This window comes from Amblyomma maculatum, chromosome 10 (assembly GCF_055883805.1).
Source record: "Amblyomma maculatum isolate TAMU_Amacu chromosome 10, ASM5588380v1, whole genome shotgun sequence".
NCBI lineage: Eukaryota > Metazoa > Arthropoda > Arachnida > Ixodida > Ixodidae > Amblyomma > Amblyomma maculatum.
The window spans coordinates 55,195,204-55,267,292 of NC_139353.1; the positions used below are offsets into that span (position 1 = coordinate 55,195,204).

Here is a 72,089-nt window from a genome sequence, read left to right on the forward strand (position 1 = left end):
GCCGAAGCGATGGTTTAGTGGGGCCGTGGGCTCCACCGAGGCATACTAAAGCGAAAAGGTAGAGTCCGGATGAGACGGCTGTGGGTTTTTCAATATACCAAAGGTACGATTGCACAAAGCGACCAGAGCAGGAGCGATCGGAACGTCGCTGACGAGAATGGCTTGCACGCATCAAAAGACGGCATTCACAGAAGTGCGGACAAATACCAAGTGTATGCACGTCCTCTCTTGTCAGAATTGCAGTCATCGAAAAGCTTAGACGGTCGACCTGCAAAATGAGCACGTGAAGCTAGAATGGTGAGCTCCTGCAGCAATCCGCGCCTCAATTTATACAACATTCGAGGTTCACGCATACGCCACTCTCGTCTGCGACGTTCCGATCGCTGCTCTTGTCGCATTTGTGCATGCGTACATTTGGTATTTTGAAAACCCCACAGTCATCTTGTCTGGACTTCACCTTTTACACTTTAGTCGGCGTTCGGCTATTACAGGCCACGACCGCACAGTAGAGAATCGCTTTGACACTATTTTCGCGGCCCGCTCCACTGTCGACTGCTGCACTGTACAGGACAATGGCGCTCTCCGCGCTTCGGGGAAGCTCCCTATATACAAACCCCACCGTACAACTTACTCGAGAACATGCATATTATACACGAGGACACTAATGTTTGGCCTAGTGTGTTGTACCAAAATTTCAGAAAATAACCATTTATGGAAATGATTCGAGCTTGCTAGGAGAAGGAAAACTATAGGAACTTTTCTTGACGGCACATACTTTAGGCTAAGAGAAGCTCTATAGGAGTATGATATCACCACTAGTCTGATTTTCGTTTCTAAAGCTAGTAGTCTATGAGGGACAGATTCGTAATCTAAAATAGGCGGGATATTTCCCTCAGTTTTAAGCTTTCTTACGGAAATGTCCATAAAACTCTTGAAAACAGAAATAAAATGACACAGAGAGTAAGGCGGAGTTGCATCTTCCGGAGAAAAACTTCGATAGACCGATTCTTAAGCTAAAACACGCGGGCTTTTCTCTTCACTTTTAAGCGCTCTTAATGGCACTCAATCGAAAGTAAATGCACAGTGGTGGGTAAAGTGATAGAGGCGCCTCAAGTTATAAATGAGCGGGAGTACATCTATTAGCCACCCTTTGCTCATGAAATGCAAAGACGTCTTCTTAGCTACTTCAGACCTGCAGCATCAGCTGAGCTCCTCTCGCTGTTGGCTTCCTGATCCTGCACGTGCTTTCTCACGTGGAGCTTTCCCCCTCCTCTCGTCTCTACATACTGTATAGTTTTAAAAAGTTAATAACCAGTTGCAAGAAGCGCATGCCCCGTTATTGTTCCTCTTTCTTTATGTTGTATGTTTTGCGCTTCCTAGCATAACAGTAGTGTAGCCTTTCTGTTTTGTTTTATTTCTGAGAGGAAGAGAATATTTTCTGAAATTTCGCAATCATATGTGCCAGGATCAATTTTAGATGGTTTTTACGGAGTGTAACACGACATTACAAACTGTTGTTTGCAACCTATTTCAAATCAGGAGGAGTATAGTGCCTAAATACAGGGTCCTAATTGTTGCCTTTCCTCGGGCAAAATTCACGCCTCTGTTTGCACGTCACAGTGACTATCATTCGAACAGGAAATACACCACTCGAGCATATTATTTACTGAATGCTTTGTATTGGAGACTGTTAGGCTGAAATAAATGCGATTAAAAATAAGCCACAAATCAACACGAAAGTTGGAGTTGGAGAGCCAGGCGCCAGGCCGGGTGACGCTTGTACCGATTTTTACCACTGTTTTTCCATAATTGTATTCGCTACATATTTGCGGATGCTAATTTTAAAATCTAAATATCGGTAAAAATGAGCCGAAGGCCTCGAAATAGCCTTCGAGTCTTCGCGCAGAGAAAAAAGAGCAAATATATATTGTCTCCAACACACGTGGCAAGCAGCAGAACAACCGAGCTGGCCCTTTTAATCAAGCCAAGCTCGAGAGGGACGAGGACGACGCCCAGCCACGTGACAAGGCATTCGGCCACTTGGTGGCGCCAGAAGATGGACAGTGGTGTGGCAATATTATTGTTTGCATAACAAGAAATATCTCATAAACGCATAAAAGTATTTTGCATCAGTAACACAAATTTGTACAAAGTGTCATGGGGTATTATAGAAAAACAGTCTAGAAAAGCAGCCGTTGCCTGCAGACATGTGAGAAATTTAACTAGCGGAACACCGCAGAATAGTACAAGGAGCACATAATCATCGACATGAGAAGAAAAGAAACAAGCATTGATAACTACTGTTCTGCGAAATCCAAATAAATTTGTTATACCTATACCTCGTTATCTACGACATATTTCAGGGATAATTGCAGGATAAAAAAAACGTTTAGGCGGAAAATAAAACAACACAAACCTTTATGAAGGCGTACAAAATGCTTACCAAAGAAATATGGCTTTAGGGATACACTTTTTAGAACTGCGTATTGCTTCAACACCAATACATATGGCGCAACGCTGAAGCAAATCAAAACAATTAAGCACGTTGAATGAAATGTTAGAGGTCACAAATATCAGCGAACAACACCGAACATTAAATTTCTCATAAGAAATGAAGGAGCTCTGGATGCGACAATGTAGAAAATGTGAGAACTTATAAATTGTTCAACAGCCTTTTGAAAGCAATAAAAAGGAGTTTTCGAATCGCTCTCATAAGCAGACAGCCCAAATGGCTGATTTGGCATTGCTATTCCCGATCAGTCATTTTGAAGACAAGAGGTGTAGCTCTGCATGGTCCCCAGCCGTTCGGAGCCCGACAAGATGAACACAGCACGCGCATATTAAATATCGGTGTAAAATATATTATTTGCTATCAAAAGACATTTGCGTCCTCTCACCTTATTGAAGCATCCGAAATGCAGGTAACCTACTCCGACTAAGCCGTTCCTTACCACTGCAGGTGCAGCCCGCTAAAAGAGCAACTTTCCTAGTGGCCGTGTGGAAGGAACGCACGAATAAACTGGTCACGTATCGTGTTGTTGACGCCAATCAGCCAGGTCAGCGTCATTCTGAGCGGCCCACGTTTATGGGACACACAAGTGCGCAGTACGCGCCAAAGCTGATGGCACACCTGTCGGGCGGACGACAAGAAGACTCCTATGCCAAAGTATGAGTACCTCGATAGCGGCTATAATTAGGCTCAGCAAGAAGCGAATCTGAATGAAAATTCTTGACAGCCCGCACTTTAAAGGTGCGGGCTATAGTTCGGGATTTACAATGAAGGATTCATGGTGCAGCCCCGCATAACGGTCTGCCTATTGGCCCATTATGGCCTGCATTCGCCCAAGAAAGTGACTCGAATCAATGCGTACCCCGGCAAACGTCTCCGAACTGCGTTTATTTCGCCATTGCGTAGCTCGAAAAGAAAAAAAAAAAGTGCCGTCGTAGTTCTCATATGTACCTTGGGGATTGCGGAATCTCTTAAGAAAGGTGAGCAAAACCAAAAATTTAAAGCTTTTCTACCTTTTTTTATGTAGTATCACATTCCAGGCATTTGTTTCGGCATTACACATTTGCTCTGGAAATGAATGAAAACCATAAATCAGTTTAATGGCATATCTCACTCTAATGTTTAGAATCCGAAAGGGCACATAAAATACCTTCAGACCGGCATTCCTACATTTTAGAAATGACACATGTCAGATTTATTTCTGCAGCAGAAGGGTGACCACGTTTCAAAAAATGGTTGAAATGTGCAAATCGCATAGCGCCACCCATTAGCATAATTGAGAGCCGCTCCCTGCTCACTGCGCTGTGAACATAAGCAAGCCCAAAAAGGAGCATAAATGGTTGACGTCACCCTTATACTCCTTACAGCGAAATTGTGAAACTCCTTATAAGAAGCAAAGATGAGGACATCCCTTTTTTTACTGCTGTCACAAAATTAAGAAGTAATATTGAGTCTTGAAATAAATATGCTCCTTCTACAAAAAGGAGTTTGTCCGCATGAACACTCCTCCAGACCTTTAAAAAAACTCCTTCCTCGGCGTCTTGGCGCTGGGCTGCCGCCCGGCGGCAGCTCACTTTTCGCCGTGGTAGCAGGTGACAACATACTCATCGCTGCTGGCTTGTTTGGCGCATCTTCTTGTGTTTTTTTCACCCGTGCTTACCGTCATACAAGACACCGGGTTACCGTCGCCTTCTGGAAAATAATGCTGCACAAACTGCCTCTGAAGACCCCAGCAAGTTCAACGAACGCTTCGTGTTCCTTCTCCGGCGCCGCCGACCAGCGAGAGGCCTAGCCACGCCTAACTCCGCTTGCCAACATGGCGGTGTGCGACGCATCGACATTCATAATCTCTGCCATCACCTGGTCTTCGGTTTTTTTTTTATTGTTTGTGCGCGCTTGCCGTGGTACAAAGGCTGTGTTCCATCGACCTGTGCAACAAATTCCTCAAAGAAACTGTGTTTAAGCAACGCCTGCAGACTGCTGCCGCTTCGACGGGTTAAAATGGCTGTGTGGGTGATGCATGTTTCTTCGGTGCTGATGACCCCTCGTTCGTTCGCTGCTACTTTGCGTGCAGCGTTCAAGATAACCAACATAACCAGCATTCTCATTGGCTGAAAAGCAAATGAGAATACTCTTCATGCCAGTTAGGCCATTGACGCTTATGCAATTATGCCAGTTTTAAGTCACTGTGCAGCGAGAGGCTGCGATCTCCGCAAGGAATGTGGGGCTGCTGAGGTAAAATGGCTTGCTTTGTCGTCATTCCGTGGAGCCAACTTATCCACTAAAATAAGTAGCTTGAAAAATTATTTCTACTTTCCGTAGAAGGAATACAATGGCAGTACAGTCGTACCTCATTGCGTTATTACGTCCGGCTGTATCAACAGTTCTTTTGGGATGTAAACCTCATTGTGCTGTCCAGGCTATGATCGCGGTGAAAATTTATGAACCTATCGGGCCTGGTGTATTTTGATGAAGTTATGAACAGCAACAAGGAAAGTATCACCTATATATATATATATATATATATATATATATGGTTTCTTTTTTGCGTCTTCTATAAAAAGACCCAGCGACGAAAGTGAAACATGTAGTGTTTATTGTTTGTAGATGTAACATGATAAATGGTATTGTCCTTACGAAGAAGGACATTTAAATCACAGGCTATGAAAATTTTCCTATCTACTTGAGGGTGTCGAAATGCAACGTGAAATTTGGGCAGGGGACAAGAGGTGTGTCAATTTCGCTGAACTTTTTGATGCGGTATTCGGTCTCCCGCACAGAGTGTATGACGACAGGTAGCGGCTAAGTGTGCCCTTGTTCCCGGTCACGGCGATTACCAAATTGGTAGAAATGCGGACACACGACACAGGCTGCACCCACCACTGCAGAGCGCTCGCTCCGTCCCCGTCTTGCCTTCCTACTATAGATGTGATTCCAGAGCGCAGCTTTGTACAGTCTTCACAGTGTTTAAATCATTCCTGTGGCCAGTGGACGTTTTCTTGCCTTTTCGTTTCGCTACGTGCGTGTCATTCCCTCTGCTTATGTGCATATAGCCTATTGTGAGGAAGCAGATGTACGGTGGCTGACCAGTGCGCGATGAGGCTTCAATGAGTCGTTTGAGCTTTGGGTGCTGAAATGAAGCTTGACCCCTCAGCAACAGCTTTCTTTTTTTTATATAAGGAACCTTAGCGATTGTTCGCGCAGAATTTGTCCCGTGTGCACGTGTGCAGAAGAGGAAACTTAAGGGAAGGTAGAGGTTCGGATTGCAGTCACTTCAATGTGGTTTGTATGTTTTCTTGGGACCTCTGCTTTCCCAATTATTTGATTAGGCGATATAAGTTCCCCAAATTTTGGTTACCTGACGGAAACTTTATGTTCCTTTCCCTAACCACCGATTGAAGGTTCAAGGTTTGAAGGTTTATTAAAACGAAATACAAATCAATCATAAGTGCATAGCAAAGTTTGTACAGTAGGAGGCCCCGAAGTAAGACTGTCTGGGGGACCTCCCATCAGGAATACATGAGTATAAATACACAAGTGTGGCAAAAAATGTCGCCTAATTTCTTTTGGGTGCCGTCCCCGCCAAGAGCGGAGACAGAGGGCTTAAATCTAAGCGCTTTGGGGTAAACCAGGGCTGATTTCGTCTAATAAACGTTTCAGTCATGTAAATAGTTTTCTCCTTGCTTGTTTATTCTTCTTTTAATTATGTGTAAATAAAAAGTTAACCAGCCCCGCCGGGTGGTGCAGTGGTAAGACGCCCGACTACTGTGCCGGAGTTCCCGGGATCGAATCCCGGCCTCGGCGGCTGCGTTTCGATGGAGGCGAAACAAAGTGGCGTCCGTGTGCTGTACAATGTCAGCGCACGTTAAAGATCCCCAGGTGGTCGAAATTACTCCGTAGCCCTCTACTACGGCCCCCTTTCTCTCTATCCACTTTCACCCCCACCTCCATCCCTTCCCTTACGGCGCGGTTCAGGTGTCCACAGAGCAAGTGTGACAGATACTGCGCCTTTCCCTTCCTATGAACCAACAAACCAACCAACCAACCTTTCCTGCCGTCGACTAATGTGAATGTTTGCGAGTCCGAATCGTCAATCCATCAAGAAACTTCAATTTCACCATCAACAAATGTTTTTCCTACATCACCACCGGAAGGGGAAACTCAACTAGGTGGAAACGATTGCGCGCTACCTCTTTGGTTGATTAGGCCTCTTGTTCAAAAATGTGTCAGCTTTGAGCGTTGTAAGCTTTTTGCATCGCAAAAGTCCAAAAATGAGCGTATTCCGCTTTGTTTCTTCGTTTCCAGTTTGCGAGGTTTTTCATGCTGCTTGTCAAACTACCAATACCGAGAAGGCAACAAAGGAAAAAAAAAGAAAAACGTTGCCACAGGCTCCGGCCACGAGAGCAAGTGCAAGAGCAGAATATAATGCGGGCTGGAACACGGAATGGGTTACAATGTACAGGGTTATCCACTTCTAGATGGTCACTGCTTTCAAAGCAACATTGCGTCGCACGCAGACTCATATCGATGCGAAACGATATATGCACAGATGGAGCCGAACATGCTGCTTCACATGGCCTGCCACTTAGCTTTATTGCGCGGACGGGTCGGACGCAATGACGATTAGAAAGCAGGGACCTTGCAGGGTCCTAGAAGTGGACGTGGCTGTACAACGAACGTTTCTCTCCCTACTTGTCCCCGCGACGCATACGCAGAACGACGGCGCCCTTACATTGCACCGCTGCGGGCTACCCAATAATTCACTGCGTGTGCAAGACGCGGTTCTTCATACACATGCTATAATTTCAGTTGAAATTTAAACCTTTGTCTATAACGCATGAGGAACTCATTAGCTGAAATAACCTGCAGTGCAAAATAGTCACACTGTTCCTTTCGGTATAGTGCACCATCCGAAAGCAATGCGAAAGTACCAGTGCAACTGCAACATTTTTTTTTGTACATTCATTCTTCACAACTAAAAGGTCCGCAAGGGATGCTTGTTTCAATTCACCGCATATCATTTGTGGGCATGAAAAATACTCTGCAGGTCCTGATACCCCGAAAAACGTGGGCAGCACCTCTCAGCCGACTAGTATTAATACTGGTATGCAGTACTGGCGCTTACCGCTCCATCGTAAAAAAAGAATAAATTAAACAATGGCGAATTTACTACAAATATATTCTCAATTGGTTTACTTGCACTTCAGTGAAACTGAACTTGAACCGTCTAATATTATGCGAGCTTATATGCGTGCAATTGCTTTAGTGTGGTTTTCTTTCTTTATTGCAGAAGGAGCCGCCTTTTACGTCATCTCCTCTAAGCGGCGATAACAAGAGATGCCTGAATGTCGACAAGCGATGACTCGAAGAGTGTCCTACATGGTTAGAGTGTGCCATCTCTGTTTTTACTTTTCATGAATTTTAGACGGAATACCCAAGAGTGTCGGTCAAGTCATTCCACCTTTGGCTCTCTGCAATGTTCCAAAGCCAGATCTAAATATTGAGCTGTAGTGTACTGTAGCTATAAAAGCATTTTTTGAAATCAGTGTTTTTAATTCTATTGATGAGTCCACTCTGAAACAAAAACCTTTAAAATTAGGCTTGTGTTGTAGTGCTACATTTAAAATGAGCTCCCTAATGAAGGGAACTATACTCCTTTGTCACCCTGAATAAAAAATAATTCCTAAATTTACTTGTTTGCACCACTTCTACGGAAGGAGGCGAAATACTTCTCAAAGGAGTATTTAACAGTGCTATTAGACGCCACGATAACTTCTTAAAGACCCGACATAGACTCCAAAAAGAACCCCTGCCCTGAGAGAAGTAAAATGCTTACTTCTTTGAGCACCTTAAATACCTCTCCACACGTGAGAGTAAAGCCGATACTCCTTTTCTGAGGAGTAAAAAAATCGTCTGTCGAGAGTGCGCTAGGTTGCGGACCATTTACTCCTCTTTGGGTGGTTTTGAGTTTACAGTGTAGATTTCTAGGCCTAACATGTTTCGCGTGGACGCCAGACCTAAGGGTTTTCTATACCCATCCGTTGCCCTCATGAAGCAGGTGTTTAACACAATTAAGGGGCGTACAGTGAAGGCTGCACTATGCAGCGATGCCAGCTGCGTATGAAAGTGATTTCTGTTTCTCGTATAAAACCAAACCAAAATTCCAGAAAGTACTTCTTTCAGGTGTGTGCTTCAGTCATGCTTTTAACGTTAGCATTTATTTACTTTGTCTTCAATATTTGTTTAATTCGAAAAGATTTCGATTAATTTATTTATTTAGTCATCTATTTATTACCCTAATATCAAAGCCAAAGTTAAAGCAGGAGGGGCCTAAATGGCAAGAAAAGACATATAACATGACAAACATATCTGAAAAACCTAAGTAACTTTTGATCTGTAATTGTGAAATGTGGAGCAGGGACAAAGTATATATTATTTACAGCCTTAGAAAGCTTGTAGATTATTGTAGAGAAAGTAACGAAATGAGATTCAAGAAATAATTACGAGCCGAATAGGAAAATAAATCATGACATGGCTTTTATGTGCAATTCAAGATGTGTCCTTCAGTCCCCCTCAAAACTGAATGCGATTATTGGGCAAATTGTCCCAAAGTGTTATTGTTCGTCCTTGCGAAGTAAGGTGTTAAGTTTGCGTAGCGTTGCAGAAGAACTATTACTTTTCGTGCATTCCCTGCAGCTTACCTTTTAATATTTACTAGGTTCATAAAAGCATCGGGGTAACCAGTGGAGGATCCCTGCTACTGGATCTCATTTCGAGACAACCGGCAGAAGCACGCCATGGAGCGCTCTATTGCTGCCTTTCTTGTCACTCAGCTTGAAACACCCTGCAGCATAAGAAATAAAGTGAGAAATTTTACATGGGGCACAAATTACTTTCCCAGTATATCGGCGGGCGGTCGTGTCAGGTGTAGTTCTCCTCCGAAGATGCCAACAAACAGGAGGAGGGGGAGGGCTTGGAATAGAGGAAAAGTCAACAATGTTGGCACTGACACAATACAATGACGGGCGAGCGCGCATAAAGGGAGAACCACGTTGGCTAGACTGAATTGTGGTTTCGCAGTAGTGAACTGGCTGCTTGCAGTGCTTTTATGTGTGAGCACGTGCATAAAACATGAGAACAATAAATAATAAATACAGTATGCATAATGTAGATGTAACGTCGGAGCTAGCACTGTCAGAGCATTTGCGATGGATCAGAAAAAACGAGAAACCTGTTCGGCAACGTTCAGCCGCATGAAAATTAATATTGACAGATTCTAGGATATGCAGTGTTCTGCAAGTTTATTGGAAGCTTTTTGTGGAGGAACCTCCTGCCTCAATTCGAGGTACATGTGCGGTGAAACCAAGCAGAAAGATGGCGCTTTTTTAACCATTTTCTTGTGTGTAAGTGTTACAGTGGTGCTTGATGAGAGACCCCACATGATGACAGACCTGATCTGTATATAACGAGATTGAAGAAGATAAATACGCGAACGCCAATTTTCTGAAGAAAGGCATTGGTGGTGTCATATCATGCTTGCCTGGGTGCTTTAGAAACACGGTGCTTTCCTCCATGCGAGACGAGAGGGCGCCACAAATACTTTTTGTGGGATGCTTGGCGTTGGCGTCTTATGCTCCTCAATCACGTCAGAGACGGTTTTGGTTTTGCGGCCAAACCAGGAAAACGCCATGCTTAAACTTGCTACGCAGGAAAAGGATCGCCAACGTGCAAGGTTTGTCCGCGGTTTTAGCGCGAACGAGTTTCTGGTTGAGCCGCGAGAAGTTTTCAAAAGGGTTCAGATAAATTTGCAGAACACTGTATAGCTTACGGTTTCACTTTTGACAATAGAATCTTGCACATTGCTTGCTCGTAATCTGGAACAAACATCTATTTTTCAGCCAAAATTTTTCCCTATGGACTTAGCGATGGGCATTCGCTAGGAGTCGCCGCAATCACATAACAGCCCAACGCCACCCCGCGAGCATCACTGAGAATACTGCAGAATCGCTGTGGCGCAGCTGCTGTAGTGGTCCGGGTAGATTGGCACGAAACCGAAGGCATCGCAAAAGAAAGCATGTGACTGAATCGATCTTTCTGCCGTGATTTACAGTTTGGATGTTTTACTTCCAACGTCTTCTATTTTGCAGAATCACATTAAAGTCTTGAAGCAGAACCTGCGAATGAATTGAAAGAGGTCATGTCCGGATGTAAAAATATCAGTAATTGCACGCCTCCGACGAACAACGAGTAGCCGCCGTTCATCTTAATAGACGCTTTTTCTGTTTTCAGGGAGTGTTTTCCCATGGCCAGTGCGGCCAGCGTCGTAAACACACGTGAAGTTGTAATGATATGGCGACGCGCCATAGTTTCGATGTCTTAAAGGTGTGGTACCGAAACGCCCTATGCATGGTGGTTTGTCAGCATTTAAAACACTGATTCCGGCTAAAACATGTCCTTGAATGCAATCTAGTCTGCTCAGTATAAGGATCCGGGACGAAACAGTTGAGGAAACGGGATCATGATGATCTGCGTACCCGGCCGCATAGACCGCGATGCCATAGTTGTCGCGTATTTAGCATATTTTTACAAGAAAAATTATCCTAGAACAGTATGAGAGCACCACAATAGTTCCAGTGTCTCGAGGCTGAGTGCAAGGCCGTAAAAGAACCAAAAGTGATAAAGTAGTTAAGCTGACCGAACAGCACAGGGGAAGGATTTCCAGTAAAGATAAAAGTTCATCTAGACGACGAAGTATAATGAACAGTGCGAGGATGTGTTGCATGCCGCGGCACGCGGAGTCATCTGCTGCGGCGAAAGATACGGAAGATCGTACCCGCTTCCAAATCAAATTTCCTAGGTTCGATTCCACTCATTTTGGAGGGAGTTGTTCTCTCTGTGCACGGCACAAGCTTCACGCAAGATTTGTGGCTGGATTTTACCGTCTTAAGTATATTACACTAACATATGAACGCAGTACAGATTTAATGGTACTTATCCAATACACAAAAATTTGATCACGAACCAGCGAATCTGGTGCGTTTATGAGGGTATAAAATATGCTCAACACAGGAATTGTTAGACAAAGAAAACTGCTTGCACATGGAGAAAGCAGTCGCTATTTATCATCTGGCGCAGGTGAATTCAAATATTCAAAGTTAGCACACACCGTATTCCACCTGAACTAAGTTTCCTTCACACACTTCCACTACTGGATATATTTTCTTCTTGGAAGAGACGGGTGGTAATCCTTTGAAGCCGTATATATACCTAATCTTCCATTGGAAAAAAAAAAAGGGTATGTCCAGCCAAGGCGATATATCGGCATATGAGAAAAACCTGCGTAAGATATTTTTCTTTTCGCATACTCCTGTTGTACCTCAAACGTTTGCCAGATGTTAATTTTAGAGCGCGTACGATCGGCCCAATACCATGTGTTACGTAAAATCGGTTCTGAAGTAGACAGTCCTCCCCGAGTACCGTTCTTTTTCTGGAGACGGCATACGTTTGCTATCGAATGGGAACCAACGGCGACGGGTACACCAGACGTATTTCTGAGGGTGGACGTAGAGCGATAATGAAATTCTGAGCGATCTCTTTTCTTCTAGAACGTTTTTACTAATATACCGATCGGCTAGCAATTGCTCCGAATGTCGATTTTATAACACGAAAAATAGCTAGAACTCTTCATTTGTCTTCGTAACAACAACAAAAAAAATGCTTGCTCTCTACTCTCCACTGACGCTTAGCGAGGAAATTCGAATCTATGTTGCATACAAGCTGTATTCATAGGCTAAATCCCTCGGTAACCGACAAACACTGTACCGTGCCTGGGTAATGTTTGCCGCGAGGTAGCCGCAGTCAGGTCTCCATATACAGCTATTTAACAGGGTTAATGAAGAAATAATGTGTTCGTGCCTGTGGTATTGAACTGACAACACTACAATTTATGTTTAAATCGACTATCTTTGCTAATTGAACAGGTGCAGAAGCATCCTTGCCGCTGTCGGACTGCAGCCGTTTTCGCACGGCGAGGCGGCTAGCTTAGCCTCACAGACGCGCGCTCCTCACCGCAAGATGCACTCTTGTCTACAACTTAGCTGCGTTCGCCCGTGTTGCCTATGCAGCAAGCGCGGACTCTCTCAGAAAAAAAAATATAAATAAAAGAGAATGAGCCAGATTATATCACACGTGCTATACAAAGGGTGCGGAATGAAATGAGGAAATTACGGCAGATAGGGATGCGCACATAATTTCAATAGAAATAAAATAACAACTGAAAAATGAAAAGGTGCTCGGGAGAAGGATAGACGGAATCAAAGTTAGAAATCGACTCACTCACTCTACTCAGAATTGCTTATACTGCCCATTCCGGCTCTGCTCATCAAACTATTGACATTTATGGTCTAAGCTGGAACAAATGAAATCCAGCATCTGCACCCTTACTTCCAGCCTATTAGAACTCTTTGTGCTCACACGGCCGAACTTTGACCACTTCCTCTCACATGAGGAAGTGGAGGCTGCCAAACATATGGCACCATGGCACCAATCTTCGGGAACCACGAAGATCAAACAGCAAGGAAAATAAGCCGTTTGCTGCTTCAGTTCAGCTGTGCATATTGATTGATTGATATAAATAATTGGTATTTTCAAGATATTCAAATATTTTGATAAAATATATCTGCTTTTTTGCCCTACTGCTGTCTCGCGCCGCGTTGCCTTGAATATAGAAGCCACGTGACCTGCTTCGTCAATTGCCGCAGCTGCATCCTGTGCTCTCCTCTTCTCGCCGCGGCTTCCGTGCCGACTACTGTGCAGAGAATTGCTGCCGGGAGTCGACACATGGGAGTTGGATAGACGCAACAGTCGTGTAAACGGCAGGCTGAACGGATCAGTCAGCCAATGACGCATGACGACAAGCCGCGTTGCAGAGAAACCGAGAAGCCAAGCGTGCTGCTGAAACGGCGGAAAGGGAGCACCTGTTATAACTTAACAGCGGGAAAAAGCCGCAGAATATCAAGGAAGCAAGGCGAAAGCTCAAGTGGCAGCTTTCCGGACAGGGCCCGCGACGTCGGGGTCGAGGTCAGCTGCGGCAACAGTCGATTAGCAAAGTACGAGGCGACGTCACAGGGCTGTCAAGGCACGGTAACGTCACTGATATGTCAAGGCGGCGCATACTCAAAAATGCCCAATAAGTCTTGAATGAATTTATGTAGCATATTAGTTGCCACTGTTGAGTTTGCTATTAGTAAAGGTACAGTGCAGCGGATCAGAACCTGTCGTGTATGCGTAGCTGTGTGGGCAAGAGTGGCAGCAGAAATCTAAATTTCGGGAATGGGTACCGAAAATTCAAAATGGAAATGATTTCAATCTGTGTACTTAAAGAATCGTCGGTGCCCCTTGTAAAACTCATGAGGGCCACAAGAAACAAAAAATTCACTGCAGCTGAACTGCAATTTCAGTAGCCGACTCCCGTTAACTGCAGCAGCAGTGGGAGCACAGCTGAATTTTGAAAGGAAGTGACCAAATACTGGGATGCTGCCGGCAAAATTCTTTCCTCGAGATGGCCAATTTTTTTTCTTCCATGCTGAAACATTATCAAATGTTTATATGAACCTAATACGAACAGAGATGGAGAATCCAATATTATACTTTTGTGCTAGACTCTGAAGACAGAGTAAATATAGGTCAAACAACGAACGGCTGCTAATTGTGCACACTAATCGATACGCACAATATGAATGCTTGCATTGGCAGCAGTGCTTCAAACAGCTTAGAACCGCCGGTAAGAGCTGGTACTCGCACTGAATACTCAGTAAGTCAAGATCAAGAAAACGACATTTGTTTTGAGTGAAGATGCCGGCAGACAGCAGTTTATAGTCCGCAAAGAAAGTGCTTTGCCACCTTAATTTCAAGCAAGAGAAGGTCTGGTTTGGTTTGTCGGGTTTAACTCCCCAAAGCTCACCAAGCTATGAGAGACTAGCAATAGCAGGGTTCCGAAAATTTCTACCCCCTTAAATTCTTTACCGTGCACTTAAATCGCACAGCGCACGGGTAACTTATTTTTCGCCTCCTTAGAAAAGCGGCAGCCGTTGCCGCGATCCGATCCCACATCCTTCGGTAAAGCAGTTGTGCGCCCTAACCACTGCACCATAACGGTGGGCAAACCTAGAGTAGGGAGGGGGAATATTCTTTGGAAAGAAATTATTTTTATTGTAAAGTTTATATTCAAAACAAAAAGCGTATTCTCTAATAAATATGCCATACTGGTTATATAGTTTTAATTCCAAACAACAAATAGTAATATGTAATAATTACCTTCCTGATACAGTTTTTGTTTCATAAGCGACTTTTACGGGTTTTTAGGATTTTTTGTCCTGGTATTCTATTTTTGAATTGGCAGCCCTGAAAAAGAACTTGTTTCATGCGCGGCGTGCAAGACGAGAAATAAGGCACAAAAATGCATCCATGCAGAAAGCTTTATTAGGTGCAAAGTGAGCATATATTTTCCATGAATTAATAATATTTTATATACAAAGGGCTACCATTTAAAAGAAAGGGGAGAAAGGAACGAAGTTTAGGGCCTACTCAGTTCATCCATCAGGCTTGACTGAGGTCAAGTGGTAGCTTGTCGTTTTTGGACCCCTCGATGAAACGCCATTATTCTGTATTCTAGTCGCGGCAGAGTAGGACGCCATTCATTCTGAGTTGAGGATCTTATAAGCCACACCTTGAACATCCTCTTTCAGGTTTAATTCAGCAGCGCATACTGCACACGGACAGTGGACAAGAAAACTAGCACACACGCGCTGAACAGCAACTTTATATGAGAAAGGAGCCAACCAGTACATGTATACCCTTAAAGGGCAACTCCGGGGTTTTTTTGACATTCGAGTATTCTAATAAAATTTTACTGTAGATTCTCATCTCAGTCCTGACGCATTCTACAAAATTTGAGCGCCGTACGATAATCCGTTCGCGCGCAACACGACTTTAAAATATGCTGTGTTCATGGCTTAAGTTGTGACTATTTCGGCCGGCAACACTGAGTTTCTGACGTTACAAACAGTACACCTGCTTTACTGTCGACTTTCCGCATGATTATAAAATTGTGAGGCTTATATTGAACTACCTCAGACATTTTATGCAATGCTTCATGATTTTCATACTTTATTTTCACCATCCAACGCACGTACGAGTGTTGTGACGTCACCATTTCGTCACTTGGGACTTCGTTTCTGGCCGTGAAACAGTTTCGGTTTCGATTTGCTGTTTTTTCCTTTTAAATATACTTCAAATTCGAATTTTGAAAACGGTTTTTTGTGTTCGAGTTAGGACGTGCCGAGGAATGTAATTCAACCAAAAACACAAAATGATGGAAAAACCACCGGAGCTGACCTTTAAGCAATCGCACACCAGGACAAAATCAAAATGATAACACGTGTCAAGCCACAAGTGAGATAAAATGTTGAGATGTTAAGCATTCAACAGGCAAGGAAACACTTGCCGGCAATTTCGTCATTTCCTAATGCTAATTTGAGCGCAGCTCATCAGCTGTTTCACCTGTTCGATAGGTTGAGGCAAAGATTTCAAGAGATTTATGTACAATTACCGACACTTTTTTTATTTTTCACACGTATTCCCCGAAGAAACACTCCTCAACTAAAAGTTCTTGACTGTCATAAAGGAAGCTCAATGGTCGGAGAAATGCAGAGAGCACGCACCGTGATATCTGCTGATAGCAAACCGGTGCTTCGGCAACTGGAGAACACCCTCGCCACCACGAAGGATGAGGGGGGGGGGGGGGGGACTGTTTTCGCCGCGAGGAGGAAAATAGCCTCGAAGCGGCGCGCGCGGAGCCGCTCCTCCTCTCCCCTTTCTCGCTCGTATGCGTGGGCGGCAAGGTGGCCATAGCATTTGCATTGAGAACTTGCCTTTCGTGCTGTTTTTTGCGCGATAAAACAGCTTTTGCTTGGTTTTCACGCGAACTGTGACCATGAATCGTGAGCCGAGGTCATCAGGATACCACTGCGCTGTTGTTGGCTGCTCCAACAACTATCGTAAGCGAAACAAATTAGGCGCAGAGCCATGTGCACAGCATTAAGAGCTGCGGCATCAGTGCGGGTGCGATCTGTTTCAACTGCATCGTTTTTCGTCCGATGAAGACTAGCGACGGCGTTGGCTGGCTAGCGTCTACAGAAAGGATTTTGTGCCATTTACCGCCTCTCGTGTGTGCTCGGAACCCTTTGTTGGTGGACAACGCACTGCCATGAACTCCATACCTATGCTTAAGCTGGGCTATGAACGGAAGGTTTATAACGTCACCAATTCTTGTGCAACACACCCATGCTTCGTGAAGAACTTTGACTGTGAGGCCTGCACTTGGCATTTCAGCAATGTCAATTGCTCATCTACTGTATGCATGAGCACCGTCCCAACCCGACCACTCTGCAAATACGAGTACGACTGCATGCTCCTGAATGATTTCACCTCCTTGAGGTCACATGCTTTCTTCTCAAGGAGGTAAAAATAATGTGTGGCATCTGCACGCGTGGCCACTTCTTTATGTCGTCACTCCTGTCAGTGACAACAGTTGGATGGCTGTACAGCTTGTCACCTGCAGACAAATATCAAGGGCACATAATCAGAGCAATGGAAGGAAGTAGCGAAGAGAAATAGAAAAAAAACAGTTCAAAATTCTCGTTGCATGCTATATCGCCTAACTACATGCCGAGGAAGCAATGTAACAGCAAGGTTATTACCGCAAACAATGGGCCTTGGCAAAACAAGAGCGCGCTAGCTGCCCTAGTCAAGATACCAAAGCCTAGAAAACTCGTGTGAAAAAGCGTAACTTGGAGAGAACTGCAAGCGCTCTAAGTGCTCGCCAAAACACAATAGAAGAAAGGGAGGCGCGGCGAATTTCTACTGCCGCGTAGCTAGTAGCCGCGCAACCTGTGATCTAACTTCACTTTTTCAGCGTGAGTTATTTACGGCCGAAACACTCTTTCATCAAGTGAAAAAAGGACGCTACGCACGAGGAAAAAAAAAAACGAGGCAGAGAGAACTGTCATTGATCGCTCAGTGGCCAAATCCCCAAACTAGCGACGGTGACATACGCGACGCCAACAAGTGTAGACGTTGCTTTCGCTCGGCGTCTACACGCTCTACCTGAGTAAACAATCTCGTACCGATCACTGGATCTGTTCGTTAGTGAGTATTTATCTTATTGAGAACCCGCTGAAACGCAGAGCGCACAGAGGATCGAACGTTTTATTTTGGCACGACACGTATCTCGCCGAGGAGTGCACTGTATACCACGTGTTCGAAATCGTGAATTGCATACCGGTCACCTTGCACGAAACGAGTTCAGTATCGGGACTGATCAAACAATAAAAATCGCATATACACACCAAGTGTACTCAAGCAAAGTGAAGTCCCGCTAACGTAAACATTCATGAAATAGCTGTGTTATCCTGGCTGGCAATCGTGGTCTATCGAACGCAATTAAATAGCATAAAAGAAGCTTGGCGCTGTCTGTGTCGCTTCCTCGACAGATGTCGTAGATAGCAGTGCGACAACTGTAGTGCATTAGTTCACAAACTCAACAAAATCCGCTTACCTATGTCAATCATCGGAACGCCCGTAAGAGTGCCACTGCCTCCGGCCCCGTCATCTGCCGAAGTTCCGGCCATCGCTCCACGAAACGGCGGCAGTACTGCTAGAAAATGCTTTTCTAACGCAAACACACACAAAACGAGAACAGAAACGTCTATATGCGGCACCACCGTCCTGCACTGTGGGTATACAACAAATGTGTGCGCGCATACCAGCATGGCGCTAGGGAGAAAAACAGAACATAGACGGCGCCACATTTTCAAAAGGGCGACCTCCTAAATAAAATGGTCTATACACAGAGGCGAACGGGAGTGGCTGGAGCGCGCGCCGCAATCAGATAACACGCGCGGTCGCCACCAAGGAGGAAGAGGGGGGCTGAGCTGGGGGGCTGAAAGGGTGGCGGAACTGGTTATGAGGTGGACAACGACGACTGCGCCGCCGATGAGTGGGACGCCGACGACGACGCGAAACGCAGGAACCGGCTCCTAAGAGCTGCGCACTAAAAGCAGATTACAGAGAGCAGCCAAAATAACTTATTCCAGTGGTCCTCTTTTTTTGTGTAGCAAACGGTAAGCAACATTCAGTACGAAGAAGACCACCTCCCTAAAAACGGTCGAATCAAACAAGCATCATAAAGAGAGGATCCAGACGATGACATCCGACGCACGTGAGAGCAAAGAATTAACACGGTTATAAGAAAAAAATCATGGCAAATGACGCCATGCAGACGAAAATTCTGGAGTGCGTGAAAGCCAATTGAAACTAACATACGGTAAAAATTCGGGGCAGAAGACAAGATGTAAATATGAAGACCAGTAAGAAAAGGGGCAAGAGATGCGCAGACATGCAAAAGAAAATAAAAAAACAACAGGAGAGCCCGCTTCAAATCACATATGACACCAGACAGGAACGTGGTCTCTTTATTTGAAAGGGAAATAGAAAACGTGCGTGTCTTATGTTTGTGTGTAGCATGCGCTATTTAATTACATCATGAAAACCAATTAGCCCGTCGGCTTACCATATTTCAGGTTGTTTTTGGCCGGATGAGGAAGTGTGCGATGCTGTAAAAGGGCTTTTTATGTCAATTGTATTCCTTGCTTTCTGAAGATACGCGCCAAGATTTCACCGACACATTTTAGATAGAGAATGGTGACAGATATTTGAAAATGACATGCGCTTGGGCCAGTTACTGAGTAAGCTGCAACTTAACTGTAGTCCACCTGATGAAGGGTATGTTTTGAAGCGCGGTACGTGTTTTCTTACATTTTGGAGGCCGTTTAATTTCTATCGCACAGTATATTCCTTTTGAAAGCACAGCTCTCTGTAGAATGTTTTCTGTAAAGTTTATTTCTGATGTAAATGGCAAAATATTTGTACAATTTCGAAGACGTTGTTGTGAAATATTGTGAAATATTGTGCAATATTGCAAACGTGTAAGATACTACTTACGAGTGCTATACGAAACCCTCTCGTCGAAGTGGATTGCTGCTGGTGCAGCTCCAGCCTCAAGGACCCAGCTCTGGGCCGTCCAGTAGACCCTCAAGGCGGTGAAGAGCCAAGATCTCGAAGTTACCATTTGAGAGACCTAGGCCCGGTCGCGTTAAACCCTACTGTATACTAAATAAAGCTAGTATTTACTGACTCATTAACATCAATATTGATAATGTGCTTGTAAAGGCCTACAGCATTATATTTAGTACCACTTACAGTATTTCACAATTATTTTGGATCATCTAAATAGAGTCGGTGAAGTTCTCTGTAAATAATCATCATTTCTCTACATGATGGCATTAGCTGCAAGGTAAGCGTTCCCCATATCAAAAGTTCGTGCTAGCCTGGCACGCAAAAATAGAGTTGTCTTATTCATGAGACGTCTTATGCGTTAATTAAATATATATTATTATATTATATTTAAACTGTATTTAAAAACTTGCTCAGGAAATAGTTCAACTAATTGATTGGTAAATAAAGTACAGTTTTGTTCGATGATCGTGTTTCAAATTTTGCATATCCAACAATGAATCTGAGTATTCGTTATTTACGGCAACAAAATCAGCATTTATATATTCGTGAGGGACTTCTAATGATATCTTGGGCGAAATGAATCTATAATGTCCTAGTGTATCATACATGGTTATCTGATGCGAGGCAGAAAAGTTAAGGAAGGAATTAAATGGGGTGCCATTGTCCATATCCAAAACTTTAGCTGAATGGAGCGCGTTTCGGGTAGGGTAAAATACAAGGGTATTTAGGGTAACGTCTGTATATAGGTTGATAAAAGTGTTTTGAGATGAACATTCGCATACAGGGAGTAAATGCGAGGTTCTTGGGCTTCTTCAACTCTTCTACACCTCTTCAAGGTGCTCGCCGATTGGGCGAGTGACGTGTAGTTCACACACAGTGAGAGACGAAGGACGACGAACTTGAAGTAACAACACGAAACCTAACTTTATATAACAGAAACACCAGGTACAGAAAACTTATTTTACAAAAGACAAGACTGTCTGCTACAATTGACAAAAGAGACTAAACAAAAACTAAGCTGCGCTAACGGCAACAGGAGCTCATATAGCTCTCTTTACGACTTATTCTAAGAGAGGGCCGGCCTGCTGCCGCAATCGTAGCTTAGTCGAGCACCAGAATCCGAGATTGCCGCGCGGCGAGCTCTCAAATAGCTGCCGCCGAAAGTTCGACACGCGGAGGAGGAGCGAAAACAGCGTAGCGCTCCCAAAGCTATGCTCCCATTTGCCGGCACTCTAGAAAGCCCTGGAATTTGCTAGAAGCCATGGTCAGTTCGCGCGGCCTTCTCAATGACGCGAAGTGAGGAGGACCGGGCCCATTCGGTAGGATGTATGCCTGAGTCACCGTGCCTTTTCGCCCATATCGACGGGGGCGAGGATTCGCAGCGCGTTGGCCGGGATTGCGCAATCAGCCGTGCCTGTTTCTGGTGGCTACTGGGCCCTTCCGTCTGCGCCTCTCTGACGACTCCTCTTACCGCTGTATAATTTTCTTTATATGTGCGCCACTGCGAGTTCATTGGGCACATTGATAAGCATACTGTGCTGTGATATCTCTGGTCCGGTTCTTAACGAGCGCGACTTCGCCATCAGAGTTGTTTTTTTATATATTTTGTTTGTTCCACAAACATTTCTGTACTAGGTTATGACCCCCCCCCCCTCTCGTATGTAATGCCCCCATTGAGCATTTAGGGACTCTGAATAAAACAATTTTAATGAGTCAATGAGAGCTGGCAGATCATCGCTTTTATTTCAGACACTAGGTACATTCGAATACGAGACATAATTTTGTTTACTTTTGAGTTGCTGCTATGCTTTAGCATTGAGCGAAAGAAATGAAGCTTTAAATTTTCTAGCACTTCATGTAAATTTGCCTTCCGCTTGAAATTAGTCACAGAACCGTTGCGTCTACTCGGTGTCGCATCTGCATGTGGCCTCAATGTTGCGATCTAGCTGACTGCAGCTCAAGTGATCTTGATGAACTCAACAATTTTTAAAGCAAAGCACGAGAGGCTGTCCGTATAAAAAGCATAAAAAACGCTGCGGTAATGCGATCAATACTGAACCGATGAAAAGTGGGGAAGACGACGGTATCCTGAGTAAGGGGGTTTAGTACCTTTTCCGACGGGAAGAGCTGCTGTCATGTGCATGGGGTATAAAGCTGCTGCAAGCACTGCTATACTCCTTTCCAACAAGGTAGGCGCCATCTTCCGACAGAAGCCTCAAACCAGGGGGCAGAAGCCAAAGCTATAGCTTGCTGGTAGCGAGAGTACCGAGCATTTCAGTGTTGCCCATTCCCTCTGGACTGCTTGTTGACTGCTTGGACTGCTGCGCTGTATACGCGATAGTTGTGTGCGATTGTTATTTTGCGGTGATTCCCGCTAATTTTGATGGCCGGCTGTTTCCGGTCGTCATCTCGACAACACTGTGCTGTTTACGCGCGTACGAGCAACCAGAAAAAAGAAATGCGGCAAGAAAAGTGCACTGCGCAACTCACGGCGTTGTGCAAGATGTCTGCGGGTGCAACATGTTTTTATTGCACAGATTTCCGGCAGACCCTGGCTTGAGACAGCGTTGGATAACTGCAGTGAATCGCAAGGGTTTTGTGCCCTCTGAGTCGACGCGCATATGCTCGCTTCATTTTGTTGACGGCAAGCGAACGGAAAAAAATCCGGAACCCATGCTTCGCCTTGGGTACAACAGAAGGGTAAGGGCATGTAACGAGCGCAAAACAGCTCCTCGCTAAATGCCATGAATGTCTTAATTGTTACAGGTTGTGGAAGGGAGACGACGCATAATGAAGCATGACAGAGTTGTGCCCGACAAGGTTCGTTAAGATACGATGTGCAAAGCGGCGTTACTAAAAGAATGGTTGTTTTTCAGCGAGCGAAGGCGGATGTTTCTGTGGGATCTGCTTCCATCCAGAGTGCCTCCCAGTCATGTGTGCGGGAAGCAGCGAATAGTTTGACTAGGGAAGAGCCTCAATCAACGGTAAGATGTTTGTATTTTTTTTATTCACTTAGGCTTTTTTTTTTTGTTTTGCCCGAGAGGAGACGTGGCCCAGTGAGCTGATATTGCTTTAATCGCACTTGCAGTCTGGCACGGCTGGCACGGACTCTAATGTTGCGTTACATGCGCTCTGCGATGCCGCCATCGTAATGGTAGGTGTTATTTTCCCTGTATTAAATATGCTCTGTGTTCGATTGTCTGAGGGCTGGGTTGACCAGTGAAACTGAATGGCTAAATCATAAACACTACGTTCCGCGCGAACTTGGAGGCTTACACCCAATCTTCCATTTCTGCAGAATTTCGATTATCGCTTGTGCGGTGTGTGCGAAAATGATGCTGCTTAACAGAAATTATTCCCTGCGTCTAAGTACATGACATTGCTAGCTCCAAATGGACCACTACTCTGATAATGTGGAAAGAAGAGGTTTTCCTAAGTCAAAGCACCACACTTTTCTGCCATGTACTCTACATATATGTTCATTTCAAGGAGCATGGCTCACCTTAGCATATCTTTGCAGGCATCTGAAGACAAAACCACAATTCAGCAAGTACAGGAAATTCAGGAATCTGAGACGGTGAGTAAACAGTTCTGGCTTGCCCCCATTTCTGTGATGGCTTCAGTTGTGTTGTTGCACTGAGTTGCCTATTGCTCAAGCTGTCTTTATGCTGCATATTTGGGACGTCTTGAATCGAGTAACGACAGTGTGAAAAATTTTATTTCAGGCAAAACAGGAAATGTGCAGCCTGCGGTTGCTACCTCCCCTGTGGCTTTTACACATACCCAAGCATTCCTTGGGGCAGCATTTACGGACTGCGATGGACACACTGCCCCTTTAATGTAGCACAGATCCGCAGATATTTTGTGCACAAACACTTTCCCCACCCATCCGCTCTGAACATAATTATACGACTCTAGGGACCTAAAGTTTTTCATTGCCTGCAGGTCACAAGCTTTAGAGTTCAGCAGGTAGTACACAATGTCTGGGCCACTGATGGATGGCCACTCTCGGGTATCATCTATCCAGGCAGTGATGCTGTCTGGGTGGGGGTATGTGCCGCTGTCTGTAAGCAAGACAAAGAAATATAAACAAAAATCTGCACTTGGCATATTGAGTACACAGTGCATAGAAAAGCGCGGCAAAAGCAATCCGGAGCGCGGACAACTCGCGGCGACACTTTCAGTGGTGAACCCGTTTACTTGAGCACTAACGTTGATCGTTAATTCAATACCATTCTACATAAAGATCCCCCAAGAAATAGATTTACGGTAAGTAAAAAAAAAAAACTTTTCCTTATTCCGCATTTCATTTCTTCGCTTCGCTAAAACCACTTGGCCTCGGTCGTATAAAAAAGTTCGACAGTACAGCTTACTTAGCGGAACGCATCGTATTATGGCTCAGCTTAAGCCCGCAACAGCGATCTAACATGCTCTCTCAGATTATAACTAAAAGTTGCAATACATATTATAGCACATACTGACATCGGCTCTCGGTTACACTCCAGAGCGGGGAAAGCCTCATCACGAGCTGGCTCTCCGCGACGGGCACACCGAACATTTTAAGTTGCTGGGAGCGCGTTCAGTCAAATGCAGTCGCTTACATAACTTCGAAAGAGAACCGCGCAGGCAACAACCAGTTGATGTATCTAACGTCGAGATCACTGCGATTCTTCAGCCTCCGTATGCGATACAAAGCAAGGTGAAAACCGATGCGCCCGGCCTGTATCAAGTAGGTAGGAGTAAGAAATGATGCTGAGTGAATAGTTGAAGGGCTCATGATTAAATAAACCGTGGTCTTACCTCCAATGTCAAGAAGTTTGGCTTGCTGGGAACCCGTCGAGCACGACGGCGTCGAGCACGATGGCGCCGCGCCGACGGCTGAGTGCGTCGATGCCATCGGGCGATCGCCCACAGTGAAATGGAAGCCAAATGAGCGCAAAGTCGCCTCAAGTTTCAAGATACGATTCCGTCGCGAAACTGAGGCGAAAACACCACTCCAAAAGTAAACACACGAGAAGCACACACACGAACAACACGGTCAGCTAGCAGGCTAGCAGTCCAAGATGGCGTCGTCGCTAGGCGTCGCCCTCCTCGCTGTTGCTCGCGCGGGGGCTTTAAAAATGGGGGCGCCTAGGGGAGCCTTGTTGGAAAGGTGTATACTGCGCCTGCGGTATATTGCATCCTCCTAAAGGGTACAAGCTAGGCTTTTTTCTGCCGAACCTGACACCGGCCATCTACTTATGATCACGGTCAGGTTTAGATTCGACCAAGCGGTCTAGTGCTAATGCATATATCAGCCAGAAGAGTTCGACTCAAGTGCGCTCCCGCTGGAAAAGGGAACAGCTAAACTAATACCAGCACCCCCCGCCCTCTTCAACAATCTCTTGCCCGCTATTGGAACGAGCACGCAACACTGAGTTAACTTCACGGACTTTCTCTTGTGCGACCTCTAGTAATCTCAAATTTAGGCAAAATAAGATAGTGGGCTATTTCTATATACTTGAGCAGCTGCTGAACAGCGACCTCACCAAGAGAGAGATTACTTTCACTCAGGAATTGCATCCTTGTGCGATTCACGCTAAGATAGGCGCTACCATTGTAGTACTTCCAAATAATTTTTACAATCTGGGGATCTTTCGCGTTCCTTAGCATTACAGAGCTCACGGTCTGCTTTCGTTTCCCATGCATCGGACCCGAGGACGAGTCCGCCTTTCAAGCTAGAGCAAACGCTCATGGCTGTTTTCTTTTTGAACATATACCTGAATTAGAAGCAAAGGACGGACGTACAGCCTCACGGGATGTCACATTCTCTCCACAGCTTCATTACGTCACTGACTTCTGTTTTTTTGGAGATCCATTCCTTCGTTCTCGCTATGTGATCGGGCGTGAAGTAATTTCTCCAATCACCCACGAAACCCTTCCGCACAAACCCTGCTCCTTCATGCATCTCTTCCCCCTTGGCCACGTGCTTCGGCGCATTGAATGGCATAGACTTTTGTAACGCTAAGGCGGCTGTTTTTTTCATCCTCTCCTCTGGTCTGTCCTTGAAAAAGGTCTTCATACTACTCAGACTGGACGCGTCTATGATTCTTTCCAGAAGACCTTGATCTCCACGCAGAGAAGCACCGTGGTCTTCCCCTAGGAAGTCAGCGAGCCGAAGAACATGTGTCTTCGTGTCGGATTTCAGCTGTTCATAGGTGATGAAGAAAACGTTTTCATGGTGCCGATAGTCGTACCAAGGAAGGAGGTGATCAAAATAATCACCGTAGACCACCTGTGCAAACAAAATAATGAGAATCCTTAAGCAAAAACGCTACAGTAGGCTACCGTAGATAAGCTTGGTCGATGCTTAAAAGCAGCAGTAAAGCTAATCTTCTAAACTCTCAGCTACGGTTATCACAAAGCAGACAAGGAAGAGACATCGTTTAACAGCGCGAACAATACGGGTAAGCAGGGTAGAAGTGAGAAAAAACGGAGGGGACTAACACCTAAACTTTTGCACAGGAAGAATTGCTTTTATCCACTACAAAATGTAACATTAATAAAATAAAAAATAAACGTTTACCATTCAGGATCACCATTTTTTCTTGTTCCGTAATGTGAAACGTGTGGTCGAGAAAACGTTTAATTTTGCTTAGTGAACACTGATTGCAGCCACGAGACCTCATTATTAGAAAGGCTAATGAATGGTTTTGCCCCACATGTATCTCTGTCTTGCCAATAAAAAATGCTTCATCTACTTCGCTCGATACTTGATTAGGGTTTCTATACAATACGCGTGCTTTTAAAGTCTGCTTGGCACCCTCCGCAGTTCTGACAGTGAAGAACTAGGTGGAAACTAGGTGGAAACTAGGTAATTTCTCCAGATAATCTCGATGTTCTCTTATGCGTGTATTCAGACATCACCCAGTCTGCCCAATGTAAGTGCTGCCTACCATAAGAGAGGGACGTGACAGAACACCGCCGTATTGCCCGACTTCTACCCTGCTTGTCCGTGTCGTTCGCTCTTTAAACCATGACTTATTTGTACGCAACCCAACTAGACCAGTTTTCTGTCCTCCAGTTTGGTTATCATCCAAAAACGATCATTGCTACTTCCACACCCAGTTCTTTGTAAGGAGTCGATTAACTCGTCACGACCAAGTAAGGCAGTTGAGGAGCACGTCAAGCATATCACAAATCATGCAGTTTAAGTGATTGTGTTTTATAGGAAATCAGGTATATTACGTACGTGACGGTGAGAAGACCCCTTTTTGTGTCAGAATGATTGACAATGATTTTGCGGGGTTCCTTAGGAATTCAACATTTAAATACAAGTTTGAACAAAAGAGAAATGGTAACGTTAACCTACCTTTCCACTCAAGTACATAGTAAGGAATTTTTCAAAGGGGATGTCGGTAACTGTCTTCGGCGTGAGACCCTTGATGAAGTGGTAGTAAGAGACTGCACAGTCGTAAGGATTCCTTGTCACGTATACATATTTCGCATGCTCCACAGGGCGAAATACGCTCATTGGAAGATGGGTCATGATAGGTCCCATTCGTGCCGGGTTCTCAGCTGCTCCGGCTCCGGTCATTTCAATGAATGGGCACATTAGGCTGAACTGTGCAATATCGGAAGTGTGCTTGGCACGCGTTATAATATTCCAGATGATGACCTGCATCCAGTTGGTACCACACTTGGGATAAGTCACGGTTATTATGTCGCCTTTCCGTGGCTTGTAGTTCATTGCAGAACGGATTGGCTCGTCTCGAAATAGCTTGTGCATTCACACACCATCGACGTCTCTGTACGATTCTTCATCCATTTTTTGTGCATTTTCTGAAAGTGAGAAGTTTGGTGAAGGTAAGAAATATAATTCGAAAAAGGAGCGGAAACACACACGAACACAGAAAAGGCAATAATTGTGAGTTTTCGCGCTTTTACCTAAAATCAACTGTCACCAACAAGCCCCTATCATCGAAGATGCCATAAAAAGGGCTGAAATAAGTAACCGTCATCACATCCTTGTGGAATCACAGCCAACACCACCACACTGTAATCTCATTCTAACCTTCGCAGACAAAATCCCGAATATTAACAAAATCCTGAAAAAACATTTCAATATCATAGAACAAAGTCAACGACTCTCCAAAGTATTTTCGACAGCTCTTCAGGTAACATACAGAAGACCAAAGGATTTACAAAACCACGTTGTCCACTCAACTGTCAATAAACCGAGACCTTTGGGTTGCACGTCATGCGGAAAAAGCCGATGTCAAATCTGTAAACCCATGCAGTCCGCAGCACTGGCTAAAAGCACCCACTCAAATTTCAAACATTTTATACGAGAAGATTTAAATTGCGATTCTAGCAACGTTGTGTACATGCTCGAATGTGGTGACTGTGGTATGCAGTACATTGGCCAAACAGATAATTCCTTCCGATTGAGATTTAATAATCACCGCTCGCACGCTCAAACCCTTCCCAACCTCCCCCTTTCGAAGCACCTTCACAAGGAAGGTCATGAGTTCGATAATCTTAAAGTCACAATGTTACAGAGTGGCTTCAAACCCACTCGTGAGCGCGAACAATGAGAATCATATTTCATTTTTAAATTTAATACTCTGCAACAGGGCTTAAACGAAAACCACGGGGTCCTGTCCTCTCTTCCCATGTCGCGAACACAGGAAAATTCCAACTGTAATGCACAAAGCACACCTAGCCAAGTCATCTGAGGTCATCACCTTTTTTGAATGCCAAAGTGTTTGCCTGTTCTCCTCTTGTCAAGGCCACTTACCTTCAACCGCCCTCCCCCCTTTCTGTTTTCTTTTGCTTGCTTCCGACTTTTTTCTAAGCTAACACCCTTCCTTATCCACCGCCCCTCCCCCCCCCCCCCCCCCTTTTTTTTTTTTGTTGCAGCGGCAACGATTGTTGCGATCTCTTTCTCCCTACCCCCACTCTTCGGCCGTCGGGGCCAGGAAGAGTGACAATAGCCCACATTCTTTCGCAGCAGAGGCTATGCATCCAGGCACCTGTGTCAGCGCAATTCGACAGGCCTGTCGAGCTCAGAGCTGGGCCTGGGATGGCACACCTGGACATCCTCCTTCCCTACAGCATCTGTCTCTTTCGTCTGTCTCTCACGTTTTGTTTTCTTACCCAGGTGGGGTCTGTGTCCAAACGCTTAAAATCGGCAACACGATCCAAGAAGATTCACTCTTGAGAAAGATCGGTATCCGATCGAAACGTCGAGTGAAATAGTACGCGTACATGCCTGTTCTCACCTTTTAGCAGCCTCTGTTCACCCTTGTTGCAGATGCGAATTGATTTTTCTTCATGAATTCCTCCTTTTATGGGTGTTTCTGTACTGTGGCCTTTCCTCTCACACCTGACGCACCTGGACACCACGCTTCGTTTGAACTTTAGCGTTAAGGCTACAGTTGCTAATAATCGTTTCGTCCCGGATGTGACGCATTTCTTCATACATAGAACTGTTTAAGCCAGAAGGATTGTTACGCCTATAAACTCACCTGTACTGTTTCGAACTTTTCATGCCCAGTTGGCTTCGCAACTACAGAGGTACTTTGCGTCTGCCGTGTATACGGTATGTTCATTTTCAAGATTAATCGGGAAATGCTTTTGCTTTAGTTCTGGTAGCCAGGTGCTCTATTGCTATTGGATATAAGAGCAGCCCTAGGTTTATGGGTGATCACAAGACACGCTCAAAATTTACAGCCCATTAGTGGCACTTGGCGTTTAGAAATAGCATGAGCTGCAGGTGAAATGTTTTTGAATATGTAATTTAGATTATTGCAACGTCATTTATAACTTTATAAACGAGGATATCAGTTATGGATTGCAGGTGCGTTAAGTTCTATAGCCAGCGAATGGGCGGCTAGAAAGCAAACAACGAATGCGGCCTTTCCGGACTAGAAAAATCATATTTTCAAATTTATTTGCAGACGCATGGAAACTCTCTAAGAAGGGAGCTAGTAGAAATAATCAGGATTGTAATTCGCATCGCTTGATATTGTCACGTAGCCGTTCAGGCCCGTAACCAGAAGGTTGGTTTTAATTGGGGGTTGACCTAGTAAGCACCGAAGAGCAGGTCCAGAGAGCACTGAGTGACAGCAGCAGACTTTAGCTTCTTCTCGTACGCCATGGGGCCACTTCTTCGAGTCCGCGCACGAGACTCTCGATGAGCAGCCGCCTAACGGCTGCTGTTGCACACGCTACATTACCCCCCTCTCTAAAAAAATAAATGTCAACTTGGTGAATTCGAAAGCAGAGAGAAAAAAAAATAAAGCAAGAAACATGCGTTAGGCGGTGCGCTAATTTTCTCGCGAAAAGTACGGCTTCATGCGCACGATATGGACAACCTCGGATTTCTGCTGGCGACGAGTAGAAGAAAAGCCGTCCGGAAGCACTTCGTACGTGACGTCGCTCAGCTGACGGAGCACTTTGTATGGCCCAAAGTACTGCTTCAAAAGTTTTTCAGATAGTCCCCGACGTCGAATCGGAGTCCAGAGCCACACTCTGTCGCCCGGTGCGAACGTCACTACACGGTGGCGGTGATCGTAACGCTGGGCGTCTCGGCCTTGCTGGTTCCGGAGGCGTGCCATCGCCGGCTGTCGCGCTTCTTCTGCGCGTTGAGTGAACTCCTCGGCGCCAACTTCGAGGTCACGGCCGTCGTGGGGCAACATGGCTTCGAGCATTGTCGAAACTTCGCGGCCATACAATAAGGAGAACGGCGTCATTTGCGTTGTTTCCTGCTGCGCCCTGTTGTACGCAAACGTGACATACGGGAGGACGTCATCCCAAGACCGATGCTCAACATCCACGTACATGGACATCATGTCGGCGAGAGCTTTGTTCAGACGTTCTGTCAAGCCACTAGTTTGTGGATGGTAGGCGCTTGACCTGCGATGGGTAGTGCCGCTTAGCTGCATGACAGATTCCAGTAGCTTGGCAGTGAAAGCAGTGCCTCGGTCCGTTATTATAACTGTCGGGGCGCCGATTAACAATTTCGCTGCCTCGGTTGCCGTACCACGCTGGAGGGCCTTCGTTTCAGCGTAACGCGTGAGGTAATTTGTCGCGACAATTATCCACCTGTTGCCGGAATCAGAGATTGGAAAAGGACCCAACAGATCCATGTCAACTTGTTCGAATGGGCATCTTGGCACTTGAACAGGATGCAGTAAGCCGGCCGGTTTCGCAGGCGGTGTTTTCCGTCGCTGGCAATCATGGCATGTTCTCAAGTAATGTCCTACTGCGGCCGCAAGCTTTGGCCAGTAATAACTCTTCTTAATTCGGGCCAGAGTTCGAGCATACCCCAGGTGACCCGCGGTGGGCTCGTCATGACATGCCTGTAAGATTTCTTCACAAAGAGACTGTGGTACGACGAGGAGGTAATCTCTTCCCGTCGGAGCGAAGTTGATCTTGTATAAGACATTGTTTTGCATGCAGAACGATGAATGCGTTCTGGCGAAGAGACGGGGAACTTCTGTAGTGCGCGCTTCCAGAAAATCGATAAGTGGTGCGAGACCCGGATCGTTACGTTGCTGCTGCGAAACAGTGAGTGCGTCTACGGCTGCGATAAGGGGAAAGTCTGGTTCTTCGTCTTCCCACGCAGCCTCGACAGGTGAACGGGACAAGCAGTCAGCGTCGTTGTGCTGAAGTCCAGACTTATACACGATGGTCATGTCGAACTCCTGTAGCCGTAAGCTCCATCGTGCAAGGTGTCCGGAGGGGTCTCGCAAGTTCGTTAACCAGCACAGAGAGTGGTGGTCACTCACAACCCGAAAGTGCCGGCCATAAAGATAGGGTCGAAATTTCATCACCGCCCATACAACAGCCAGACATTTTTTTTTCGGTGGTGGAATAGTTCGATTCGGCACGGGACAAAGTCCGGCTGGCGTATGCGATAACTCGCTCGGCACCGTCTTGCCACTGGACGAGTACAGCGCCTAGACCCACGTTGCTGGCATCTGTGTGGACCAGACTCTTGGCATTCGCATCGAAATGGGCAAGCACAGGTGTTGTCTGCAAGCGGTGCCGTAACTCGTCGAATGCCTTTTGCTGTTCGTCCGTCCAGGTGAAGGTGACATCATCCCTTGTGAGACGTGTCAACGGAGCGGCAATGCGTGAGAAGTTTTCAATAAATCTGCGGTAATAGGCGCAGAGGCCCAAGAAATGGCGAACTGTCTTCTTGTTACATGGAGTAGGGAATTTGGTGACGGCTGTTGTTTTAGCGGGATCGGGACGAACTCCTCGATGGCTGACGACGTGGTCCAAGAACAGGAGCTCTTCATAGCCAAAGTGACACTTTTGTGGTTTTAACGTAAGGCCGCCAGATCTGATAGCCCGTAGCACAGCGGAGAGACGTTGGAGGTGTTCCTTGAACATTGGTGAAAACACAACGTCGTCCAGGTAGACTAGACACATCTGCCATTTAAGACCAGATAGAACTGCGTCCATCATTCGCTGAAATGTCGCTGGAGCGGAGCACAATCTGAAAGTAGGACTTTGAATTCATAAAGCCCATCGGGCGTGACAAACGCTGTCTTCTCGCGATCACGTTCATCGACTTCGATCTGCCAGTAACCGCTCTTAAGATCAAGCAATGAAAAGTAGCGCGCGTGGCGCAGCCGGTCTAATGAGTCATCAATGCGTGGCAGCGGGTAGACGTCTTTTTTTGTGACCTGATTGAGCTTACGGTAGTCCACACAGAACCTTAAACTTCCGTCTTTCTTCTTAACGAGGACTACAGGCGAAGCCCAGGGACTCCTCGATGGCTGGATGACACCGTCATTTAACATCTCGTCGACCTGTTGAGCAATGACTTCGCGTTCCCGCGGTGACACTCGGTAGGGTTTCTGTCGGACTGGTCGGATGCGGTCGTCGGTTATTATGCGGTGCTTGGTCAAGGGCGTCTGTTCAACCGCGGAGGCGGATGAGAAGCAGTCTTGGAACTGAAAGAGTAGCCCGACGAGTCTTTCCTTCTCTGCCGGTGATAGAGCGGGATTCACATCAGGGTTGAAGTTGGGCGTTTGGCTGGCAGACGTGTTGGTCTCAAGAACAAAGCAGTCGTGGGCAGCTTCTGCGACACCTTCAAAGTAAGCTACCGTGGTGCCTTTAGCGATGCGTTGCCGTTCGTTTCCGAAGTTCGTAATCAGCACGTGAGTTAGGCCATTAGTCAGATGAACTATACCGCGTGCAACGCAGACTCCATGATGTAACAGAAGCTCTGTGTTCTGTTCGGCAACACCGGCAGCACAGGACTGGTCGTCGCACCTGACTGTGAAGAGAGCAGACGAACGTGGCGGCATGGATACATCCGCGTCAACGATGCGTAAAGGTGCGTGGCGTCGTTCTGAGTCAGCGGTCATTGTTGCAGGCGTCGAAAACGTTACAGTACGGCGAGGAACATTACTAATGGCCCCATGCTCACGTAAAAAGTTCATGCCGAGTATGAGGTCCTTGCAGCAGTGCGGCAGGATAACAAAAACGGCTACAAAGGCTGAATCGGCGATGGTTACTCGGGCAGTGCATCGTCCGATCGGCGTCATAAGGTGACCGCCAGCAGTACGAATTTGCGGCCCCAGCCATTCAGTTTTCACCTTGGAGAGCCGATCTGCGAAATTCTTGCTTATTATTGAAAAGTCTGCTCCGGTGTCTACCAAAGCGGTTACTGGGTGTCCGTCGACGAGAACGGAAAGGTCGGCGCTAACAACGTGATCGGCTTGAGGCTGATTGGGAGTTTCGGGTTCATGGGGCGGCGGAGGCATCGTAGTCACAGCATCGGGCTGAGTCGTCACGGGAGGGTCTTCGGGACATCGATTCCGTTCGTCAGCAACCTGCCCCCCTGAGGTCGCCGCCTTCAGTTTCCCCGGTGTGGGCTTGGCGACCGGCGCATCGGCACATGATTAAACTCACGGCGGCCGGGTGACGAGTAGCGCACGGGGGACGACTGTGTACTGTCGCTCGAAGAGGTTGCCCGGGTTGCCAGATATTCTTCGATTTCTGGAGGGCGTTCGCCGACCCGGGGACGCGGGGAATCACGAGCAAAACCCCGAAGACCGAGTTCACGGTATGGACAATGACGGTACAAGTGGCCGGGTTCTCCGCAGTGGTAGCCCAGCGGCCGTTGGCGAGGAGTGCGCCAGACGTCTGCCTTCTGTACCGGTTGCTGCGTGACGGGGCTCTGCTGGGATGGCGGCTGGTAGGGAGGCTGGCAGGATAGTGGCTGAGGAGCGGACGGCTGCATGACGAGGCTCTGCTGGGTTGGCGGCTGGTAAGAAGGTTGGTAGAACGGTGACTGCAGAGTGGGCGGCGGCTGTGCTTCGAAACGAAGCTGTTGCGCAGGAGCACTGCAGGCCTTCGAAGAGCCGCTGCGTAGTTCATAGAACGTGGCTCCAATAGTGAATCAGGCGGTGAAAATGTCTGACGGATTTCTTCACGCACGGCTTCGGTGACCGCTGCGGCAGTCGGGTTAGGCGATCCAAGATTGAACTTGAGGAGCTCCTCGCGAACTACCTCGCGGATCAGCTCACGCAGAGAGTGAGCTTCAGTGGACCCGTTCAATGTGGCCACACTGCTGAAGGGTTGACGACAGGCAGACTCCGTGCGCCGGTATCGTTGCTGAAGGGCTCGCTCAATGAGGGTAGCTTCATTGATGAAGTCCGCGACGGTTTGGGGTGGACTGCGAACCAGACCAGCGAAGAGGGGTTCTTTTACGCCCTGCATCAGGTGGCGCAACTTCGCTGATTCTGTCAGGTCGGGATCAGCCCATCGGCAGAAACGGATCACGTCCTCAGCGAACATGGCCACGCTCTCGTTAGGTAATTGCACACGAGCGTCTAGGAGGCGGCGTGCGCGATCACGGCGGTCATGGCTGGCAAAAGTGTCCCGCAGCTGCTGGTGAAAGGAATCCCAGCTTTGAAGACTGGCTTCCCTATTCTCATACCACGTTTTTGCGCAGTCTTCAAGGGCGAAATATACATTGCGCAGCTTCTGAGCAGGGCTCCACTGATTGAATTGCGCCACTCGCTCGAACTGGTCGATCCAGTCGTCAACATCTTCCGCAGTAGCTCCATGGAAACTGGGGGGCGTACGAGGCTGCTGAAGCAGCAACTGATGCTGACTTGCCTGTGCCATTACAGAAGTCTCGAACTGCTGGTCAGCTGGCGTCGGTTCAGGTAGAGGAGCGAATTCCGGCGCCAGACATCGGAGGCGAGGGCTGCAGCGATGAACGGGTGTCGACACGAGCGGAAGCCGGTTGGGATTCGATGAGCGGCTGCGAGAGGCCCGAGACATGTAATTCAAGGCCTCACCTCCCCCTGTGTCACGTAGCCGTTCAGGCCCGTAACCAGAAGGTTGGTTTTAATAGGGGGTTGACCTAGTAAGCACCGAAGAGCAGGTCCAGAGAGCACTGAGTGACAGCAGCAGACCTCAGCTTCTTCTCGAACGCCACGGGGCCACTTCTTCGAGTCCGCGCACGAGACTCTCGATGAGCAGCCGCCTAGCGGCTGCTGTTGCACACGCTACAATATTTAGCAACTGTTTATTTGGCTGTTTGAAGTACACATATTTCCGGATTCTAATTGGAGGCAATAAGCCAAGTCAACTGCAGAGAAAAGTCGTGAACAGGCGTATGCACTACAATTATTTTCAAATTGTCAGGGTGAATTTGCTAAATGCGTAAATTCCCTTATAACTAACCATCTGGTTTGTCCTATAATAATATAAAGCAAAAGATGCCGGCTTGGTTGCCATGACTTCGTCCATTATATCCTTAGGTATGTTCCAGTGACGTCGAAGGGTGCGGTATCAGAATAGACAAGACCGAATTTATCGGATTATTACCTATGTCAGGAAATTCGGTCGCCGCCATTTTCTGCAGATTCTCCTTTGAGGGGCATCTGTCACTTTCTTCTTACGTTTTAGTCGTCTATGTTTCAAAATCATCACATAACAGCCTTATTTTATTGTCGTTAGGAATTTGTATTTTTAGTTGTGGTAGATTTTATATGAAAAACAAGAATTCACTACTTACAGAGGCACCTTTTGAACCTGCTGATTATTTTAGATGTTAAGTTTTGAAGAAAAAGCTGCAAAAAGCTGCAATAATTTGGAAATTAAAAGTAAATTTTCTTCTAATTTGCACTGCGCAAACCTACTTTTTTTCGTTATCAATCTGCTTTCAGTAAATCGTCAGTGATTGTTTCCACCTCATTTTTGTTCGTTTGTGCGTGCTTGGAGATAGAATACAAAGTTATTCTGACCTTTAGAACACTGATCAATATTGTATACCATAACAAAGATAAGGCTTGACGATTATAAGTTTACATTACCTATATTATGACTACAGTATTAAGGTTTTCCTAATTGTCCAAGTAATTCTGGCATCAACAAAATAAATTGTGTGTCCTTGTCCTAGTGATTTAGCTTAGGAAATGAAAGGTTTTTGAAGGGGCTATTCCTCATTAAAGCTAACAATTCAACATCGCAGCGACAATTAAAACGTGGGGATTCAGATAAGATTTCACTTTATCTGACAAACTAGAAGAAAACGGAAAAGGTCATTGTAGCTTTTTCTTTGAAACACCAAGAGTTTGATTGAGACACGTGTTATATTCCACAATTCACAGAACCAGTTAATGCAGAATCTATGGACGAGGATTCATACAGAGACGTCGACGGCGTGTGGATGCACAAGTTTTTCCGTGACGAAAGAATCCGTTCTGCCATCAAGTATAAGCCATGCGAAACCGACGTAATAATTGTAACTTACCCAAAGTGCGGTACACACTGGATGCAAGTCATCATCTGGAATATTATAACGCGTGCAAAATCCATTTCTGACATTGCTGAATTCAGACTCATGTGCCCATTCATTGAAATGACCGGAGCTGCAGCAGCTGAGAATCCGGCATGAATGGGACCCATCATGACCCACCTTCCAATGAGCGTTTTTGCTCCACGGCTGCAGGCGAAGTATGTATATATCGCAAGGAACCCTTATGACTGTGCTGTCTCTTACTTCCACTTCATCAACGGTCTGACGCCGAAGACAGTCTCCAACATCTCGTTCCAAATGCTCCTCTCATTGTTCTTGAACGGGAAGGTAAGTAAACATTTTCTCTTTCTTCCAGATATAAAACAGAACTCTTATTAAACAGGAAATTCTTCAGGCTCTGCAACCTAATTATTCTGCCAATTATTTGAAATAAATGATAACTTCGCTTCTTAGCAGCAAAGTGTGACAGGGTTAACAGCCTTTAAAGTAATTAAAATCTATTCGGGACGCTTGTAATCTTCTTTACATTTACTCTGATAGCTTCACTCCATTATGGAGAAGAAACTGAGTCTACACATGGTCAGGGCACTCAAAACTCATAGTGAAGATTGTATCGCAATAGAACGAGGTTATTTAAAAATAGCTATTCTTTGCCTCTCAAAAAATCTAGTATGTCGATCTTTTAGGCACTTTACGTCAGTTTTTTATAACTGTTTTGTGCAGGTAATTTACGGCGACTATTTTGACCATCTTCTTCCTTGGTACGAGTGTAGGCATGACGCCATCGTTCTGTTCAGCACATACGAGCAACCAAAATCAGACATCAAGACTCAGGTGCTCCGTATTGCCGACTTCCTGGGAGAAAGCCACGGCGCCTGTCTGCGTGAAGATGAAGACATGCTGAAACGAATCATAGAGGTATCTAGTCTGGAGAGTATGAAACCTCTCTTTAAAGTCACGCCAGTAGAAAGGATGAAAAAAACACTGACCTTAGCGTCGCGAAAATGTATGCCATTCGAAACGCCGCAGGACATTCCGAACAGCGTGGAAATGCACGAGGGGTCAGGACTTGTGCGGAAAGGAGTTGTTGGCGACTGGAGAAGCTGTTTCACTCCTGACCAGATTGTAATAACAAAAGAGTGGATAGCGAGAAAAACTAAAGGCAGTGATGTAATGTCGCTATGGCAGGACTGCGACCTCCCGGGTTGATGACTGTGTGCCAATTTTTGATGCATTTACTGGAATGTGAATGTAATGTGTTAAGCTTCAGAATAGCGGCAAGAAGATTAGGATAGAGTGCGTTAGATGCTAATGGCATCCTAACTGCTTTCTTTGATAGCAAATGCGGATGCAACAAACAATACTTAGTAGAACTCTCTTAGTTACGTTTTAGAGGATGAGGCTTTTACCTCTGTTGTGCTTTGACAAGTCTTCACCCTAGATTTGCATAGTTGCTCTTAGCAATGGTACCTCAAATATGCACCAAAATGCAGGTCTCTGATCGCTAATATTGCATTAGCTGCCTGATTCAGGCTGTAATTGCTCACTGCATGCTATGATATTATTATATAGAGTCAAATTCCATTGCGGTAAGGTGACGACTGACGTTGGACATACATGTGCCCTACTATGGAGTGCAGTCGAATTCAAACTCTTACTGTGATTACAGCTCTACAGACTTCTATACTAGGTTATGCCATTTCACTACTTCAGTACTTTACCGTGAAATCACATCGCACAGAAAACGAGAGCCCTGCATTTCGCTTCCATCGAAATTGAGGCTGGCGCTGCAAATAATCGATAAGCATCCTGAGGTGAAGCAGTCGAGAGCCTTAACCACTACGCGATAGCGGCGGTTGCTACAAAGTGCCACATACTGCAAGAAGCTCATGAAGCGTTGGAACGAAACTGTTGGTTTATCTTGTAACCGCCCAGAATGCTTTAAACACTAGGCAAAATGAACAAAAATGAACTAATAACTTTTATTTTCTTGCGTTTGCGACACACAAAGTGTGAGAGGCAAAGAAACTAGTTTAAATCAACGTCTGGCATGGTTCTTCAATAAGAACTCGACATGTCAGTCAGCATTGAGAGTTGATACCTCAAGTGCTGAAGAGTTCACACGCTATACATCTCTATTATTACGGCAGAGAGCAGGACATTACGTCATGTTTAAGGTCTTAGTTGAACGTTCATTTCGGATAGTTTGTACAGATGCATATTTGTGCTTGACCGCACGAAGAAGAACGACGCTGGTCGCACTGTTTTAAAAATATGTTTCAGTGCCTCTGAAAGCATTCATAGTTTTCCAGAATGTAGTTCAGAAAAGAAAATTTATCACTTGTTCTGCATCTGTGTACCACAAACAGTTCAATGTCTAATATGTTTCATTTAATTTCTACTCGAATATCTTGATGACGGCATGAATATTTCACAGCGGTAAACACCGAAATAACCCGTAAGCTCCGATTGATACCAGAAGCTTTTGGATCCCTTTGCATGTTTGGCATTACAAACAATCCTTTTCTTTAGATTTATTTGCTGACAGCCTAATGAGAACTTTTAGTGGGACTATCATGATGTCATAGATAATGTAGGCGGACCATTTACACCGCTCCCACCATCCCCATCCGAATACGTTTCAAGTGACACCAGCTGTTCCACAGGACATTACCGGCCTCTTTCTATAGACGAGGGCAGTACGCGCGAAACCTGTCTACGATAGATAGATTTCCTGCGACATATTTACTCCAGAGAGTAGATGATTAAACAAGCATTACCGTAGCTTCTTAGGCAGAGCTACAGATGCAAAAATCGGATGTCATTGTTTTTGATCGATCTTGGCAGCGCGTGATTGTTTTTTCTTTAATTGGTGACTACCAATCTGGATGATTATACTTTCACCTTACGTTTCACTTCAGGCCTTCACCCAGGCTATTGTTGCTGAAAAGACGCCCTCCAAGCAGGTGCATCTATCTTTTGTCATACGCCTTACATTCCAACGGCCTCCTGTTCACTTAACAATCCTGTTCACTTAGCAAGCTGGAATAGCTCGGTGTTGTCAAGCCCCTCTGTCCTATGTGCACATAAGGAATGCTGACGCTTGACTGAGCCCACCGCCTATCCGCTTACCATACCAACCTCTTCTAGAAAAAAAAACGAATATTTCTGGGTAAAATCAATTATTCCTAAATTTTGAGCCCTTTAAGGAAGCGAGACCAGATATACCCCGTGTTCACAGAAGTTCAGTGAGTTTCGCAGACAAACAGGCCACGAAGCACTATAGCAGCTGCAACAGACGACACCAGACATCGCCTCTATGCCCATGTGCAATAAGCATTTTTGCTTAAAAATGCTGCCGCACCAAATGCACTGCCGTTAGAGAGAGCATATGCAGCGCCGCGTTCAAGGTGAGTGTAGATGAACCCTCTACATTTTCGGATAACATCACTCTCGGTGATTCACACTCCAACTTCGCCTGCTGTTTTACGTTTTTCCGCTGGTGTAGGCTGACAGAGAAATTGTTTTCACGATAAGTGCAGGTGCACCAAAAGTAAAACAGAGCACGCGTGCGGTGGTTTAATTCAGCCAGAGCTTTCTATTAGCAGATGCGCAGCTTTGGACTAGAGGGTATCTGCACATCTGAATAACCCATCTTAATTTTGTGATGCTTGTCTAATCGGTGGATTGCTTTGAGCGAAAATACTCTACAGTGGCGATTAGGTTGCGCTGGTAAACGTCGCGGCGCTTTAAGATTCGTCAAGGAAACCACTCCTTTCATCCTACGTTACCATATAGGCTTCGCGTTGCGCTTGCTGGCTTGTTCGTTAGTCTGCAGTGTATATACATTCGTGGATCGACTGGGTATGCGCGATTGTAATGTAACCACGGCAGGCACTTTGGTCTAAATTATTGGCATTCACCATTAAGCAGAAAGCGTGATGGCGCCGAGCAGCGACCCCATACCCCAGCGATAATGAGAGCATTACAACATAGAGACGGTGAGCCTATAATGTACAGATCCACTCTCTTTCACTGCTGTATATTTAGTGATAGAGCGAGCAGACTGGCAGTTTTAACAAGTTTAACGAATACTCGCATCCTCCGTTTTAGTTCAGCGCGTCAATACAATATTTTACAAAAAGAAACTTTACTGAAGATAAAGAACACAACCAAGGCTCTTCATGTCACCATGTTGTGGTGTTCATGTTGTTGCGTGCTGCACGGCGTTGAACGCCACACGCCACGCCAGGCTCGCGAGAAAGCAATCGTAACTCTCGTCAATCGTGAGGGTGATAACAGCGATGACAATGACGATGCCGTTATCGATATTGATAATGATGCTTGTAGTGAAGATGATGACGCTGCAATTAGGGATAAAGGAAAAAATGGTAGTAGCAATGAAAATGGCGGTGCGTTTAGTTGGTAATGATCTGATGCGCTAGTAATGTTGTTGGTGATGATATTAGGGAGGAAATGACGATACAGTTAAGGAAAAACAGTACGGTGAAGTCGCCATTGTGGTCTAAAGGGGACTTAAGGGCAATGTTTTTCTGCAATGGTCAGTTTTTAACAATAGGTACTTTTTAAGAACTTTTCTTTTCATCTTTATCAATGCTTACGGCGCCGCGCCTTTATTCTATGAAAGCTTTCAGGTAGTGGAACTGACTGATGATTTGCATGTGTTTGTACCCGCAATGATCAATAGATAGCGCCTTTTATTTGTGAGGACAATATTTACGATGTAAATCGAAAAACCAAAATGCGGAAAGCAAGCCTCGACCTGCGATTTTCTCAGAAAGAAATCACTCGCACCGGTTAGATCCAAATATTTCTCGTGGGAAGCGAGTATAGCAACCTCAAAGCAGTCGCCCCCAGCTCATCATCCGGCGTGTTAACGTGATATTATTTTGAGCTATGCACTTCATGGCGCCGTCTTCATAAACTTCCATTCGTTCAAAGCGAATCCAAATACACAGTTATAGTTTTTACCTGTTAAGTTGAGCTAAGTGGGGCCAAATTTGTATTCTAGTTGCCCTTAATGCCCTAATTCGCCTATTTTTATGACCTTTGGCTGAAACCTGATACTGAAATCCTAGTGACGGGCTGAATTCGAAACAAAAAGAGATGTGCTTTCGCGCGTATTCGCGTTGCCAACTTGTATAAATTGATAACAATGCTTTTTTTTTTATTTCGCTTTGTAGGAATATCAAATATGCTATCCATAAGGGTTCTTCCTCCGTTCTTTCTCTATTGCGGTAAATCTAAGTTACTCCAAAGAGTCATAATGTCACTGCCACAGGTATTTTTTGCAATCCAAGTCTGCATCAACTTTATCTGAACCGGCGAGAAGTAATTTTTCCAATCCCCTACAATCCCCTTCCTTACAAATCCTGTGCCTTCGTGCGTCTCGACGTGATCCACCTGCATTTTTGCCAGCATAGCGAATGCTTTCGAGGACTTTTTTGACGCCGCTTCTACAATTTTGCTAATTTGACCTGGTGCCTTGTACTTCAAGAAATCTCTCATGCTTTCTAAACTACACGCGTCCAGGACACTCTGAACCAATGTTTTCATCTTGCTGCAAGGCTGCGGCATGTTCTTCGCCGAGGAAGCTTGCGATCCTCAGGACCTGTTCCCTAGTGTTCGCTTTCAGCTGCTCGTAGGTGAGAAACAGGATGTTGTCATCGTGCCTTCGATCGTACCACGGAAGTACCTGCTCGAAGTAGTAGGCGCTGAAGAAGCTAATAGCACCATCTCATGCCAATAAACGCCCCAGCGATCTGACGCCAGTGATTGTTGATATTGCCACCTAGCGTTGCCAGGTGGCGCATGACTGAGGTGTGAAAGGAGGACGAAGTTGAAGAGGACGATAAAGTGTCGCTTGCACGTTTGCGTCTGTGCGGCTGTGTTGTGTCTGGGCTACCCCCTGCTATCATTGGTATCCTTAGTCACCGTGTACGTGACATTCTGGTGGAGCTGCTGGGTAAAACGATCGCCTATGCAAGAATCTCCATCTACAAGACGTCGCGCCAGCCCTGTACCATTGGACACCCCCGTGCATCGCTCCAGTCGACGGCTCCAGGGACTGTCTCCGGAGTTTCAGCCATCACCCGCCGCCATGACATCTAGTGCTCCTGCTCAGCAGGTAACGGGCGTCGCACCGGCCTGTAACTACACCTTGCAGGCCCCTCGGGTACCGAAGTCTTTCCATGGTGACCTCTGAGGATGTGGAGGACTGGTTCCTTCAGTTTGAACGTGTCGCTGCTTTCAACCAGTGGGACGATGCTGCCAAACTAAGGAACGTCTACTTCAGCCTTGAGGACGGCGCCCGTATCTGGTTCGAAAACCGAGAGCAAGTATTAACTTCGTGGCGGGAATTCCGTCGTCAACTGCTCGAGGCTTACGCTAGCGTGGATCGTCGCGAGCACGCAGAACGTGCCATTCACTCTAGCATCCAAAGGCCGAATGAGAGTGTCCAAGCGTACGTCGAGGACATGACGCGCCTCTTCAGGCGAGCCGATCCCGCCATGTCCGAGGACAAAAAGGTCAGGCACTTGATGCAGGGTTTGAAAGAGCAGCTGTTCGCAGGCCTTGTGCGAAACCCTCCGTCGACTGTAAACGGATTCCTTGCGGAGGCCACCACAATGCAAAAGGTGCTACAACAACGTGCCGTGGCTTATGACCGACCTTTTCCTACAAGCACAATCGCGGAATCATTTGCATCTTCAGAGCGGCATCCCGATGCATTGCGCGAACTGATTCGCAGCGTCGTGCGCGAAGAACTAAGCAAGTTCTGGAGCCCTCTGCAGCAATCGCCAACTTCCGTTTCTGCTATAGTGCGGGAGGAGGTGCTGCAGGCACTCAAGAGCCCTCTTTCGCCTGTAGTTCCGAGCCCACCATTGCTGTCGGGGACCGACAATCGTCCCACATATGCGGATGCTGCAGAGTCAGGCTTCACCACCGCCCATTCTCGCGTCACCTACAGTTCCGCTGCCCTCAGTGCAGCCAGTGCAGAACTTCGACAATCGTCCGCTGCCCCGACGCAAAGCCAACATTTGGCGCACGCCTGACCGCCGTCCGCTTTGCTTCCACTGCGGTGAACCAGGACATCTCTACCGGGATTGTCCGTATCGACGCCTCGGTCTCCACTTCTTCCGCATCGACTCGCCTCCTCCCCGGTTTGGTCAACGACCCCGAGTTATTGAGGAGTACCTGGCGGAGCAGCGTTCTTCATCTCGTTCGCAGCGTCAGCCCCGCTCGCCTTCGCCAAGGCGCTCCTCCTCGTTCACCTACGGTTCCTCGCGAGAGGACCAAGGCCGCTCGTCTAGCCCTCATCGGGAAAACTGAAAACAGCGACCTTCGGGGGCGAGGCCGCTGGTAGTCGCTGCGTTGAAGACCTCCGGTCGTCGCCGCTTCGATCCGACCGCGAGCTGCTGGTACCGCCACCTAGGGAAGCAAAAAGCATTTCTCTGGACATTCCGGTTATTTTAGACGGTCGCACTACGGTCAATGCATTAGTGGACACCGGTGCCGATTATTCAATTTTGAGTGCTCGCATGGCGACTGTTTTGAAGAAGGTGCTCACTGCTTGGCCAGGTGTGTACCTTCGAACCGCCGGCGAAAGGGGATGTGCACGGCTAGCATTCAGATTAACGGAGTTACGTTCGCCGTTAGTTGCGTTGTTTTAAGTGACTGCTCCCGTGACCTTATCCTCGGCATTGACTTTCTGCGGGAGTACGGAGCAGTTATCGGCCTGCGAAATAGACTCGTCACGTTTTCGATGGGACAATCTACCGAACAAGATAGCAGCAGTCCTTGCAATACCGCACTTCGTGTTTCCGCTGAGAGCCTCTCGCTGCCGCCGCGAAGCAGTGCTCTTGTGGAAGTTACCTGTGACGATTTCCGTACCGGTGATGCTGTAGCGGAGGCGAACCATTCACTCCTGCTTGCTCAAGGCATTTGCGCTCCCCGAAGTTTATTGTCGTTTCACAATGGTCGGGCTGCACTCCTTGTCACAAATTTTTTCTAATGAGCACCGACACTTGTTCCCGGGGGACTGCTATCGCTTTTGCTGACCATGTTAAGCACGATCCGGTCTATTTTGCATCCACGGCAGTAGAAACTAACGAGCCATCTCTTGACAACATCGACATTAACTGTCACTTGTCAAAGGAGAAACGGCGGGCCTTAGAGCACTAGGGCAAACTCCTGCTGGATAGGGTATACTTGCATGCGCCAGTTCATTTATCGATTGCGTCACCCGTTTAGATGCCTGCTTGAATGACTGTGCGGAAACTCACGTGCGGCTGCGTGATGCGTTTTTGCTAGCTTTTCTTTTGTTTTCTTCCTCCGGGGACTGTTCATTGTTCAAACTTGTCTGCTTTCTAATTTCTGCAGGTATTAGCAATGTACTATCTTCACTCGAACTCTGTGCGCTTTTCTCCGATCTTGTTTGTGCCGTCACTCTGATTGGCTACGCTGTTTTGTGATGTCATACCCAAGTGGTCTTGCAAGGGTAAGTTAAACAAAGTCCGGTATAGCCGCCGCTCCAACACGCGAGCCTACCCGACCGATTTTTGAAGTTCGCCAGACTACAGGGACAATAGTGAAGCCTATAGCTAACGATGACCATTTGTAATGCTTTCCGAGTAAAAAAAAAAAAAAGTAACTGCGAAACAGCGGCAATACCTTTCCAGAGAGAAAAAGCGGAAGGAACTTTTCGAAGGAGACATCCGTGTAAGTCTTCGACGTCAGTCCCTTGAGGAAGTGGTAGTAAGAAACTGCACAGTCGTAAGGGTTTCTGGCCACGTAGATATATCTTGCAGATACTCCTGGTGGAAACATGCTGAATGGGAGGTGAGTGATTATGGGCCCGATCCTCGATGGGTTTTCAGCCGGTCCCGCTCCAGTTACTTCGATGAAAGGGCACATGAGACCAAATTCGCCGATATCGGTGGTCGGTTTCGCCCGCGTCAATATGTTCCAGATGATAAACTGCGCCCAGTTAGTGCCACATTTGGGGTATGCTACAAGAATGATATCTCCTTTCCGTGGTTTGTAACTGATTGCTGACATCATGGTCTTATCGCTTTAAAAAGGTAGCATCGGGATCCCGTTTACATCTCTATACAACGATTCGTCCATTCTTGATTTGTCGCTTACTACCTGGATCAGCAATGAAAAAAAAAAAAAAGAACTGTGTTTCACCCGTCACACTGCCTTCAAATCAGAATTGAACAACTATTTTTAGCTACGAGACATCTACTATTCCTATTAGTAAGTATACTGCACCAGTTATAACGTGAACTGCATCTGTTTATGCATAAAATATTCACTTTCCTGAGAATGATTTTTGATAACATTAGAAATGAAAATAGCTCTCCAAGCACAAAGAAAGAACTACATATAAGATATCCAAAGCCTTATTAATTGATTACTTGTATAAGATACACGTCAGTCTCACGTTTTCATTTTTATTCATTCCAAAAGCTTACTCTAGTAGCCCCAATCCAGGAACGCAACGTATATCTGTAAAATTTCGAGCAACATTCTAAAATGTACTATTTCAAAAACAGAGGCAATGTTTTGAGACACAATTGTTTCCGTTATTTGCACTATGAACCCGACATAATTACCCTAAACCATATTCTTTCCTCATTGCTTTCTTGGCAATAGCATTGTCAACCTTTTTTCTTGCTTAGAAGTGAGAACATTATCGAGAACAGAGTCGCAAAATCCTCCTCAGCATCCAGAGGTATCACGAAAAAGGTATAGCAAGCAATATTGCGGCTTAACACCCGGAGGTGGCCGAAACCAGAACTGGCGTAAAAATTAAAATGTTTACATATTTTTTTTTGCAATGAGTGGAGCGCGAAGCAAGATCTCTACATGAACCAGTGTTCCTTAGGAGTTTCGTAAACCAATACTTTCTTTCTCGCTATTCTCCGCCTAGAAATTATGCTTGTAAAATCGCCAGTGTAAAGATCGTTTAGGCATAATTTATTCTGAACAAAAGTAATCATATCGCTGTAAAATAAAGCGAATTGCTTGGCCATTATACATGTAACAGGTATCACCTTTATTGTCGCGGTAGCTCAGCGGTCAGGGCGCTCGACTGCCGAAGCCGAGCACATGGAATCGAATCACGTCTGCTGCCCCCTTTTTCGATGGAGGCGAAAAACAAGGTGACCGTGTGCATTGTGATTTCAGTGCAAGTTAACCCCTGGCGGTCAACATTTCTGATGCGCTCAACTACGGAGTTTACCATAGCCTGAGCCGCTATGATAAACGCTATAAACTGAACAAAAAAAAAACCTTTATTGTACTGCATCTTTACGGCAAGTATTGTGACACATTCATGATTACTGCCCATAGTAAAATTGTCCCAGGCAGAGAAGCCGCGTTTGCAAAGTTTCCATATGAGAATACATACACTAAAATGGAATGAAAGTATCTCAAATATAAAAGCTTACCTTGCAGCAGAGAGTTTCACTGCCGCGTATCATTGGCAAGCGAAGTGGCTGGACTGAGGATGGCGGAAAGAAAGCCTCATTTATCGCGCACAGTTGCATTGGTTTGTCTTTTTTATCTCCCATTATGGTATTACAATCTGATAAAGAGATGAGGTAAATGAGTCTTTTTCTGGCGAATCGGTAAGATAGCTAGACAGCCCTATGAAGGAGTGCCTCTTCTCGTCAGGATAGCAGTCTAGATGTAGGAACGCCGTTCAGCTTGTTAGGCATGTATCGTTGAACACTATCGTCTGAAGCAGCTACATTTATTACTAATAAATTACGTTCATGAATACTCGGGCAGCCATTTACTAAGAAAAAACGTTCCACCAACCCTATTACATGTGCTGCATGGAATAGGACGACGTTGAAAAAATAATATAGAAAAATAGTGCATACAGGGCGGAAAGCTGGGCCACATGGAATACGCTGACGACTTGAAAACCAAGCGCGAAAGAAACACGAAGATGTCTGCCTCGTCGTTAAGTCCTCTTGTTTCTTTTGCGCTTTGTTTTCAAATCGTGAGCGTATTGAAAGACCCTGAAATTAACTACAGTACAAAAAAAAAAATCATTGGCAAATATGGTGAAAAGCAACGGAGATAAAACCGCACCTTGTGGAACACCAGTCTATATGGGCACATTTACTGAAACATTCTTTGTTTAAGGATACTAATTGTGATCGGTCGGAAGTATAGTTTGTTAGCACATCATGAAGTGGTTCACGGAAACCTGAACAATGTAATTTATTTATTATAATAACATAGCTAACAGTATTAAAGACTTCATTAGCACCCTCCCCGCCGGGGTGGCGCAGTGGTTACGGCGCTCGACTACTGTTCCCAAGGACGCGGGATCGAATCCCGGCCTCGGCGGCAGCTTTTCGGTGGAGGCGAAAAGCAAGGCGCCCGTGTGCTGTGCGATGTCAGTGCACGTTAAAGAACCCCAGGTGGTCGAAATTTCCGGAGTCCTCCACTACGGCGTCTCTCATAGCCTGAGTTGCTTTGGGACGTTAAACCCCACAAACCAACCAACCATCATTAGCACCGAAAAACTTAGCTAGGCTGAAGAAGTTATTATCTATTGCAGTGTGAGTACGTCTGCAAATTCTTCCAAAAGAGATATAGCCCACTTTGCGCGTGACAAAACCATATTGACGAAGAGACAAATTGGAAAGCTTGTTTGTAAAGGAGTTCATCGTTGCTGCCAGATATGTTCTAATTTTTTATTTATTATCGGCAGAACTGAAATATGTCTGACTTTTCCATTCTATCTTTGCCGTTAATCGCAATCATATGCATAGTACTAAGCACTGAAAGTACGAGTAAGTACTCTTTTTCAATTTCCTGCTGCTGGCAGTAGCGGAAAGTTATGCCACAATCTGCGAGCAGGGCTTTGTGACACAGCGTTATTGCCGATTGGCAACAAACAAAAATTATTTCAACAAATTCAAACCTGGTTTTTCAAGTTGTAAGCGACATTGCAGCCTATGCCACACATTTGCGTGCTCACGGCAGGTCACAGTCCTTCCAGAGCATCATGACATCACTATCTCCAATTTTTCTCGCGATCCATTCCTTCGTTCTTGCTATCTGATCAGACGTGAAATAGTTTTTCCAATCACCCACAATTCCCTTTCGCACAAATCCTGCCCCCTCATGCATTTCTACATTCTCCCTGCTCATATCTTTAGGGCCTTCGAACGGCATACCCTTTTTCCGTGCCAACTCAGCAGTTTTCTTCATCCTCTCCGCTGGTCCATATTTGAATAAGGCCTTCATACTGTTGAGACTTGATGCCTCTATGACTCTTTCTAATAAGCTTGGATCTTCACGCAAGGCAGCGCCATGCTTCTCTCCCAGGAAGTCGGCGATGCAGAGCACCTGCGCCTTGATGTCGGTCTTCAGTTGCTCGTAGGTGACGAACAGGACATTGTCGTCATGCCGGTGTTCGTACCATGGAAGAAGGTGATCAAAGTAGTCACCGTAGATTGCCTGCGCAAAAAAAAAAAATCAGCGATTGATACGTCATGCAATCATTTTCTGCGTTATTTAGCTCGCAAGCTTAAAATTTAAATTCGTCTGCTTTATCTTCCTTCCAAAGCACAAAGAAGATATTGACCTCAGACTAAGACCAATCCGGGTTAATTTTGCGCCTTCAAAATTGCGCGGGATTGAAGCTTGATTGACTAGTTTATGTATAATAAGGTTAGCTTACCTTCCCATTCAAGAACATAGAAAGGAACCTTTCGAAAGAGACGTCGGAGACTGTCTTTGGCGTGGAGCCTTTCATGAAGTGGTAGAAAGAGACAACACAGTCGTAGGGGTTCCTTGCGACGTATACGTACTTTGCATGCTCCACGGGGGGAAATACGCTCATAGGAAGGTGGGTCATGATGGGTCCCATTCGTGCCGGGTTTTCAGCGGCTCCTGCTCCGCCCATTTCAATGAATGGGCACATTAGACTCAATTGAGCGACGTCCGAATTCTGCTTGGCGCCCGTTATAATGTTCCAGATGATCATCTGCATCCAGTTGGTACCGCACTTGGGGTATGTGACAGTTATTATGTCGCCTTCCCGTGGTTTGTAGCTCATGGCAGATAGGATAGATTCTTCCCCAAATGCCTTGTGCATCCACACACCGCCGACGTCTCTGTATGATTCTTCGTCCATGGTCACTGTATTTACCCTTACTGCGACCTGTGTACCAAAAGATAAATCTCAATCACGATAAGGCACTGCTTCAATATACCCTTCAGTGAAAAATATTTTGGGGACAAACTGGTGATTATCTGCCTAAAAAGGAACGCAGCAAATATAGCAAACAGAAATTGAAAGAAGAATAGTACATGCGCTACTTGGAACGCTTTATTGATTTAAGAAATAGCTCTACATTGGACATGAGAAAAGAAAGGAAGAAATGGCAACTAGAGGCTGGTGCGCGTGCGACAAATGAGGAGGAAAGAGAAGGCATAAACAGAGCTAATTCAACAGAATCTAAAACACCTTAAGACTTGCACTCTTTGCATCTTTTATGTATCTTGACTGCGGTTGATAACACAAGCACTTCCACTCATTACTGGGCGCGTCTCTATCTACATACGCCTATTTTATATTTATTTATTCTATCTGATCTTGAAGCTCACTTCACATGTTGTGTTCCTTCTACCCACAGTACTTGCTTGCGGCAGATTTGAACTTGCTCCTTTTAAGAAAAATTTGTAATCTCGTAATTGTTATTCGATACAATTGCCACTTTGGAGGATGACAATTTTCCCATATGTCAATGGGATCCTATTGGTAGCTCGCATGAAACGCTGAGAGTGCCATTTTCCTGTACAGAGCAGCAGTCGACCGGGGAACGGGCCGCGCAAACAGGTCCGAAGCGATGGTTTAGTCGGGTCGTGGGCTCCACCGAGGCATACTAAAGCGAAAAGGTAAAGTCCGGATGAGACGGCTGTGGGTTTTTCAATATACCAAAAGTACGATTGCACAAATGCGACCAGAGCAGGGGCGATCGGAACGTCGCTGACGAGAATGGCTGCACGCATCAAAAGACGGCATTCACAGAAGTCCGGACAAATACGAAGTGTGAGCATGTACTTTCTTGTCAGAATTGCAGTCATCGAAAAGTTTTGACGGTCGACCTGCAAAATGAACATGTGAAGCTAGGTTCACGCATTCGAGGTTCACGCATACACCACATTCGTCCGCGACGTTCCGATCGCTGGACTTGTCGCATTCGTGCAAGCGTACCTTCAGTATTTTGAAAAACCCCACAGTCATCTTGTCCGGACTTCACCTTTTACACTTCAGTCGGCGTTCGGCTATTACAGCCCACGACTGCACAGTGGACAATTGCTTTGACACTATTTGCGCGGCCCACTCCGCTGTCGACTGCTGCACTGTACAGAAAAATGGCGCTCTCCACGCTTCGGGCAAGCTCCCGATATACAAACCCCACAGTATACAATTTACACGAGAACATTCATAATATACACGAGGACATTAATGTTTGGCCTATTGTGTCCTACCAAAATTTCAGAAAATAACCATTTATGGAAATAATTGGAGCTTGCTAGGAGAAGGAAAAACAATAGGAACTTTTTACTCTACGGCACATACTTTAGACTAAGAGAAGCTCTATAGGAGTATGAAATCACCACTCGTCTGATTTTCGTTTCTAAAGCTAGTAGTCTATGAGGGACAGATTCGTAATCTAAAGTAGGCGGGATATTTCCCTCAGTTTTAAGCTTTCTTACGGAAACGTCGATAAAACTGTTGAAAACAGAAATAAAATGACACAGGGAGGAAGGTGGCATTGCATTTTGCGGAGAAAAGCTTTGATTGACAGGTCCCTAAACCAAAACACGCGGGTTTTACTTCTTCACTTTTAAGCGCTGTTAATGGCGCCCAATCTAAAGTAAAAACACAGTGGTGGGTAAAGTGATAGAGGTGCATCAAGTTATAAATGAGCGGGAGAACATCTGTTAGCCACCCTTTGCTCATGAAACGCAAAGACGTTTTGTTAACTACTTCAGACCTGTGGCATGAGCTGAGCTCCTCTCGCTGCTTGCCTCCTGATCCCGCACGTGCTTCCTCACGTGAAGCTTTCCCCCTCCTCTCGTCTTTAAATACGAAATGGTTTCAAACAGTTAATAACCAGTTGCAAGAAGCGCATGCTCTGTCATTGTTCCTCTTTCTTTATGTTGTCTAGTTTGCGCTTCCTAGCATAACAGTAGTGTAGCCTTCCTATTTTGTTTTATTTCTGAGAGGAAGAGAATAGTTTCTGAAATTTCACAATCATATGAGCCAGGATCAATTTGGATGGTTTTTACGATGTGTGACACGACATTACAAACTATCGCTTGTAACCTATTTCAAACCAGCGGGAGAGAGCAAAGTGCCAGAATACAGGGTCCTAGAGTCGGACACGACTGAACGACTGAACTGAACTGAACTGAATTGTTGCCTTTCCTCGGGCAAAATTTACGCCTCTGTTCGCACGTCACATTGACTACCTTTCGAACAGGAAATACACCACTCGAACACATTATTTACTGAATGCCCTGTTTTCGAGACTGCTAAGCTGAAATAAATGTGAATAAAAATAAGCCACAAGTCAACACGAAAGTCGGAGCTCTGATATATTTGTCCTCTGTTTTTCCATAATTGTATTCGCTACATATTTACAGATCCTAATTTAAAAATTTAAATATCGGTAAAAATAAGCCAGAAGCCTCGAAATAGCCTTCGAGTCTTCGCGCAGAGAAAAGAGAGCAAATATATATTGTCGCCAACACACGTAGCAAGCAGCAGAACAACCGAGCTGGCCCTTTTAATCAAGCGAAGCTCGAGAGAGACGAGGACGACGCCCAGCCACATGCCAAGGCATTCGGCCATTTGGCGGCCAAATGCCTTGTATCCCCTATTGTATCCTATTGTATCCGAATGGCTATTGTATCCCCACAATGCCTCGTCAGAAGCATAAGGCATTGTGTGGATACAATAGGTATGAGGTATTAAGGGGTATTTGGAAAGGAATTATGGTGTCCGGGCTTACTCTCGGAAATGCGGTTTTGTGCTTAAAATCAAAGGTACAGTCGACATTAGAAATAAATCAGAGATTCGTATGACGATTAGCACTAGGGTGCCCACGGCAAAACTACACATGAGGCGGTACAGGGATATATGGGCTGGGCATCTTTCGAAGTACGGGAAGCTCAGAGTAAAATATTGTATGAGGAACGCCTGAGGAAGTTGGACAGTAACAGATGCGCTGCTAAAGTATTTAAATCAGTTCAGTTCAGTCGTTCAGTCGTGTCCGACTCTTCGTGACCCTATGGACCATATCACGCCGCGCTTCCCGGTCTCTCACTGTCTTCCTAACATCACATAACATCATCTGCAGCGCCTCGAGGATGCCATCTAACCATCGCGTTCGCTGCCTACCCATTCTCCGGTTACCCTGAACCTTTCCCAATATCAAATCTTTCTCCAGCGACTCCTCTCTTCTCATCAGATGACCAAAGTAGCTGAGCTTCAACTTTAGAATTTGACCCTCCAATGAGCAGTCAGGGTTTATTGTCGACTGATTTGATCTTCTGGCCGTCCAAGGAACTCTCAAGAGTCTCCGCCAGTACCACAATTCAAACGCGTCAATTCTTCGGCGGTCAGCCTTCTTCACAGTCACACTCTCGCATCCATACGTCACAACTGGAAAGACCATAGCACGAGTTATACGGATCTTGGTTGGCAGTCTAATGTCTCTGTTGTTTACTAGGCGGTCAAGGCTAGCCATGGCTCTCTTTCCCAGAAGCAGGCGTCTCCAAATTTCATGACTGCAGTCTCCTTCCGAGGTAATCTTGGAGCCCAAGAAGAGAAAATCTGTCATAGCTTCCACTTCTTGTAAGTATTTACATACCTGTACTTAAAAAGCGTTGACTCACAATGGAGTAAAAGAACTAGGAAACTAACTAGTAAGTATGCTATTCACAAGGAGGGAGAAATAAAGGGCATTAAGCAACAGGTGAAAAACACAGAAGGCAAAAATTGGATAAATTCGATGGAAAAGATACAGTGTGTAGAATTATACCGAAAGTGGAAAAGGCAGATCAGGAAGGAAGATTTCTTTGATAACTCAAGAGGCAGTGCCCTACTTTTTGAAGCTAGATAAAGGAGCCTTAGAACACGCAGCTACAAAAAGAAATTTAACAATGGAGATGACGCATGTGCTGTATGTGGTAACTCGAGTGAAACAATTGACCATACTATACACGAATGTAATGGTATCCATCCGGAAGTTGATGCAGGCGCAATTACTGTTCCTGAAGCTCTGGAGTTTAGAGATACCAGTGGCGGGGTGAATAAACCTGCGGTGGAAACTAGCAAAAAACGACTGGAAGATTGGTGGCTTAAAAGCAGAGAAGTGACATAATGTTAGTAATGTAGAAACAAAAATTTAATAAATAGAATGGTGGTTTAGTTAACTAATCTAAATCAATAATTAAGATATAAGTAGAAAAATGAGCATGATAGCTACTGCTACCACCTCGTTTCAAAGGGGACGCTTCTATATTACATCCATCCATCCATCCTTTCATGGTGTGGCAATATTATATTTCGCATAACAAGAAATATTTCATTAAACGCATAAAAGTAAATTGCATAAGTAACACAAATTTGTATAAAGTGTCATGGGGTATTATAGAAAAACAGTCTAGAAAAGCAGCCATTGTCTGCAAACATGTGAGAAATTTAACTAGCGGAACACCGCGGAATAGCACAAGGAGCATAATCATCGACATGAAAGAAAAGAAACAAGCATTGATAACTTTTAACTACTGTTCTGCGGAATCCAAATAAATTTGTTATACCTATATCTCGTTATCTATGACATATTTCAGGTGTAATTGCAGGATAAAAAAGAACGTTTAGGCGGAAATAAAACAACACAAACCTTTATTAAGGCGTACAAAATGCTTACCAAAGAAATATGGCTTTAGGGATACAGTTTTTAGAACTGGGTATCGCTTCAACACCCATGCATATGGAGCAACGCTGAAGCAAATCAAAGCAATATAAGCACGTTGAATGAAATGTTAGAGTTCATAAATATCAGCGAACAACACCGAATATTAAATTTTTCATAAGAAATGAACGAGCTCTGGATGCGACAATGTAGAAAATGTGAGAACTTATAAATTGTTCAACAGCCTTTTGAAAGCAATAAAAAGGAGTTTTCGAATCGCTCTCATAAGCAGACAGCCCAAATGGCTGATTTGGCATTGCTATTCCCAACCACTCATTTTGACGACAAGAGGTGTAGCTCTCCATGCTCCCCAGCCGTTCGGAGCCCGACAAGATGAGCACAGCACGCGTATATTCAATATCGATGTAAAATATATCATTTGCTATAGAAAGGCTTCATGCGTCCTCTCACCTTATTGAAGCATCCGAAATGCAGGTAAGCTACTCCGACTACGCCGTTCCTTACCACTGCAGGTGCAGCCCGCTAAAAGAGCAACTTTCCTAGTGGCCGTGTGGAAGGAACGCACGGATAAACTGGTCACGTATCGTGTTGTTGACGCCAAGCAGCCAGGTCAGCGTCCTTCTGAGCGGCCCACGTTTATGGGACACACAAGTGCGCAGTACGCGCCTAAGCTGATTGCACACCTCTCGGGCGGACGACAAGAAGACTCCTGTGCCAAAGTATGAGTACCTCGATAGCGGCTATAATTAGTCTCAGCAAGAAGCGAAGCTGAATGAAAATTCTCGACAGCCCGCACTTTAAAGTTGCAGGCTATAGTTTGTAATTCACGATGCAGGATTCATGGCGCAGCCCTGCATAACGGTCTGCCTATCCGCCCATTATGGCCTGCATTCGCCCAAGAAAGTGACTCGAATCAATGCGTACCCCGGCAAACGTCTCCGAACTGCGTTTATTTCGCCATTGCGCAGCTCGAAAAGAAAAAGAATTGCCGTTGTAGTTCTCATATGTACCTTGGGGATTGCGGAATCTCTTAAACAAACTGAGCAAAAACTAAACACTTAAAGCGTTTCTACATTTACTATGAAGTATGACATTCCAAGCATTTGTTAGGGCATTACACATTTGCTCTGGAAATCGAATGAAAACCATAAATCAGTTTAATGGCATATCTTTCTCTAATGTTTATAATCCGAAAGGGCACATAAAATACCTTCTATACGGCTTTCCTACATTTTAAAAATGACACATGTCAGATTTATTTATGCCGTAGAAAGATGACCACGTTTCAAAAAATGCTTGAAATGTGTAAATTGCAGAGCGGCACCCGTCAGCATACTTCAGAGCCGCTCCCTGCTCACTGCGCTGTAAACATAAATAAGTCCAAAAAAGGAGCATAAATGGTTGACGTCACCCATAAATTCCTTACGGCCAAACTGTGAAACTCCTTATAAGAAGTAACGATGAGGAGATCCCCTTTTTTACTACTGTCACAAAATAAAGAAGTAGTATTGAGTCTTGCAATAAATATGCTCCTTCTACAAAAAGGAGTTTGTCCGCATGAACACTCCTCCAGACATTTAAAAAACTCCTTCCTCGGCATCTTGGCGCTCGGCCGCCGCCTGGCGGCAGCTCACTTTTCGCCGTGCTAGCCGGTGACAACGTACTCATCGCTGCTTGCTCGTTTGGCGCTTCTGCTTGTGTTTCTTTCGCGCGTGCTTACCGTCACACAAGACACCCGGTTACCGTCGCCTTCTGGAAAATAATGCTGCACAAACTGCCTCTGAAGACGCCAGCAAGTTGAAGGAACTGTTGCTTCTCCGGCACCGCCGACCAGCGAGAGGCCCAGCAAGGCCTAGTTCTGCTTGCCAACATGGCGGTGTGCGACGCATCGGCATTCATGATCCCTGCCACCACCTGCTCTTCGCCATTTTTTTTTGTGCCTGTTTGCCGTGGTACAACGACTGTGTTCCATCGACCTGTGCAACAAAGGGCTCAAAGAAACTGTTTAAGCAACGCCTGCAGACTGCTGCCGCTTCGACGGGTTGAAATGGCTGTGTGGTTGACGAATGTTTCTTAGGTGTGACCCCTCGTTCGTTCGCTGCTGCTTTACGTGCATCGGCCAAGATAACCAACATAACCAGCATTTTCATTGGCTGAAAAGCAAATGAAAATACTCCTCATGCTAGTTAGGCCATTGACGCGTATGCAATTATGCCAGTTTTAAGTCACTGTGCAGCGACAGGCTGCGATTTCCGCAAGGAATGTGGGGCTGCCGAGGTAAAATGGCTTGCTTTGTCATCATTCCGTGGAGCCAACTTATCCACTAAAATAAGTACCTTGGAAAATTATTTTTACTTTCCGTAAAAGGAATACAATGGCAGTACAGTCGTACCTCGTTGCGTTATTATGTCCGGCTGTATCCACAGTTCTTCAGGGATGTAAACTTTATTGTGCTGTCCAGGGTATGATCGCGGTGAAAATTTAGGAACCTATCGGGCCTGGTGTATTTTGACGAAGTTATGAACGGCAACAAGGAAAGTAATCACCTATATTAATGGGTGGTTTATTTTTTTCGTCTTTTATAAAAAGACCCAGCGACGAAAGTGAAACATGTAGTGTTTATTCTTTGTAGTCGTAACATGATAAATTGTGTTGTCCTCACGAAATGGGACATTCAAATCACAGGCTATGAAAATTTTCCTTTCTGCCTGATGGTGTCGAAATGCAACGTGAAATTTTGGCAGCGGACAAGAGGTGTGTCAAGTTCGGTGAACTTTTTGATGCGGTATTTGGTCTCCCGCACAGAGTGTATGACGTGAGGTAGCTGCTCAGTGTGCATCTGTTCCCGGTCACGGCGATTACCAAATTCGTGGAAGCGCGGACGCACGACGCAGGCTGCACCCACCGCTGCAGAGCACTCGTTCCGTCCACGTTTTGCCTTCCTACTATAGATGTGATTCCAGAGCGCAGCTTTGTACAGTGTTCACAGTGTTTAAGATCATTCCTGTGGCCAGTGGACGTTCTTTTTTGCCTTCTCATTTCGCTACGTGCGCGTCATTCCCTCTGCTTATGTGCATATAGCCTATTGTGAGGAAGCAGGTGTACGGTGGCTGATCAGTGCTGATGAGGCTTCAATGAGTCTTTTGAGCCTTGGGTGCTCAAATGAAGTTTGACCCCTCAGCAACAGCTTTCTTTTTTTTATATATAAGGAACCTTAGCGATTGTTCCCGCAGAATTTGTCCCGTGTGCACGTGTGCAGAAGAGGAAACTTAAGGGAAGGCAGAGGTTCGGATTGCAGTCACTTCAATGTGGTTTGTATGTTTTCTTGGGACCTCTGCTTTCCCAACTATTTGATTAGCCGATATCAGTTCCCCAAATTTTGGTTACCTGACGGAAACTTTATGTTCCTTTTCCTAACCACCGATTGAAGGTTGAAGGTTTGAATGTTTATTAAAACGAAATACATATCAATCATAAGTGCATAAAAAAGTTTGTACAGTAGGAGGCCCCGAAGTAAGACTGTCTGGGGGACCGCCCATCAGGAATAGGAGGCCCCGAAGTAAGACTGTCTGGGGGACCGCCCATCAGGAATACATGAGTATAAATACACAAGTGTGGCAAAAAATTTCGCCTAATTTCTTCTTGGGTGCCGTCCCCGCCAAGAGCAGAGACAGAGGGCTTAAATCTAAGCGCTTTGGGGTAACCAGGGCTGATTTCGCCTAATCAAAGTTTCAGTCATGTAAATAGTTTTCTTCTTGTTTATTCTTCTTTTAATTATGTGTAAATAAAAAGGTAACATTCCTTTCCTGCCGATGACTAATGTGAATGTTAGCGAATCCGAATCGTATGTCCATTAATAAACCTCAATTTCACCATCAACAAATGTTCTCCCAACATCACCACCGGAAAGGGAAACTCAATTAAGTGGAAACGATTGCGCGCTACCTCTTTGGTTGATTGGGCCCCTTGTTCAAAAATGTGTCAGCTTTGAACGTTGTCAGCTTTTTGCATCGCAAAAGTCCAAAAATGAGCGTATTCCGCTTTCTTTCTTCGTTTCCAGTTTGCGAGGTTTTTCATGCTGCTTGTCAAACTACCAATACCGAGAAGGCAACAAAGAAAAATAGAAAAACGACTCCAGAGGCTCCTGCTGCGAATGCGAATGCAAGAGCAGAATATAACGTGGGCTGGAACACGGAATCGGTTACAATGTACAGGGTTATCCACTTGTGGCTATAACATAGTCACTGCTTTCAAAGCAACATTGCGTCGCACGCAGACGCATATCGATGCGAAACGATATATGCACAGAGGGAGCCAGACGTGCAGCTTCACATGACCTGCCACTTAGCTTTATTGCGAGGACGGGTTGGACGCAATGACGATTACAAAGCAGAGAGCTTGTTATAGCTAGAAGTAGACGTGGCTGTACAACGAACCTTTCTCTCCCTACTTGTCCCCGCGACGCATACGCAGCACGACGGCGCCCTTACAATGAACCGCAGCGGGCTACCCAATCACTCACTGCGTGTGCAAGACGCGGTTCTTCGTACACATGCTATAATTTCAGTTGAAATTTAAACCTGCGTCAATAACCCATGAGGAACTCATTAGCTGAAATAACCTGCCGTACAAAACAGTTACACTGTTCCTTTCGGTGTAGTAGACCATCCAAAAGCAATGCAAAAGTACCAGTGCGTCTGCAAAAATATTTTTTTTTTAACTTTAATTCTTCACAACAAAAAGGTCCGCAAGCGAGGCTTGTTTCAGTTCACAGCATATCATTAGTAGGCATGTATGAAGAGACTGTGCAGGTCCTAATATCCTGAAAAACGAGTTCAGCACCTCTCAGCCGACTAGTATTAATACTGGTATGCAGTACTGGCGCTAATCGCTAATCGTAAAAAAAAATATCAATAATGGCGGATTTACTACAAATATATTCTCAATTGGTATATTTGCACCTCAGTGAAACTGAACTTGAACCGTCTATTATTATGCGAGCTTATATGCGTGCAATTGCTTTAGTGTGGTTTTCTTTCTTTCTAGCAGAAGGAGCCACCTTTGCAGTCATCTTCTGTAAGCAGCGATAACGAGAGATGCCTGAATGTCGACAAGCAATGACTCAAAAAGTGTCCTACATGGTTAGAGTGTGCCATCTCCGTTTTTACTTTTCATGAATTTTAGAAAGAATACCTAAGAGCATCGGTCAAGTCATTCCACCTTTGGTTCTCTGCAATGTTCCAAAGCCAGTTCTAATTATTTGGCTGTGGTATACTGTAGCAATAAAAGAATTTTTTGAAATCAGTGTTTATAATTCTATTGATGCATCTACACTGGAACACAAAGCTTTAAAATTAGGCTTGTGTTGTAGTGCTGCATTTAAAATGAGCTCCCTAATGAAGGGAACTATACTCCTTTGACATACTGAATGCCACATTATAGCAGTAAAAATTAATACTAAAATTACTTGTTTGCACCACTTTTACGGAAGGAGGCGAAATACTTCTCAAAGAAGCATTTAACTGTGCTATTAGACGCCACGATAACTTCTTAAAGACCCGACATATACTCCAAAAAGAACCCCTGCCCTGAGAGAAGTAAAATGTTTACTCCTTTGAGCTCCTTAAATACCTCTCCACACGTGAGAGTAAAGCCGATACTCCTTTTCTGAGGAGTAAAAAAAATCGTCTGTCGGGAGTGCGCTAGGTTGCGGACCATTTACTCCTCTTTGGGTGTTTCGGAGTTTACAATGTAGACTTCTAGGCCTAACATGTTTCGCGCGGACGCCAGACCTAAGGGTTTTCTATACCCCTCCGTTGCCCTCATGAAGCAGGTGTTTAACACAATTAAGGGGCGTACAGTGAAGGCTGCACTATGCAGCGCTGCCAGCTGCGTATGAAAGTGATTTCTGTTGCTCGTATAAAACCAAACCAAAATTCTAGAAATTACTTCTCTCAGGTGTGTGCTTCAGTCATGCTTTTAACGTTAGCATTTATTTACTTTGTCTTCAATATTTGTTTAATTCGAAAAGATTTCGATTTATTTATTTATTTAGTCATCTATATATTACTCTAATATCAAAGCCAAAGTTAAAGCAGGAGGGGCCTAAATGGCAAGAAAAGACATATAACGTGAAAAACATATCTGAAAAACCCAAGTGACTTTTGATCTGGAATTGTGAAATGTGGAGCAGGGACAAAGAATATATTATTTGCAGCCTTAGAAGGCTTGTAGACTATTGAAGAGAAAGTAACGAAATGAGATTAAAGAAATAATTACGAGCTGAATAGCAAACTAAAACATGACATGGCTTTTATGTGCAATTCAAGATGTGTCCTTCAGTCCGCCTCAGAACTGAATGCGGTTATTGGGCAAATTGTTCCAATTTGTTATTGTTTGTCCTTGCGAAGTAAGGTGTTAAGTTTGCGTAGCGTTGCAGAAGAACTATTACTTTTCGTGCATTCGCCGGAGAAGGGGTAGGCAGCGAACGCGATGGTTAGATGGCATTCTCGAGGCATTGCAGATGAAGCTATGTGATGTTAAGAAGATAGTGAGAGACCGGAAAGCGTGGCGTGACATGGTCCATAGGGTCACGAAGAGTCGGACACGACTGAACGCCTGAACTGAACTGAACTGAACGAAGAAGGTTCATAAAAGCATCGGGATAACCAGTGGAGGCCCCTGGTACTGGATCTCATTTCGAGACAACCGCCAGAAGCCCGCCATGGAGCGCTGTTTTGCTGCTTTTCTTGTCACTCAGCTTGAAACACCCTGCAGCATAAGAAATGAAGTAATAAATTTTACGAGGCACAAATTACTTGCCCAGGATATCGGCGGGCGGTCGTGCCAGGTGTAGTTCTCCTCCGAAGAAGACGCCAACAAAGAGGAGAGGGGGGGGGGGGGTTAGAATGGAGGAAAAGTGATCAAGGTTGGCACTGACAGAATACCATGACGGGTGAGCGCGCATAAAGGGAGAACCACGTTGGCTAGACTGAATTGTGCTTTCGCGGTAGGGAACTGGCTGCTTGCAGTGCCTGTATGCGTGAGCACATGCATAAAACATAAGAACAATAAATAATAAATAAAGGATGCATAATGTAGATGTAACATCGGAGCTGTTACTGTTAGAGCATTTGCGATGGATCAGAAAAAACGAGAAGCCTGTTCGGCAACGTTCAGTCCGATGAAAGTTAATATTGACGGATTCTAGGATGTGCAGTGTTCTGCAAGTTTATCGAGAGCTTTTTGTGAAACAATCTCCCGCCTCAATTTTAGGTACGTGTGCGGTGAAACCAAGCAGAAAGCTGGTGCTTTTTTAACCATTTTTTTGTGTGTGAGTGTTATAGTGGTGCTTACCTGATTCGGCCTCACATGACGAGAGACCAGATCAGTCTGTGACGAGGTTGAAGAAGATAAATACGCGAACGCCAATTTTCTGAAGACAGGCAGTGGTGGTGTCATACCGTGCTTGCCTAGGTGCTTTAGAAACGCGGCGCTTTCCTTCATGCGACACGAGATGGCACCACAACTGCTTTTTGTGCGATGCTCGGCGTTGGCGTCTTATGCTCCTCAATCTCGTCGCATACGGGTTTGATTTTGCGGCCAAACCTGGAGAACACCATGCCTAAACTTGCTACGCAGCAAAAGGATCTCCAACGCGCAAGATTTGTCTGCTGTTTAAGCGCAAACGAGTTTCTGATTGAGGCGGGAGAAGTTTTCAAAAGGATTCTGATAAAGTTGCAGAAAACTGTATAACATAAGGTTTCACTTTTGACAATAGAATCTTGCACGTTGCTTCCTCATAATCTAAAACAAATATCTATTTTTCAGCCAAAATTTGTGCCTAGGGGCTTAGCGACGGGCATTCGCTAGGAGTCGCCGCAATTACATAACAGTCCAACACCACCCCGCGAGCATCACTGAAAGTACTGCAGGATCGCTGTGGCGCAGCTGCTGTAGGGGTCCGGGTAGATTAGCACGAAACCGAAGGCTTCGCAAAAGAAAGCATGTGACTTAATGGATCTTTCTGCCGTGATTTACACCTTGGATGTTTTACTTCCAACTTTTTCTATTTTGCAGAATGAAATTAAATAATGCGCGCGCTTTTTTTTTAAAGTTTTTTGAAGCAGAACTTGCGAATGAATTGAAGGAGGGGATGTCCGGTTGTGAAAATATAAATACTTGCACGCCTCCGACGATCAACGAGTAGCCGCCGTTCATCCTAATAGACGTTTTTTATGTTTTTGGGGAGTGTTTTCCCATGGCCGGTACGGCCAGCGCCGTAACACGTGTGAAGTTGTAGTGATGTGGCGACGCGGCATAGGTTCTATGTCTGAAAGGTGTGGTATCGAAAGGCCCTATGCATAGTGGTTTTTTAGCATTTAAGACACTAAGTTCGGCTAAAACATGTCCTTGAATGCAATCTAATCTGTGTCTGCTCAGATGAAAGCTCCGGGACAAAACAGTTGAGGAAACGGGATCATGCTGATCTGCATACCCGGCCGCATAGACCGTGATGCCATAGTTGCCACGTATTTTGCATATTTTTACAACAACAAATATTTTACAACAGTCTGAGGACATCACAATAGTTCCAGCGTCTCGAAAGTATTAAAGTAGTTAAGCTGATCAAGTAGCACAGGGGAAGGATTTCCAGCAAAGATGAAAGTTCATGGAGACGGCGAAGTATAATGAACAGTGCGAGGATGTGTTGCATGCCGCTGCACGCGGGGTATCTGCTGCGGTGATAGATACGGAAGATCGTACCCGCTTCCTAATCAAATTTCCTGTATTTGAATCCGCTCATTTTGGAGGGAGTTTTTCTCTCTGTGCACGGCACAAGCTTCACGCAAGGTTTGTGGCTGGATTTTACCGTCTTAAGTATATTACACTAAAAATATGGACGCAGTACAGATTTAATGGTACTTATCCAATACACAAAAATTTGATCACGAACCAGCGAATCTGGTGCGTTTATGAGGGTATAAAATATGCTCAACACAAGAATTGTTAGACAAAGAAAACTGCTTGCATATGGAGGAAGCCGTTGCTATTTATCATCTGGCGCAGGTGAATTTAAATATTCCAAGTTAGCACATACCGGATTCCAGCTGAACTAAGTTTCCTTCACACACTTCCACCATTGGCGATATTTTCTTCATGGAGGAGACGGGTGGTAATCCTTTGGAGCCATATATATACCTAATCTTCCATTAGAAAATAAAAAGGGTATGCCCAACCAAGGCGAAATAAATCGGCCTATGAGAAAAATCTTCGTACAATATTTTTCCTTTCGCAAATTCCCGTTGTACCCCACACGTTTACCAGATGTTAATTTTAGAGTGCGTATGGTCGGCCCAATACCATGTGTTACGTAAAATCGGTTCTGCAGTAGACAGTCCTCCCCGCGTGCCGTTGTTTTCTGGAGACGGCATAAGTTTGCTATCGAAAGGGAACGAATGGCGACAGGTACAACAGACGTATTTCTGAGGGTGGACGTAGAGCGGTAATCAAATTCTGAGCGATCTCTTTTCATCTAGAACGTTTTTAATAATATAGCGATCGGCTAGCAATTGCTCCGAATGTCGATTTTATAACACGAAGGATAGGCCTCTTAATTTGCCTTCGCAACAAGAAAAAAAATGCTTGCTCCCTATTCTTCACTGATGCTTAGCGAGGAAACTTGAATCTATGTGGCGCACAAGATGTATTCATAGCCTAAATCCCCCGGTAACCGACAAACACTGTATATTGTGCCTTGGGTAATGTTTGCCGCGAGATAGCCGCAGTCAGGATGTCTATATACAGCTATTTAACAGGGTTAATGGAGAAAGAATATGTGTTCATGCCTCTGGTATTGAATCGACAACCCTATGATTTATGTTTAAATCGACTATCTTTTCTCATTGAAGAGATGCAGAAGCATCCTTGCCTCAGTCGGACTGCAGCGGTTTCCCCACGGCGAGGCGGCTAGCTTATCCTCACAGACACGCGCTCCTCACCGCAAGCTGCACTCTTGTCTGCACCTTAGTTGCGTTCGCCCGTGTTGCCTATGCTGCAAGCGTGGACTCTCTCAGCAAAAAATAAAAAAAGGGAATTAGCCAGAATATATCCCACGTGACTACATAAAGGGTGCGGAAAAAAATGAGAAAATTACGGCAGATATATATGCGCACAACGTTTCAATAGAAATAAACTCACAACTGAAAAATGAAAAGGTGCTCGGGAGAAGGATAGACGGAAACAAGGTAAGAAATCGACTCACATCGCCCTACTCGTAATCGCTTATACTGCACATTCCGGCGCTGCTCATCAAACTATAGGCATTTAAGGTCTAAGCTGGAACGAATGAAATCCAGCATCTGCACCCTTACTTCCAGCCTATTACAACTCTTTGTGCTCAAACGGCTGAACTTTGACCACTTCCTCCCACATGAGGAAGTGGAGGCTGCAAAACATATGGCACCATGGCACCAATCTTCAGGAACCATGAAGATCAAACAGCAAGGAAAACAGGCCGTTTGCTGCTTCAGTTCAGCTGCGCATATTGATTGATTGATATAAGTAATTGATATTTTCAAGATATTCAAATATTTTGATAAAAAATATCAGCTCTTTTGCCCTACTGCTGTCTCGCGCCGCGTAGCCTTGAATATAGAAGCCACGTGACCGGCCTCGTCAGTTGCCGCAGCTGCATCCTGCGCTCTCCTCTTCTCGCCGCGGCTTCCGTGCCGACTACTGTGCAGAGAATTTGCTGCCGGGAGTCGACACAGGGGAGTTGGATAGACGCAACAGCCGTGTAAACGGCAGGCTGAATCGGATCAGTCAACCAATGACGCTTACAACAAGCGCGTTGCAGAGAACCGAGGAGCCAAGCGTGCTGCTGAAACGGCGGAAAGGGAGCACCTGTTATAACCAAACAGCGGGGAAAAGCTGGAGAATATCTTGGAAGCAAGGCGAAAGCTCAAGTGGAAGCTCTCGGACAGAGCCCGCGCGACGTCGGGGTCGACGTCAGCTGCGGAAACAGTCGATTAGCAAAGTACGAGGCGACGTCACAGGGCTGTCAAGGCACACTAAGTCATTGAGATGTCGAGGCGGCCCATATTCAAAAAGGCCCAATACGTCTTGAATGAATTTATGCAGCATTTTTATTGCCACCGTTGAGTCTGCAGTTGGTAAAGGTAGAGTGCAGCGCATTAGAACCTGTCATGTATGCGCGGTTGTGTGGGCAAGAGTGGCAGCAGAAACCTAAGTTTCGGGAATGGGTACCGGAAATTCCAAATGGAATTGATTACAATCTTTGTACTTAAAGAATCGTTGGTGCCCCTTGTGAAATTCTTGAGGGCCACGAGAAAAAAAGACACCACCCGACTCTCGTTAACTGCAGCAGCAGTGGAAACCCCAGCTGCATTTGAAAGGAAGTGACCAATACTGGGATGCTGCCGGCAAAAATTCTTTCCTCGAGATGGCCAATTTTCTTCTTTCCATGCTGAAAGATTATCAAATGTATATATGAATCTGATGTGAACAGAGATGAAGAATCCAATATTATACTTTTGTGCTAGACTCTGAAGACAAAGTAAGTATTGATCAAACAACGAACGACTGGTAATTGTGCACGCTAATCGATACGCTCAATATGAATGCTTGCATTGGCAGCAGTGCTTCAATAGAGCTTAGAATAGCCGGTAAGAGCTGGTACTTGTACAGAATACTCAGTAAGTCAAGATCAAGAAAACGACATCGGCTTTTAGTGAAGATGCCGGCAGACTGCAGTTTGTAGTCCGCAAAGAAAGAAGTGCTTTGCCACCTTAATTTCAACCAAGAGAAGGTCTGGTTTGGTTGTCGGGTTTAACGTCCCAAAGCTCACCAGGCTATGAGAGACTAGCAATAGCAGGGTTCCAGACATTTCTACTTCCTCAGATTCTTTACCGTGCACTTAAATCGCACCACCTACGGGTGCCTGACTTTTCGCCTTCATAGAAAAACGGCAGCCGTTGCCGAGATCCGATCCCACATCCTTCGGTAAAGCAGTTAAGTGCCCTAACCACTGCACCATTACGGTGGGGCGAACCTAGAGCTGGGAGGTGGAATATTCCTTGGAATGAAATGATTTGTATTGCAAAGTTTATATTCGAAACAAAAAGCGTATTCTCTAATAAATAGGTCATACTGGTTATATTGTTTTCAGGCCAAACAACAAAATATAATATGTAATACTTACCTTCCTGATATAGTTTTTTTTTTTGTAATTAGGGACTTTTACGGGTTTTTGGGATTCTTTGGCCTGGTATTCTATTTTTGAATTGGCAACCCCGGAAAAGAACTTGTTTTATGCGCGGCGTGAAAGACGAGAAATAAGGCACAAGAATCCATGCATGCGAAAGCGTTATTAGGTACAAAACAAATTTTCCAGGAAATAATAATATTTATTACACGAAGGGGTGCCAAAAAAAGGAGAAGAAAGGAACGATGTTTCGGACCTACTCAGTTCTTACATCAGGCTTGACTGAGGTCAAGTGATAGCTTCTCGTTTTTGAACCCCTCGATTAAACACCAGTCATTCTATAGTACTCTTGATTGCGGCAAGGCAGAACGCCACTCATTCTGAGTAAACGATCCTACAAGCCACACATTGAGCATTCACTTTCAGGTTTCATTCAGCAGCGCATACTACACACGAACAGTGGACAAGAAAACAGACACACGAGCGCTTAACGGCAGCTTTATAAGAGAAGGGAGCCAACCGCTACATGTATAGCAATCGCACACCAGGGCAAAATCAAAATCATAACACGTGTCAAGCCACAAGTGAGATAAAATGCTGAGATGTTAAGCATACAGCTGGCAAGGAACCACAAGACCAAAAAATTGCCGACAATTACGTTACTTCCTAATGCGAAATTTGAGCGCAGCTCATCAGCTGTTTCACCTTTTTGGTAGGTTAGGCAAAGATTTGGAGACATGTATGTGCAATTACAGACAACTTTTTATTTTTAACATGTATTCCTTGAAGAAACACTCCTCAACTAACAGTTCTAAAGCTCCATGGTCGGAGAACGGAAGAGAGTAATTAAGTTATCGGGAGTTGCGGGGAGCAGCGCGTGGGCCTCTATAGGAACGTTGCGCAGTGAAGAGATAGCAGCGACTGACTGATGCCGCTGACGCCGCTAGCGAGGGAAGAGAACGTGGCTCTGCGTTTCGGCTTCGGATGCACGCACCGTGATCCGCTGATAGCGAGCCGGCGTTTCGGCAACCGGAGAACACCTTCGCCATCACGCAGGATGAGGGGGGGTATACACAGCGGCGAACGGGGGTGGCTGGAGCGCGCGCCGCAATCAGATAACACGCGCGGTCGCCGCCAAGGAGGAAGAGGGGGGCTAAGCTGGTTACGAGGTGGAAAACGACGACTGCGCTACCGACGAGTGCAACGCCGACGACGACGCGAAACGCAGGAACGGGCTCCTAAGAGATGCGCTCTAAAAGCTAATTACAGCATGCAGCCAAAACAACTTATTCCAGTTGTCCTCTTTGTTTTGTGTGTGTAGCAAACGGTAGGCAACATTCAGCACGAAGAAAACCATCTCTCTAAAAGCGGTCGAATCAAACAAGAATGTAAAGAGAGGATCACGACGATGACATCCGACGCACGTGAGAGCAAAGAATTAACACGGCTAAGAGAAAAAAATCATGGCAAATTACGCCATACGGACGAAAATTCTGAAGTGCATGAAAGCCAACTGAAAATAATATACAATAAAAATGCGGAGCAGAAGACAAGATGTAAATATAAGGACTAGTAAGAAAATGAGCAAGAGATGCAAAGACATGCAAAAGAAAATAAAAAACAACAAGAGCAAGAGAACCAGCTTTAAATCACATATAACACCAGACAGGAACGTGATCTCTTTATTTGAAAGGGAAATGGAAGACCATGAAATGAAAGACCATGAATTACACCACAAATCAGCTAGCCCATCAGCGTACCCTTTTTCAGGTTGTTTATGACCGCTTGAGGAAGTGTGCGATGCTATAAAGCGGGTTTTTATGACAATTGTATTCCTTGCTTTCTGAAGATAGGCGCCAAGGTTTCACCGACACATTCTAGATATAGAATGGCGACAGATATTTGAAAATGGCATGCGCTGGGGCCAGTTACTGGGTAAGCTGCAACTTACCGGTAGTTCACCTGATGAAGGGTATATTGTGAAGCGCGGTACGTGTTTTCTCACCTTTTGGAGGCCGTTTAATTTCTATCGCACATTATATTCCTTTTGAAAGCACAGCTTTCTGTTCAATGTTTTCTGTTAAGTTTATTTGTGATGTAAATGGCAAGATATTTGTACAATTTCGAGGAGGTTGTTGTGAAATATTGTGTAATATTGTGCAATATTGCAAACGTGTAAGACACTACTTACAAGTGCTATACGAAACCCTCTCGTCGAAGTGGTTTGCTGCTGGTGCAGCTCCAGCCTCAAGGTCCCAGCTCTGGGCCGTCCAGCAGGCCCTCAAGCGGTGAAGAGCCAAGATCTCGACGTTGCCACTTGAGAGACCTAGGCCCGGTCGCGTTGAACACTACTGAATACTAAATAAAGCTAGCATTTACTGGCTCATTAACATCAATATTGATGGTGTACTGATTGTAAATGCCTACAGCATTATATTTAGTACCACTTACAATATTTCACAATTATTTTGGATCATCTAAATAGAGGCGGTGAAGTTCGCTGTAAATAATCATCATTTCTCTACATGATGGCATAAGCTGCAAGGTAAGCGTTCCCCATGTCCAAAGTTCGTGCTAGCCTGGCACAAAAAATAGAATTGACTTATTCATGAGACGTCTTATGCGTTATTTAAATATATATTGTCACGCACTTCCCGCGGTCCTTATTGAAGGAAGATGAGTTTTGGCGGAATAAGGAGAAGAGGACGAGGAAGCTGAGTCTGTCCGCTGTAGTGTGCTAATCTCCAGCGTATCCTACCATCTGTGTAAATAAACGTCGTAACAAGTGTGGTGGATGTGCATTTAAAATTGTGACGGACCATCATTCCTTATGTTGGCTTGTAAACCTTCGTGACCCCTGTGGACGCCTTGCGCGGTGGGCTTTGCGCCTTCAAGAATTCAATTTTACTGTGTCTTTTAAGAGTGGTCGTAAGCACGGTGATGCTGACTGCTTGTCACGGTTGCCACTTGAAACTACTGATTGCGACAATGAGGTCTTGAATGAATATATAGCTGCTATCTCTACAAGTTTCCCTGATGTTGGTGAATTCAAGATTGCGCAGCGGCACGACAACGAGTTGGCACCGCTTTTTGAGGCAGCAAGTTCCCGGAACCCTACGGCCTCATTCTGCATTCGTGACGGTGTACTATACAAGAAGAACTACTCGTCAGTAGGTGCGCGGCTTCTTCTGGTAGTTCCTACAAGTCTTAGGTGCCAGGCTCTTCGGGTAATGCACGACGATGCCACAGCTGGACACTTGGGTTTCGCAAGAACATTGCACAGGACTAAGGAACGTTTTTATTGGCCGAAGATGCGTCAAACTACTCAACGTTATGTGGCCAGCTGCCTTCAGTGTCAGCGTTTCAAGCACCCAACCTGCTCACCGCCGGGTCATCTTCAGCCTATAACGCCACCACGAACCCCATTCGAACAGGCGGGAATTGATCTTCTAGGACCGTTTCCCCGTTCCTCCAACGGAAACCGCTGGGCCATAGTGTGCGTAGACTATCTTACGCGGTACTGTGAAACTGCTGCTATACCGTCAGCCACTGCTTCTGATGTCTCGGCGTTCCTCCTACGGTCCATCATTCTTCGACATGGGCCTCCTCGTGTGTTAATAAGCGATCGTGGCCGACAGTTTACGGCAGAAGTTGTAGAAGAGCTTCTTAGCCTCTGCTCATCCCATTTTCGCCATTCAACTCCTTACCACCCACAAACAAACGGTTTTACCGAACGCACCAATCGGACGCTTAGCAACATGCTCGCAATGTATGTCGACTCCCGCCACAAAAACTGGGATGAAGTCTTTCCGTTTATAACATATGCATTTAACACTGCTAAGCACGAAACGACAGGCTACAGTCCGTTTTTTCTTCTCTATGCCCGACCTCCACGAAGCACTTTGGACACGTTTCTGCCTTTCTCACTCCCTGCTGAAACTTCACTAGCGCAAACTCTCTCTTTGGCTGAAGAAGCTCGTCGACTCGCTAGACTTCGCACTCTAGCCTCCCAGGAACGCTACAAGCAACGCTACGACAAGCGGCATCAAGATGTTAATTATGTCCCTGGTGACTTGGTGTGGCTTTGGACGCCGTTGCGTAAGTGCTGCTTGTGCCGGAAACTGTTGCACCACTATACTGGCCCTTTCGTTGTATTGGAACGCCTCAGCGCAGTAAACTTTGTAGTCTCTCGCGTGACCACCCAAGGACGTCGTTCTCGGAAGACTCAAGTAGTCCACGTGGCCTGCATGAAGCCCTTCTATCAACGTGACGAACCTTGACTCGCCCGGCGGGCATCGTCTGCGAAGGGGGCAGTGTCACGCACTTCCCGCGGTCCTTATTGAAGGAAGATGAGTTTTGGCGGAATAAGGAGAAGAGGACGAGGAAGCTGAGTCTGGCCGCTGTAGTGTGCTAATCTCCAGCGTATCCTACCATCTGTGTAAATAAACGTCGTAACAATATTGTTACGAAGGGGTAAGCCGATGAAGACAGGGACAGACAGAACATGACCGATTGTTGTTGTTGTTGTTGTTGTTGAAAACTTTTATTGTCCAACAGAGAAGGACCACACCGCCTGGGCCGCTCTGTCTCACCCCCCTGTAAGGGGGAGGGGACTTAGCGGCCCAGCCGCACGGGATGGTCGCATTAGATGCTGGCCCTCTGCTGCCAGTTGGACGGCGGTGAGTTGGAGCTCAGGGTCTGAGCTTCGCAATAAGGTTTCCCAGGCTTCCCTACTGCTAATGTTTTGCGCCCTGCCTGGGGAGTAAGCGCACTCCCAAATTATATGGTCGAGGGTTCCTCTCGCCCCACACCTTTTACATTTATCGTCCTCGCAGTCCGATCGGATATGTTTATTTAGTACTGGGTTTGGGTATACTCCAGTCTGCAGGCGTCTCCACGCCATTGCCTGACCTCTATTTAACGCCTTGTTTGGTGGAAACGCCTCCGGCATTGCATGACCGATGGCGATGGTAGATGACGTTTAATGAACGTTCGCGGCGGGCCTAGCGCGAGCGCTCCTTCCCGCGCCACTGCCCGCTTCTTCCTTGTCGTCCGTAACATTACCCGGGGCCACCGAGCGATCGTCCCGATCGTGGACGAGGAAGTTTAGCGATGTTAATGATTTTATGGCATGATGATGGGCGTGTCTGGATGCTTGAAGAAGAAGAGGAAGAATAGAACGGCTTGCCGGTATGTCTGATGCGTGGGTGATCCGCCTCCCTTGGAGCTGTCAACCATCCGTCACCAGAGTCCATGAGACCGATGGCTCGAGGTCACGTCGGGCAGCTTGGGCGGGGGTTGCGTGTTCGTGTCCATCGGTTCCTTCGGGTCATTCGGGTCTTTCGGGTCCTTCGTCTCGGTTCTGATTCGTATGTCTGTTCTCCTTGTCTTCAGGTCCGGGCTGGGGGCTGGGCGGTGGTAGTTGTTCAGGTCTGG

At 45.6% G+C, this 72,089-nt stretch overlaps 2 protein-coding genes and 2 pseudogenes across 2 annotated transcripts; 1 reads left to right on the top strand and 3 right to left on the bottom strand.

The window, feature by feature from the left end:
• Positions 1 to 25,328: 25,328 nt before the first annotated feature.
• Positions 25,329 to 27,389, bottom strand: LOC146176523 (sulfotransferase 1B1-like). The gene is made up of 2 exons (XM_084580996.1): positions 26,997 to 27,389; positions 25,329 to 25,919 (listed from the first exon to the last, which is right to left on the bottom strand). Exons 1-2 carry the CDS (start codon positions 27,372 to 27,374, stop codon positions 25,437 to 25,439), a joined length of 861 nt encoding a protein of 286 aa, XP_084437122.1. The 5' UTR covers positions 27,375 to 27,389; the 3' UTR covers positions 25,329 to 25,436.
• An 8,904-nt stretch (positions 27,390 to 36,293) lies between these two features.
• Positions 36,294 to 37,631, top strand: LOC146176524 (sulfotransferase ssu-1-like; annotated as a pseudogene).
• Positions 37,632 to 40,626: 2,995 nt separating this feature from the next.
• On the bottom strand, positions 40,627 to 45,569 carry LOC146176525 (sulfotransferase ssu-1-like; annotated as a pseudogene).
• A 2,826-nt stretch (positions 45,570 to 48,395) lies between these two features.
• LOC146176526 (sulfotransferase ssu-1-like) lies at positions 48,396 to 49,624 on the bottom strand. The gene is made up of 2 exons (XM_084580997.1): positions 49,153 to 49,624; positions 48,396 to 48,929 (listed from the first exon to the last, which is right to left on the bottom strand). Exons 1-2 carry the CDS (start codon positions 49,606 to 49,608, stop codon positions 48,444 to 48,446), a joined length of 942 nt encoding a protein of 313 aa, XP_084437123.1. The 5' UTR covers positions 49,609 to 49,624; the 3' UTR covers positions 48,396 to 48,443.
• Between the last annotated feature and the right edge of the window lie 22,465 nt (positions 49,625 to 72,089).

Coding starts and splice junctions, on each gene's coding strand:
- LOC146176523 (XM_084580996.1), bottom strand. CDS start 27,374: ATGAACTACAAGCCACGGAAAGGCGACATAATAACCGTGACTTATCCC. Junction 25,920..26,996: donor CTATGTACTTGAGTGGAAAG/GTAGGTTAACGT, acceptor TTGTTTGCACAG/GTGGTCTACGGTGATTATTT.
- LOC146176526 (XM_084580997.1), bottom strand. CDS start 49,608: ATGGACGAAGAATCATACAGAGACGTCGGCGGTGTGTGGATGCACAAG. Junction 48,930..49,152: donor CTATGTTCTTGAATGGGAAG/GTAAGCTAACCT, acceptor TTTTTTGCGCAG/GCAATCTACGGTGACTACTT.